At 38.8% G+C, this 70477-nt stretch overlaps 5 protein-coding genes and 1 long non-coding RNA gene across 8 annotated transcripts; 2 read left to right on the top strand and 4 right to left on the bottom strand.

Moving 5' to 3' along the window:
• Positions 1-10997: 10997 nt before the first annotated feature.
• Positions 10998-23598, top strand: LOC138129597 (polyamine-transporting ATPase 13A3-like). The gene is made up of 12 exons (XM_069045893.1): positions 10998-11256; positions 17700-17803; positions 17855-18022; positions 18073-18256; positions 18307-18668; positions 18719-18917; positions 18973-19274; positions 19318-19518; positions 19568-19756; positions 21344-21451; positions 21501-22248; positions 22301-23598. The coding sequence occupies exons 1-12, from the start codon at positions 11232-11234 to the stop codon at positions 23311-23313; spliced, it is 3603 nt and encodes a 1200-aa protein (XP_068901994.1). The 5' UTR covers positions 10998-11231; the 3' UTR covers positions 23314-23598.
• Positions 23599-23703: 105 nt separating this feature from the next.
• Positions 23704-32952, bottom strand: LOC138129598 (facilitated trehalose transporter Tret1-2 homolog). Its single transcript, XM_069045895.1, has 4 exons — positions 32403-32952; positions 25249-25384; positions 24857-25194; positions 23704-24811 (listed from the first exon to the last, which is right to left on the bottom strand). The coding sequence occupies exons 1-4, from the start codon at positions 32481-32483 to the stop codon at positions 23846-23848; spliced, it is 1521 nt and encodes a 506-aa protein (XP_068901996.1). The 5' UTR covers positions 32484-32952; the 3' UTR covers positions 23704-23845.
• A 904-nt stretch (positions 32953-33856) lies between these two features.
• Positions 33857-61424, bottom strand: Nipped-A (Transcription-associated protein Nipped-A). The gene is made up of 22 exons (XM_069045892.1): positions 61301-61424; positions 58107-58298; positions 57754-58053; positions 57508-57702; positions 56851-57458; positions 56154-56769; positions 55794-56104; positions 55289-55738; positions 55097-55241; positions 52777-55041; positions 51330-52722; positions 50927-51277; positions 50548-50869; positions 49492-50256; positions 47583-48150; positions 46827-47529; positions 46398-46771; positions 45648-46131; positions 45372-45594; positions 43779-44563; positions 38920-39254; positions 33857-33999 (listed from the first exon to the last, which is right to left on the bottom strand). The coding sequence occupies exons 2-22, from the start codon at positions 58254-58256 to the stop codon at positions 33922-33924; spliced, it is 11421 nt and encodes a 3806-aa protein (XP_068901993.1). The 5' UTR covers positions 58257-58298; positions 61301-61424; the 3' UTR covers positions 33857-33921.
• LOC138129599 (uncharacterized) lies at positions 48200-49155 on the top strand. The gene is made up of 2 exons (XR_011159274.1): positions 48200-48485; positions 48610-49155. It is a non-coding gene; the product is annotated as an uncharacterized lncRNA (long non-coding RNA).
• A 307-nt stretch (positions 61425-61731) lies between the features above and the next one.
• LOC138128353 (serine protease gd-like) lies at positions 61732-65413 on the bottom strand. The gene is made up of 4 exons (XM_069044556.1): positions 65065-65413; positions 64856-65009; positions 62806-63168; positions 61732-62729 (listed from the first exon to the last, which is right to left on the bottom strand). The coding sequence occupies exons 1-4, from the start codon at positions 65266-65268 to the stop codon at positions 62107-62109; spliced, it is 1344 nt and encodes a 447-aa protein (XP_068900657.1). The 5' UTR covers positions 65269-65413; the 3' UTR covers positions 61732-62106.
• Positions 65414-65588: 175 nt separating this feature from the next.
• Positions 65589-67800, bottom strand: LOC138128351 (cytochrome P450 4C1-like). Of its 3 annotated transcripts, none has more exons than XM_069044555.1 (9): positions 67644-67800; positions 67436-67573; positions 67193-67390; positions 66941-67126; positions 66646-66888; positions 66493-66596; positions 66377-66445; positions 65984-66329; positions 65589-65934 (listed from the first exon to the last, which is right to left on the bottom strand). In XM_069044555.1, exons 3-9 carry the CDS (start codon positions 67371-67373, stop codon positions 65774-65776), a joined length of 1290 nt encoding a protein of 429 aa, XP_068900656.1. In that variant the 5' UTR covers positions 67374-67390; positions 67436-67573; positions 67644-67800; the 3' UTR covers positions 65589-65773. The 3 variants fall into 3 exon arrangements, with proteins under 3 accessions (XP_068900656.1, XP_068900655.1, XP_068900654.1); XM_069044554.1 differs by having other exon boundaries at positions 67436-67582; positions 67644-67791; XM_069044553.1 differs by lacking the exon at positions 67644-67800 and having other exon boundaries at positions 67436-67625.
• Positions 67801-70477: the final 2677 nt, after the last annotated feature.

Below are 70477 nucleotides of genomic sequence, written 5' to 3'. Positions count from 1 at the left end.
GCAAAAAGAAAAAGAAAAAGAGAAGAGCTGTAGGGGGAATAATAATAGGGGTGAAATTGGGGATTGAAGAAAAGCGACAAGAAAGGGGGGAAGAAGAAGGATGCAGGAAAAGAAACGTTCATATAGGCAACGAGTGGTGGAAAATAATAACAGTTTCCAGCAAAGAGATGAAGACAACAGCAAGACGGGTCGAAGACACAATGAAGGAGGACAGGGAAGAATGCATGCTCGGGGGAGGGAACTTCAACGGATGAATAGGAGAAAGAGAGGCAAGAAATCGGGAACAGGAGAGAGGGGATGGGAAAAGAAAATCCAAAGACAAGGTGGAAAATGCAGAGGCGAAGAGAGAGAATGGAGGAGGAACAAGATCGACAGAAGCAGATTCCTGGAAGCGAAAAGAAAATACAGACTGAGATGTAGAGAGAGAAGAAGCAGAAGAGGGAAAGGGAGGAGAACCAGATAAAGGAAATAAGAACACAGAGGGAGGTATGGAAATACATATCGTCATTATTTATTTCTAGAATCTTCACCTAGAAAGCAAATCAACAGACAATTCTTTGGCAAATGACTAGGCGTACCAATTATTCGGGAGTGCCAACCCACTAAATTTGTCTAAAAGTCACCCGGTATAACCAGCCTGTTTAAAAGTGTAGTTTGAGTGATCCCCGCAGAGCGCTTTTTGGGGATATTATTCATTTTAAGTTTTCGTCACCAAGAATTTTTCTGGTTCAAATGACATTTTGAATTTGAAGTCAAAAAGCTCCTTGTTTTTTGCTGCTTTGAATTTTAACAAGAATTACAGGCACTTGATTTAAATAATTTCAACTCTTGCCACATTACACCACCCGTCTATCCGTTTTGAAGGACCAAAAAATTACCTATCGATTGCACGAAAGCTGAAGATTACTTTAAATAAAAGAACATTTTCCTTTGAAATTATGTTATTTTTCAAAGATTACAAAGTACTAATATTAACAACAGCGGTAAGTGCGGAAGTAAAGTGTTAAATTATGCGTTTCAACATTATTGTTATTATTAGCGTCTACTTAGTGATATGGTGACCTTGAAATTTGTTCTCTGCAAATTTCGTGCAAAATCTTGTGGAAATGTCCGTTTTGTTGCTTTATTTAGTTCCAGTGGCTGTTATCAATTTGCGTTAAAATTGTCATATACGTATACGAGGCTTGCAAAATCTGTGAAAAGAAATCGCAGTTTAAGAAATAATATGTTGAAGTGCTCACAGTTAGAAAAAACTCGAACGAATAAACATAAAAAATTCCGGCTTTGACACCAAGCGGTTTTTGTGACCTCATCATCATCACCCTTATGTAGAAATTCAATTCGGCATCGTATTCGTACCAGTTTAAGCAGTAGAGTACTTGAGATATCGAGGTACTCTATAAGCAGATCAATTAGAATAGGATTGTTTATTATGGATAGCAGTAGTACCTGATCTATCAGGTTTTGTCCACTACTGGATAACAAACTTAGAGTGACCAACCAGCCCAGAAGATGTATCACTGCTTTAATCTCCATTTGCTGAAGTATACAAAATAAAGTTCAGAAGACGGTACTAACTCTTTCTACACGATTTACTTGCAAGATTTGATGGTTCAATATACCTAGGATTATTGAGGACAGAACGTAATGTACTGCATTGAGGCTGCCAAAACAAACGTTGAATTTTTCAGTAAGACTGAAAAGAAATCTGTATTGGACATGTCACGGTGAGCGAAACAAGTACCTCAAAATGCGAACGTGGTACTTGACGCACCACTTCAACTGGTTCTTTTGTAAACCACGTGGTAGTACTTCAATGTTTTCCAGAAAATTTTGTAAATGTTCAATTCTGATTGTTATCAAATCGACGCAACTAACAGCAAAGTAAGTTCCCAAGATAGCTGGTAAAAGTACCAACAACATGCTCAATGCTTGAAATGAAAATACGACGTGTTTAACGATGGGATCGCTTAGATCGAAAGGTACCCACACGGGTATCAGAAAACCACACAAATCCATTGCATTTTGTTCGTCGTATTTTCTTTTGCAGTACGGCTCTTCGAGGTAGCTTACAGTCGAAAAAACTATTACACCGACGACGCAATAGCCGTACAAGAGTTTGACGCGTTTGTTGTGCTGTTCCTTAAATTCCTCCAAATTTTGCGGTTCTCCAAATTGTCGAAAATTTTCCAAATCTCGGGTAAACTCGACAACGTCGTTCACTTTCATGGAATATAATGTAAATGTGTACCATAGAAACATTTCTAAGAAGAACACCACGATGCTGTCAGTGAAATTGACATTTGCGTTGTCTAAAAGAGCATCTGGAAAGTTAGCCGAAATGAGGTGTCGACGTCCAACTTACTCAGATATTGTACAAGCACATGTGCTTCAGTTCCAAATGCTAACCAAATCGTCGGGTAATATAATAACCAAGTTTTCAAAATTTCAGACACTGTCACATATTCGTAATTTTGAGGCCACAGACGATGAAATCTCAACAATGTTATAACAGTTTGAGGGAAGTGATGCACTTTTTGAGCCTTCTGAACTCGTTCCATGCTCATATTCAAAATGACTTATTTGTTTACTCTACTTTCGTTATTTATAGTTTCTCTCAAGAAATTCAAACGGTGTAGTTTTAATTGCGTCTATTAGTTTAATAGTGTTCCTATAATTGTTTACTCTTTAACATCAGCAGCAGCAAAGGAGTAATTAAGATCCTTTAAGAGAATATCTAAGCAGTTAGTTAGTTTGGTTCAAATATCGTGTAATTAATTTTACGACTTTATATTCCACAACAAAGTGAAGTACAAATGGACGGAACGGGTGACTTAGAAATAATTCATATTTTGTGTTATTTTTTAAATGAGAACAATCAACCATGAAACATCTTCTGAAGGAACTGTTTAACACTGCTATAATAGATCCAAGAGTAAGAAGAGGAGTTAAGATTAATTTCTGGTGTTGTCTTCCTTATTAATTCGCACCCAAAGAAATGACCATGACCATGACCAACAGGAATTTCATCTTCAAACCCTCCTACCGAGAAACCAACCCATCGCAAAAATGTAGGTTAAATGATTGACACCTTTTTCTTATCAAGAACTATCTTACTAGACCAAACAAAATGGAAGACGATCATCAAAATGGAGCTCTTGCTCTTCATTTTTCGATCACCTTCATCATCAATTTTTCGAACCTTATTACTTCTAGGGCCAGTTTACAGAAAGAGAATTAAATATTTAAATCGAATTAAGTTTTAATGCGTGATTAACCCATGAGTCCGAAACTTCGATTGGTTCAATCTGATCACGTGTTCAGTTAATCTCGCATTTGAATACGATTATCTTAATTTCGCTTCTGTAAACTGGCCACTAATGTTTCAAACAAGATCTGATGCAAATAAAATGTGCGTTACTCAAGGCCCCTTTGACATTTCTCAATCATTTATCCGTTCGTGAACAAATGAAGGATTTCTTCCGATTTGTTGGTTGCATACCCATGATATTGTATAAACTTGAGCACATTATTCGTTGTTTGAAATATACAAATTTATTCTGTATTTTATCAAATAACAATAAAATGCTGTAACGTTTTTTTCTATGTTGATAAATGTTGGTCATTCTGGTGGCAATTTCATATTTGACAATAGACATAGGTATACGCTTAGAGGGGGCCGTGAAAAACGTAAATTCATTGAATTAATTTAAAAAAAAATGAAACAAGAAACGCGAAACCAAGCCTCATCAGAAAAAAATCTTACATGTATGTCATTATTACATCATTTGGTTGGCAGAATTGGATTCGTGTTGTTGAGTTAATTTTTCTACATCTATCCCGAATTAACACTTTTATTTGAATCAACTAGGCTTGACCGAACCAGCCGCCACTGGCAGAAAAATATATGTAGTTTAATTGTTTCCGGAAACAATAATAAGTGTTAAAAGACATATACAGGGTGTGTCTGAAATACGTGTATTAATTTTAACCAATGAAAGAACTCGCCAAGTTATGAAACTTTTCTCTATAACATTTTGCAAAATTCACAAAAAAAATCTAAGATTTATTGCCCCCCCCAATATTTACCAAACGAGTCGTTTTGTGTGATTAATTATTTTTTGTAATCATGAGAATTTTAATTTTAGTTATTTATTCTTTTCTATAACAATGTAATTTTTATGACAAGGCTCCATTTCTATCACAACAGAAAATTTCCGCCCTAGAGGAAAGTTTCATAAATTGGCGAGTTCTTCCACTGGTTAAAATTAACACACGTATTTCAGATACATCCTGTATAATTTTATTGCCAATTTAAATGTGAATGACTCAGTAACTATCCATTAACACTTAAGTATTTATAAAAATATTCACCTACCTTATCACGACGTAACACCCACTATCGTCAAAAAAATACATCTACATACTTATTTATTTTTTAAATTTGTAAAAATATTTGCACACAGTTGAAATTGTGTGTTTATGTACCAAAAAAATTACATAATGTTAATTCGTTAACCTTAACCCAGAACAATTTTTACATTACGTCGTGAAAACCACTAATAATGATTCAATTAATTTAATCTAGTTTGGAATTGCTGTATTTCAAATTTGTAAATGACAAGAAATTAATGTAATTTATGTATGTCCATGACATTGACACAAACGTCCTATTAGTTATTACTTATTAATTTCTTTGCCATTAAAAATATATTTATACCGGGTGTAGAATTGTTTTACGAGACATGTAAAAATAGAGGGTTTCAATGATTTGCTCCCCTAACAATTTTAAGGCAAAATAGTTAGGACGAAAATTAGAGAGAATTAAACTTGCTGTCTAATTTCAGTCTTAGTTTTATTCTAGCATCTTGTGGTACTGAAAGAAAGACCAGAAAGGAGTAAAGGAGTTAAGACAAAAAGACTATTTTTATTTGTCAGATGGTTTCACTATTATTTAATTTTCTTTTAAATGAACTCCTACAGGACTACAGGACTAAATGTTCAAACTTCTCTATGGCTGGAATTGATCGGTCTGGGAAACTTGAAGCAAATGTTGCTTAGAAGTTGCTTAAAAAGATGCTCCATAATACAATTTAATGAAAGATACCTCTTCATTCGTCCTGTTCCTTCGTACTACTTTTTAGTATTTTTGTATTAACTCCTTTCATGTCTTTCTTTCAGTACCACAAAATGTTAGAAAAAAAACCAAGACTCAAATTAGACAGTAATTTTAATTCTCTCTAACTTTCGTCTTAACTATTTTGCCATTAAATTGTTAGGGGAGCAAATAATTGAAACTCTTTAGTTTTACATGTAAAATGCTATGTACATAAATTATAAAATAATTCGCAGTTAAAAATGTCATTTACATACATAGTTTTAAAAATTGTCACTTAAAATCACTATTTGCAATTTACCTGTCAACAGCAGGTTATTATCTGTGATAACAAAACAGGTTAGGTTTTGATGTTTTGTGTTTTATTTTAGCTTTATTTTTTTGAAGATGGTTTATTGTATTGAATAGAACACAAGTTTGCATGGGGAGCGGGACCAGACAATCATTTATAGATACCCTGTATTATGATAAATTTGTCCATTTTCCCCTTCACATTTTGCTACACAAATTTTTCCAATAGATGAGTTATTGAATCCATATAACCTACTAAATTTTACATCCACCTGTGAACTTACAATATCGTTTTTTATTTATGCCTACTTCTGCAGCTCTGCACTGAGGTCACTTAAATTTAGCAACACAATAAAAATTTGGAAGTGACAAGTTGACAGAGTTGACAGTTGACTTTTTCTCGCTCGCTCCGCTAAACTCGATTCCCGAGATTGCTGCGAACGATTTTAGCGTGATGCGAACGATTTTTGCGTGTCGCATGAAACTAATTCCCTGCCCGGGAATAAAATGTATGCCTAAAGAACTTTTGACTTCAAAAAGAAATGAAACACGCTAAATCTGGACGAGACCCACTTCCGCACCAATAACCAAGTCCACTTGGAAGAGCCAACGTGTCTAGAACTGGACGTCCTTGCCCAAGTTCATCACTTCATCAGCTGAATAGGTGCACCGAACATTTTTTTTATTGTTGACATAACAGGAAGATCAGATTGTGTTTACAAACATCAGATTCCGTTCAGTGCATCTTTTTACGACATCAATGACAATAAACATTTTGTACGAAATAAAAAAAAAACAAGAAATTCATTGTCCAACAGAAAGACAGTGCAAAGTTGCTACAAACGACTTTCGCTAAACCAGAAATCCTAACCGGTGCGCATTAAAAAGTCCTAAACCAAACAAGCAGATGCTGTTAATGTGATGCACAAATATAACACGTTGTTAATTTTTTTACGCTAAATACGCTTTATTATCACGCACGTTTCAGCAGCGAAACCGTCAAGTCGCTCTGATTGTGACAGTTTTGCTGTCGAAACGCGCGTCAGCTTTACTTAGGAAAGCATATTTGCTGCGAAGAAACTAATAAAGTGTTGTAGTTGTGAACAGCAGTAGTCATTTGAAGCACAAATGTCAAATCAGGGTCAAACGTGGCTCCCAAATCCTCAACAAAACTCTTATTTTCAAGTACTTGTCCACACACGTGACAAAAATGGATATCATTAGATTTTTTTGTGATATGTCAATTACAATAAGACTCTTTATTGCCCAATTGAAAAGTTTATAGCAGGACAATAAATTCTACCAAAATTACTTAGTAACTTAATAACCCTTAAAAAATAATCAATAGGACTGGAAAGAACCAGTCAAATTAATCCTGTTATTATGTATTTATTAGTATTTCTCTTAAACTTCAATGACTGATTAATTCCTGTGAATTATGATGTACTTATTACAGATAATATGAAAGTGTGGAATGCATTTTTAATTTAATCATATTATCTCGACTGTTTGTGACAAATTCGGCACGTAAGGAAATACTGACATTCACACAAATACTGTCCCTTCGAAAAAATTCGGAATTAGAGTAGGCTGTGATTTTATTATGATGCAATTTTTAGACAGCACAGCAGTGACCTTGGGCAGCACAATACACGTGTTTATTCTGATCGTAACATAAAACTATTGATAACTGTCAGTGCCAGTCTACCAACCGTTAATAGACAAAATATATAAATCATAGCCCACTCCGAATTTATTCGAAGGCACGGTACTTGTCTGCAACAAGAAGAACACCACAAGATTATTCATAATGGCAAGAAAACAATAATTGTGTACAGTAAACAAATCCGAGCTGATGATTAATGTCATAATTTCATTCGTAAATAGTTTCACTGTACAACCTTGTCATATACATAAACAGCGGTTTTAGTACAACCAACCAGTAATTTAGCACAAAAAAATACGTATTGGATCATCTTGTAATTAAATTATGTAACAAAATTACTCGAAATATAAATGGAGACGTTTGAGATGGTAAAACTGCATTTTGTCCAGAGTTGATGCACGAAAGTTGGACAACCGGTTTGACTTGCAATGGTCAAGAGACTTTTTCTTCGTTGCAAATTTAAAAGATTAAAACAAAATCAAATCGCATGTTGTGTACACTTTGTGCATAAGAAAAAGTGGACCCCGCCGAAATAAAAAAATTGTTTTTGTTTATTTGTTTTCACACGTGTCACTATAGTATATTGTTATACGAGTTGCACAAGACAGTCATTGTCGAACGAGAGGGTTTAGGGCACGACGAGCGCAGCGAGGAACGAATTCTTATCCAGAGCCTTAATAGTTTATTTTGATCCCACGACATGGATTCAGGTTCAAATGACATCACATTTAACACTAATATTTACTATCAATACCAACCCCATATTCAATAATCACTAGAAACGATGCTATAAAATTGATCATTGTGAAACTGTTTTCAGTGTCACAAAATGGTCACTGTGACACCGGAATAGAAAAAACAGTTTTGGGAGTGATACAACGGACTTCACACTATCAAAACAAGTGTCAAAGTCTATTTTTTATACAACAGTTACAAACAAATTGTTTGAAGCAATATGATAGTTTATCGGTTTTTATTCATTTACTTATTTTGAAATTGCAACATGCTGGTCATATGCAAAAGAGCAACGTTATCTGTCATGGAAATATCCACCTATTAAAATAATTACAACTTTCTTAGTGTCACTCGTTACACACATTCTAAAGTCGAAAGTTCAAATTTTAAATACATTTTCCACGACATCTTTACACGAGAAAATTTCATAAACATTTTTCTTGCAAAATATTTCGATTCAACGTTCTCCAAATTTTCTATGCAATAAGTGCATTTTTTGAAAAATTACCCCGTTATTAGACAAGAACGATTAACCCCTTGTTTCATTAACGTTAATACTCTGTAAGAAGCAAGAATTGTTCTAGAAGCCTGACAGTCAATTTGTAATATAGTCCAATTTTTACCCTTTTGCGATGACGTCATTATCTAGTAACTTTACGTATGTTTGAGCTAGGATCAGAAACAAATTTGAATTGATCATAAATAACTATAAATGTGTCAAATTTGTTGACAATTGCTTCGAAAAGTTATGTTTGTAATCAATGTAATAAGTGAAAGAAATTAAAAATTGTCAAATTGACAGGAGCATAAAATAACCTCAAAGTGACAATCAATAAATAAACGTGCCTTTTCTTTGTTTTTTTCTGTTTCTGTGGTTTCAATAAAGAGAAAGCGAGGAAGGAAATCGTGACGTCACCTCAAAAGGGTAAAAATTGGACTATATAAAGTGCCATTTCTTAACCTTTGCGAAAAATCAAATAATTTTTGTGCAAAAATGTCAAAAAAGATCTAATCTTTTTTGCTTTGAAAAACCAACAGCCATGAAACAGTTGAGACGTAGTTCTGATGAAACAGGGCCTCACCTTTCAATTTTTCCTTAATGGTATTGCGTACTTACAAACAATATTATGTAACTGTTATGGAAATAACCGCGTCCTAAAATAATTGAAACTTTCATCGTGACAGATATTAAACGTGTTCTAGTCGAATCGTTCAAATTTTTAATTCGTCAAACACAAAAGAAATACATAATTGCACAAAGGAATCGCTGTTTTGGTGCCGTTTGTCCGCCAGATTTAATGCCCGTTGAAATAGAATTTGGTGAACTGCGAAAAGTTCTCAAAATAAAGAGAGAGTTCTGAAATTTGTAATTTTAAGTACCTCGTCATGACAACCGTGAAAAATCAAGTGGTACTTTGTGTTCAGTTGTATTTCATAATTCGTTAAAAATTTGTTAAGAAAAGATTTTCTATGGAAATTAATATTTAAAAGTTCCTTAGGGACTCCAGAACTTCATTTATTACTTACAACAAATTTTCAACAGAAACCGTCATCAATCTACCATCCCTGTTTCAGGCGTTTACAAAAAATTGCAATCAATGAATATACCTACTGTTCCCTATTGTAAAGATAAAGGGTTTGTGGAGGTCATATGTATAATCTTTTCTGACGAGAAATAGTATAATTCAACCAAATATACAGTCACTTTCACTCATCGTTTTTCGCTCACTGGTTTTCATTCACCCATAACTGAAATTCGATTTAAAAAAAATGTGTATTGAAAATTACAACTAATAACAACTATAACAATTTTCAGGAACATATAATTCTTCATCATCCATTTCCACAACGTGTACACGATCACTTTATTACAGAACTTTATTTATTTTGTATTTTATTTTTTCCATAGCAACAGATCCTTCGGAACATGTGATTTATTTGTTTTAATTTTATCTAATATTATGGATACAAAGTTATAGACTCCCTTTCTAAGGAGGTATCTAACAAAACCAAATACAGCACTCGAGAGTAAAGCCGCTTTCGTTCACTTGAATTGTTTCGTGCACAAACACACAATTCGCGTGAACGAAAGCTTTCCCCTCCTCACTCGTACTGTGAATAACTATTCTTTTAGATCTTGGGAAAAAGTCTTCTACCAACATGGATAACAGAATTGCTAGATCAAATGGGTTCCCCAAAAATGCATTAAGTGCTAATGAAGCTTGTACCAGAACAACGTAACAGAAAAAAGAGACAAGGCAATAAATAAATGTAGAATTCATAATTAAAAAATTGTTTCATTGCATCATCATCCGTGAATGGCAAAAAAGATCCTGTAAAGGTCAATTCTTAAATACAACAAATGTTTGCATTCAAGGCAAGGAATCACAGAGGTTTAAAAAAGAGGTCCTTTTAGAACGCTGTTTGCTTAAAAAAACAACCTCGGTGTGTCAAGGAAACAGATACAAAAAGGATGAAGATGCTTCCTTCCTTATTCGCACTTTTCAAAGAATCACATTTTTTCGTCGTGAAAATTCTTATCCTGTAACATTTTTTGTTGAATATCAAATATCTAGACTGTCTTGACAGGATGATAAGAATGCAAAACATGTGACAATAATTTTAAAAAACGATATAAACAACAACACTCCTTTGTAAATTATATCGTGCGTTCATTTAAATTTATCCTCAACGTTGGCGTTGAAGAGTCTATTGTGAACGCACTATACGGATTACGGATCAGCTGTTTGAATCTTACGTTTTTACACGAGTGGTGCGTTCACAATCGACTCTTCAACCCCCAACTTTCAGGTGAAATTTAAATGAACGCACGATACTAATCCTGACAAAATAAAAAATTGTAAACACCGAATCAAATTATAATCAATTAATCCGAATGAAATATTCATAATTTGTAAATTCTGACACTTCGCCGACAACCTTGCGAAAACTAGCAAAAACCAGTTGCTCATTAACAGGTCAATAAGCGTGCCAGATCGTCGCATTATTTTGGCAGGATGCACTTTCGCGTGAGAAATCCGCCAAATCAGGACCTGCACGCTCCAGATTAGACAACAAAGACGAACCCGACGCGACTCCTTGCACTATCAGCGACCGACTAATTCCTCAATTGGAAAAAAAAATCCCGGCGACGTCGTAAAGATAAGAAAAAATGTGATGCCAAAAGCTGGTCCTGGGGAGAAAAGATCGCGTGTGGTGCGGCCCCGTGTGCAAATCGCCGATTACGGTCCCTCTCCCCTTCTTTTTGACCGAAGGTGTTGTCAAATATGTGTTGCAAATTGCAAACCGTGTCAGTGTGGTTTTTCACCGGACGGGCTCCACATGCGTTGAAGTGAAAGTGTTGGGTGTTCGATAATACCTCGATTTTGCATAATTCGTATCTAGTGTTGGCGTTGGTTAGGTATGGTGAAAGAATTGAGCGAGCAAGGTGAGTGGTCCTTTTCCGGGCGAAAAACTTCCACCCGGAAAAATCCGGGTGGCTGGTGTCACGCACCATCCGGAATTCCGACGGTGCGTGTCGCACCATCTGCGAAAAAACTCAAACGGGATACACCATCTCGCGGAAGAGGAGAATTGATGTGATCTAATCGTTTATATTATTGAATCCAGCGACCTATGAAACCCAAGGTCACCTAATTGTGATGAATTGACTGGTTCTGTATAGGGTGTCATTTATGGGTCACTAGATTCTCTTCAGCGGATCTGTCACGAACGCTGATCGATCGATGCGATCAATCGATCGTTTCACTTTCGCCTCTGACGTTCAAAATTTGAAGAAAAAAAATCAAACGACCAAAAAGAATCATGTAGAAACAACGCAATGCTCATTTTAAAAGTATTGTCATTATTTTTATCACTACGCTATCTCTACTGCTGTAAATGTTTAAAACAAACAGAATATTTCTACTCGTCAAAAACAGAAAATAAATGTACCTATACATGTTTTATTATAACAAACTTTTATCTTGAAAACAAAACAGACAATTTATATGCTGACCTAGAATGGCGTAAAGTAAAATAGAAAAGAGTACAATATTTAAGGGTTTTTTATATGTTCCGAAAAAAACTGATAAAAATCTTGACTTCCTTAACCCCCTCGTACGCTATAAATCGAGATAAAATAGTTTTCCTCGTTCGATTGTGCAAATGATAAAATCGGGGCACCGGAGCTGACCCTTGCGGCGCACCGGAAAATCTCTGACACATATTTCTCGGCTTATGAGAAATCTTATCGATTATTTATGTTCGTTAATATAATCCAGTCGCGGAGAACTTGTTAGTGGTACGCATTCCGACCGATAAGAGTTGCCAATTAAAATTACTTCAAAATCAGTCGTGATGGTTTTGACCGAGGAGCGAGGGAGGCGTTACTTCGTTGACGTGTTGCGGGGTGAGTAATATCGGGTGTTTAAATCTCTCCCCAAACTTGCCGTTGAAGAGTCGATTGTGAACGCACCACAAATAACGCAAAAAGTGAGGTTAGATTTAAACAGCTGATCCGTGGTGGGTTCACAATCGACTCTTCGATCAGTACAGCTTTTCGAATCCCCTTAAAGGTCGGGAAATGGGCGATTACACGCGTACACTTCAACCGGTCAGTAACAGTGAAAAAAGGAGTCAGTAATGAGACGTGATCGGTCAGTAATGAAACCATTTCCGACCTGTGGGGCGTTACTATCTCGAGAAGTAGTTGACCTCGAGGCAAGCCTCTCGGTAAACTATTGTTCACTCGACAGGAATGGAATACTTCCCGCCTCGGTATGTGCTATTATTTGTCTAGAAAGTCATTACTTTCTAGACAAATAAAATAAGACAAATAAAATAGACAAATAAAATAATAAAATTTAACTAATGGTGTCAATAAATGAATAAAAAGATATTGTTTTAATCGAGTGATATAAAGTTAAGGTGGTAATCTAATCGAATGTTTATGGTGCTAATGAGACAAGTTCTAGACAACAGAAATTATCTAAATATTTTGGAGTCACGCGCTACTCTCGTTGCATCAAAATGCAACAAGCAAACGGTACGTCGATTGGTTCCCAACCAAATTCTTCTTCCCACAACAAACAATTACTCTTCTGATCTCAATCTTGCTTCCCACTTGTCGTCTGTTGGGGACAGATCTGGCGAACGAACGTGCCGGCCACAGTAATTCCCAGCAAGATTCCAAGAGCTCGGGCATCTCGGTACCGCTTTCGACTTCCTCGAATTGGCAAAAACGTGCCGCGCGCGTTGCTGGCACCAAGAACCATTTAAAATGAGGTTGATCTAAAAAGTCCACCGATTTCCATTGCACCTTCCAATCGCGGTTTGCAGTATATGGGAGAATGATAATGATGGTTCGTATGGCAAAATTGATAAAACGGGTTGAGAGATGTGCTATGGTCGTTCACTTCAGGTACGGGTGCACTTCTAGGAGTAGCTTGTTGTTCCTCCTATTGCGGTTTCTATACAGCACTTCCGTATATGCGTCCTTCATGTAAGCCAAACAGCTATCTCGCTTCTTTCAAAGCAGAATCCTTTAAACTTCTTAAGACCATGTTCTAACCATGAGTGACATAAGTCTGTGATGGTCCAATTAGATTTAAAATGGTGATCCTTTATTCTTTTTTTCTTCTAGAAGAGTAAAAATTTGTCTAAACTTTTGCTTTCACGTCAGGAGTCACCATTTGACATTTGATACTCTGATGGAAACAGAAAGAAAATCCACTCTACTCTTTCTACCCTAAATTTCCCCAAAACCAAACCAAAGCAATGGCTTCTTGGATGACAATACTGCTCCAGTGTCTGGCGCCTGGTACATATTCACAAGATTCCATGCCCATTTAAAATCTTTAGACCAGTTCTTAAGCACTTGATATGAAGGTGCAAGTTAGCCTAATCCGTAATTCATATTCATGTGGATGTTTTGCAGCGACAGGTCCATTTTCCAGAAGTATTTTATTACTGCTTGGATTCAGAATTCACGAACTTCACACATTTAAGAGAGAGTCAAGGTTTCTTGAACAATAAACGATAAAGCAAAAAAGAATTAACATATAATTTTCTTCCTGATGTTGCAATTTTTGGCGAATCAGCCTGTATATTTTGAAAATACCTAGACGAAGGATTTCACTGAAAATTTAAAAAAAAGTCACGAACACAAACTGGGTTCAACGACGTGATGCACTTTTTTCACGGTCAATTTATCTGGGAAAACATGGTCAAGAGAATGATAAAATAAGATAAAGAGAGCAAACAACAAACAATATAAAAAAAAATTAAATGCTCAAATTGTACCCGTCAACCTTCGTGTAAGTAGTAAGAGTAGTTTAAGGTTAAATAGTTTTATCAACGTTCTCCTGATAGAAATACTTTTGTTATCAGGCAACCCAATAAAGAAAATTTTCTGAATATTGCAGTTTGATTAACGAGGGCGTAGCCCGAGTTAATCAAGCGAATGAGTGAAAAAAGAGACTTTCATAACGTGTTGTAGTTAAGAAATTTGGCCTAAAAGGATTTGTGAGAAAAAAAAAGTAGGTATGCTTTGACAATAATCTCCAAGGAGATGGAATAAAATGATGCAAAAAAGTACTACTTTCATTACGGTTTTACGTTTAAAAAAGTGCCACTTTTATTACGATATGCAAAAAAATTATAAAATATCTTTTATAATTCTAAAATGTCTACCATCTTCTCAGGATTTTAAAAATTTTATTATCCAAATAATTGGAAAGTGAACATAGATGCTGAGATCGTAAAAAGCTTTACAAGCATGAAGGGAAAAATTAAATCATACACAAAATTTATTAATCTTAAACTTTTTATTATTTGTTGTGGATTTTTGAACGATAAGGACCAGTTTATAGAAAGAGAATAAATATTTAATTCCAATTACATTTTAATGCGCGATTAAACCATAAATCCGAAACTTCAATTGGTTAACCTGATCACGTGTGTTGAGTTAATCTCGCATTTGATTACGATGAACTTAATTCCGCTTCTGTAAACTGGTTCTATCAGTATTGGAGTAAATAAATAACAGATTAAAGGATATCTTTTAATAATCGTAATAATGTGATGATAATCAAGTGAAATTTTATGTATCTAATTTTATTAATCCAAAGGATTTGTTAAAGTGGCAATATAATAAATTGGAAAAAAATAAGTCAAGATTTAAATAAAAATAAAAATCATACAATTTTAAAATTCGTTACCTACTTTCATACTGTAATGTGCCATATTTCACAATTTTTCAGTGTCGTAATGACAGTTGTTACCACACTAGTGCGGTAATAAAGCACTAGTGCAGTAGGGAGAATTTTGCAAAAAAAGTTTACAACTATTTATTAACATAAATTAGACAGTTTGAAGCATTTTCAATATTGACTCCAAACGCTGTTCCCAAGCTGGCTTTTTCCCCCACTTGTTGAACCTCTATACCGGCACCACAAGGAGCATGGCTTCAGCGTTCCTGATTGTTCGGTAAAATAGTGAAGGACCACCTTTTCAGAGACTTCACAAATTTTCTTGACTTCCATCCATTCTTAAAAATATTTGTACACGCTCTTCAGATTTGGCAGGAATTAATGTACCTATCTATAGCAGTCTGAGCAGCCAATTGTGTATCAGAAGGCAAATTTTTTCTGAATCACTCATTTTTGCACTGACACCAACTTGCTTTCACTGGAACGCTTACGAAAAAAGTGAATAACTTCGTAACTGCGGTTATCAGATAAGCCGTATTATTGTGTTTGCATAACTGCAATTTAAAAAATGTAATAAAAAAAAATATTTGTATTAAATATGAAAATAGATAAAACGCTGTACGATATTTGTATCGTAATTTGGATAAAACAAAAAGCGACTACGCTAGATCAAATTTTCACTTTTAAACAACTAAAGTAAAAACGTTTGTTGAAAAACAGCATAAAAGACAAGAGCAAATTACAAAAAATAGACAAAAAACTGGTTGAAGCACTCATTCTAAAATAACTCGTGGCTACGTCACTCGTTTTTTAAACTTGAATTCGTGCTTCAAGACTGATCTTATGAAACTTGTTTTTTAATATACTGTTACAACACTTGTTGGATTATTCATACAATTTTCCCATCGCTTATCGTAAAATTCCACATTACGATACACATATCATAAACAACTGTATTATCCAAATAGTTGAGAAGTGAACATATAGATGTTGAGATCGTAAAAAGCTTTACAAACATGTCCAAAAAAATATATATATATATAATACTTAATACACAACATTTATTAATTAATCTTAAATATTTGATTATTTTTTGCGGATTTGAATGATAAGAGTATTAGTAAATTAGTAACAGATTAAAGGATGTCTTTTAATAATCTTTAATATGATGATAATCGAGCCAAATTTTATGTATGTACTTATCTAGTTTTATTTAATCAAAGGACTTGTCAAAGTGACAATGTAATTATTGGAAAAAGATAAGTCAAGATTTAAATAAAAATAAACACGAAAATATGATGTAGATTATAAAAAGAAAATACAACCAAAACAAAACAAAACACAAGGTTACGATAATGGTTAAAAGACTATTGAAGTTGTGGTTTTACAAGGTAACCGCATTAGCAACAAGATGTAAGGCTAATTCATAACCTTAAAAAAAGAGAAAATATAAAAACGAGAAATTTTAAATTCAATGTATTTATAGCGTATTTAAAAGAATAAAAAATAATTCAAAATTCTTAGCTTTTCCCCAAAAAAACAATTAAAGATGAAATGTAGTTTTTATACAGGTGTTCCAAAACTATGGCCAGAAAATGTTATACAGCAATTTCTCATATCAACATCAACGCAAAATCGTAATCGAACGATTTTTTATGTCTGTATAATTTTACAGAGGTTTAAATATTTGTCTTATAACTTGATTAAATTTTGACATTGCAAATTGTAAGGTAAATCGATGTTGACAAAAAACATTAAATAAAACGAGCGTTTCGAAAGCCTTGTAAATGGAAAACAGGTTTTTTTTTTAATGAAACATGTCAGGTAATGCCTTTTTAAAGTAATATGAGGCGAGACGCCCGTAATTATGTTGATAAGCACTGCACTATTATTTGATAGTAATATCCGTAATAGTGTATGTACTCCGGCAAAATTGCCGTGCCGCCGGGTGGCGGAGGGATAGTTTTTGAATACAGATACACACATAGAGTGTTTACATGATCTATCTTCTGGAGACATACAAAAACGGATTTTTTTAAATGATTTATTATTCAGTACAGCATATTTTATAATGTACTGTAAAGTTTTGACGGCAGTTTTGGAACACCTGTATCAAAAACTAGATGTAGAGAAAGCAAAGAAAAATAAAAATGGACCTTTTTGTGGTCATGCAGCATTGTTGTAACACCATTTGATAATATAGATCTGTAAATATTTGAAAAATTATAGGTACCACTTCAGAGTACCAAAATAAAATTTAAGTCATTTTGGGTAGTTTTGGGAATAAAAAAATCAAAAACAGTTGAAATTATACAAAAATTTAATTATAAAATAAATACACTTTCCGAAGAAACAGAGAAAGAAACTTCCATTGGGCAACGACATCTCGACATCATTTTCGTTGTAAATTTCACTTGCGTGCTCTTCATACGAGAATAAAGGAAAATGTGTTACGTTCGAAATTTGTCATTAATTGCTTCATGAGAAACTAAAGAGCAGTAATTATGTCGTAATGATTGACCTTGAAGATGTACATAACTGTATATTTATATACAAGACAACGTAAGAAGCGTCAACGTACTTCACTAACTGCGAAAATAAGAAACAAACTTGCGATTACGTTTTCGGAACGAAAACATTTTGTGGTCGGTACCAATTAACATATCTCAAACAATTCCAGGCAAAACACCGAGAAACGGAATAAAAACAACAAAACACAATGGCATCACATCAAACAACAAAGTCAAAACACACTACCTCAATTTCGGGGAAGAAGACCAAATGGTTCGTCTTGTGTAATTGACAGACAAAATCTGAAATTCTGTCGTGTTGTAGGAAATTTCTGGTTACACGGTCAACAACTTAAAGAAATACGGGACATGGGTCGCTTACGTCCTAACTTTCGGAATCTTGAGACTAATCTTCCATTGGTATCCGCAATGGAAACTCTATTCTAGCCACACCAAGTGCCCCTTGGGCGCAGCAGAGAAAGTCCTCATCGTCGTAAGTACCTCCGGTGGCACTTTGCGCACCTAAACCGCGCCACTTTCCAGGACAAATACAAAGAAAAATTCAAGTCGTACTTCGTCAAGGACGTAGAATTTCTGAGCGCCGACAGTACCGGCAAGCAACTGAAGAAAACGGAAAGCATCATCAGCGTGAACGGTTTGATCTTTTCCAAAAACGACAGGTCCGAGAACTTACTGACGGCGTACCTGAACGATGGCACCAGAAAAAGTACGCCTCGACCGGTACCACTCGACTGTTGCTCATTCGAATGTTTGCAGAATTTTCGACGTTGCGGATCATTCGTTGCAAGAAGCTGATCTACGTCTGGGACGATGAAAAGTACAAATTTATCAAGTTGTCGGGTCTGGATAAGGGAATCACGAACGGGGAATTCCACAACCAGGCAGGGTTCAGTCGGGAGGAGCAAAGTCTGAGAAGGGTGACTTACGGTACCAACGAGATAAACGTACCGGTGCAGAGCATTCTCACCCTTCTGGTCCTGGAAGCTTTGACTCCCTTCTACGTCTTCCAACTCTTCAGTCTGATCGTATGGTTCGCCGAGGCCTACTACTACTACACCATAGCGATCATCATAATGTCAGTATTTGGTATTTCCACGTCGATCATACAAACCAGAAAGGTAAACCGTGGAGCGCTCTTGTCAACAAAACTGCTACTTGTCTTTTTTAGAATCAAAAAAATCTAAAAGGTACTGTACACTCAGCTGATAAAGTACTGGTGAGTAGAGGTGACAACACTTTCGAAGAGATACCAACGAGTGAGTTAGTACCGGGTGACCTGATCGTGATACCTTCGCACGGTTGTGACATGCACTGCGACGCCGTCTTACTCAATGGTAACTGCATAGTCAACGAGAGCATGCTCACAGGTACCACACCCACCGTCCCAGACAGTCTTTATAATGATGTAGTACCGAATTTCAGGCGAATCAGTACCTGTCACCAAAACAGCCCTCCCCAGCAACGACAAACTGTACAACGTGAAAGAACACGGCAACCATACTCTCTTCTGCGGTACCAAGATCATACAGACTCGTTACTACGGCGACGAACACGTCCTGGCCGTCGTGATCCGAACCGGGTACCTCACCTCGAAAGGACAACTGGTCAGGAGCATAATCTACCCGCCTCCTGCTGATTTCAAATTTGACCAGGACAGTTACAAATTCATCATGATCCTGACGGGGATATCACTGTGTGGATTCATCTACACGATCTTCTCCAAGGTACTACTCAGTCATATTAGTTTGGCTACTACGTGTAATGTAGTATTCTAGACAAATCGCGCCTTTCGACATTCTCATCAAAGCGCTAGACTTGGTCACCATAGCCATACCTCCAGCTCTACCGGCGGCCATGACAGTTGGTAAACTCTACGCTTTGAACAGACTGAAGAAGAAGAATATTTATTGTATCAACTCGAGAGTAATCAATGTTTCGGGTTCGGTGGACTGCGTCTGTTTCGACAAGGTAAGTGGTGGCGAAGGTGGAGACAAGCGTGCTCACTTCTTTTGTTCAGACAGGAACTTTGACGGAAGACGGATTGGACATGTGGGGAGTGGTACCGATCGAGGATCACAGGATTGAAAAACCGATCAAGGATATTAATACGATGGCGAAGGACTCGCTGCTCTTCCAAGGGATGCTCACTTGCCACTCGCTCACTCTGATCGACAACGAGTTGTGTGGGGATCCCCTAGACATAAAAGTAAGTAAAATTATATTTTTTTATATTCTCACATAGTAGACGTGTCAAAAATTTAAGCCAAATAGCTTCGTTTGCCAGACACAAATGTAAATGACTTCCGTGATTCTAACACAACATGTGAAAAGTAGGCCGGACATGTAAAATGATTACGTCAATTTGTATTTCATCCATAATATGCGGCTTTGGGTGTTAATTACACATTTTTTTCTGGTCGTCAACAAAAATTTTATTTTTCTGTATAAAAATAATCCTGCAACCAACAATACACTAAACAATAAATCCTGCTGTATTATAACCGGCCTGTTCAAAAGTGTAGTTTGAGTGATGCCCGCAGAGCGCTAGTGTACGGGTGCTTTTTGGGGATATTATTCATCTTAGGTTTTTGTCACCGAGAATGTTTCTTGTTCAAATGACATTTTGAATTTGAAGTCAAAAAAAGTCGTTGTTGTTCGTTGTTTTTGCGTTTAGTGTTGTTATATTCTGCATTGATTATTATTTAAGCGTGAAGAGCCCGTTTTGTGGCGCCCTCATCGGCGGAAATTGGCGGGTTATAATACAGCAGGTGGTGATATTCATAATAAATGGCATAACTCGGACAAAAAACAACATTTTTCTATTTATTTTGACGTTTTATTTGTACCATCTATTGTGTAATTCATGGCATTCTGATATTATTTCCCACGGTCTCCTAGATACAAAAGTGAAGAGTCTCTTATGTATCTAGGAGGCCGTGTTATTTCCACGCGAATGGTGTGTTTATGAGACACCAGGTATACATAATGAGGTACTCTGTTACATTACTGTGACAGATTGTAACATAAGTGCTTGCAATTGTTTGTGTGCTTTTGTTTCGGACACCTGATATATCAAGGTCACTCCATTATTTACCAGTTACAAATTCTAGTTTAGCACGAAGAAATCTTCTTTTTCAACAATTTTACTCTAATTTGTGTACAATTTGCATTTTTTTATTAAAATAAGTCGGATAAAATCGCATTATAGGTGGAGTCCGGTAGGCTTTGGTTTAGAAATAAAATGACATTTGGAACTTTTATTCAACTTTAAACAATAAATAAGAGAAATTGTTGCGTTTTGTGTTATGTTTACTGAAGCTTAAGTTTCAATAAATGGTTAAATGAATAAACTGACCTGAAAAGAGGAATTTTCTCGTCACGGATTTTCACAACATTTGGATCGATATTTACCACTTTTCAAAGGAAAATTTGATAATTGTGTCGTCTAAGGAACAAACACTAATTAACAGTTATAATGCCTTACATAAAATGTCTCTAAAACACATAATTTATGCGAAAAATTCGAAATGTTTATTCAACACGAACGCGCAACCATCGCGCAACGATGAATACCGAATGTGCAACCGAACTATCACGAACATTTGATTTATCATTTTAATTGAAAAACTTATCGTAATAATGCTCAATTAAGTTGCGAATGAATAAAAAACTGCACAAACAACTCCAATTCAGCGATTAGAACCCAACGTCGATTTATTTACAAACAATCGGTGAACGTTAACAGTTGGCACCAATGCATTGGCGCGAAATTCAATCTTTCGAATATTTTCAGATGTTTGAATCGACTGGTTGGATTTTAGAAGAACCCACAGTCTCAGACACCTCCAAGTACGACCTGCTGGTACCGACGATAGTGAAAGAAAATGGTTTCGAATCTGAGGTAGGCAAAAAAACTTGTTTACACATTTGGCAAAGCGGTATCGTTTCAGAACCAAGCGGAAATCGGTTTGATCCAACAGTACCAATTCTCTTCGACTTTGCAACGTATGAGCGTGATTTGCAGACGATTGGGGTCCGACTATTTCGAGATTTTCACCAAAGGCTCCCCCGAAATGATCATCTCCTTGTCCAGACCCGAAACCGTTCCAAACGGGATTCTGGACAGATTGAAGGAGTACACGGTGCAGGGGTACCGAGTCATAGGGATGGGTACCAAAACTATTACCAACATGCCCTTCCACAAAATCCCAAAATTGCAACGCGAAGACGTCGAGTGCGACCTGGAGTTTGTCGGTCTGATAGTACTGGAGAATCGGTTGAAACCCCAGACTGGCGCTGTAATAGAAACGTTGCAAAACGCCGGCATGAAGATTGTTATGGTGACAGGTGACAACATCCAGACGGCTGTGAGTGTGGCACGTGAGTGCGGAATCATCCAATCGGGACACTCCGTCATTGACATCATCACAACCAAACCCACCAAGTCTGATGTGGCCAGAATCAGGTACCAGGAGTCTGACGGGGCACCAATTACCGGGACTAAAGTCAAAGATGTGGAAGCAATGTGCGAAAGAAAGTATCATTTCGTGGTGAGCGGTTCCGCCTGGACCGACATCAATCAGTACTTCCCTGAAATAATCCCCAAGATTGTGACCAAAGGCGTGGTGTTCGCGCGGATGTCAGGCCAGCAGAAGCAACAACTAGTCGAAGAACTGCAAAATTTGGGCTATTACGTTGGTAATTAAATCTAGAAGTGTGGAAGTAGTGGAGCTTGATGTGTACTTTTCAGCTATGTGTGGAGACGGTGCCAACGACTGTGGCGCCCTCAAGGCGGCAAACGTGGGAATCTCCCTGTCCGAAGCCGAGTCCAGCGTCGCTTCACCCTTCACATCCAAAGAACCCAACATCTCTTGCACCACTCAAGTGATCAAAGAGGGCCGTGCCGCTCTCGTCACTTCTTTCGGCGTCTTCAAGCTGATGCTGTGTTACAGCTTGACCGAGTTCTCCTCGGTGATCATTCTGTACGCGATCGACTCAAATCTGACGTCACTGCAGTTCCTCTTCATCGACATCTTCCTGATTCTGAACTTCGCCTCGTTCTTCGGGAAGACCCGCGCCTACGACCACCTCCACAAGGACCCCCCGATGACCTCCCTCCTCAGCTTCATCCCCCTGGCCTCCATCCTCCTCTTCATGGTCGTCACGGTCGCCGTCCAGACCTTCGCCTACTACCACATCCAGACCTACGACTGGTTCATCCCGTTCGTCTTCAACCCCTCCAACACCATTCTGTACAGCTGCTACGAGAACTACGCCGTCTACAGCGTCTCCATGTTCCAGTACATCATCATGGCGGTCGTCTTCTCCAAGGGCAGGCCCTACCGCAAACCCATCTACACCAACTACATCTTCCTGTTCGCCATCTTCGTCATGATCGCCATCTGCGCCTACGTCACTGTAGATCCGGCAACGTGGATTGTGGACAGCCTGGAGTTGGTGATGCCGCCGTTGTACGACGGAAGAGTAGCGATCCTGGTCATGGCAGTCGTCAACTTCGCCGTGAGCGTTATCATGGAGGAAGTGATCGTCGAAGGTGTCTTGCACAAGATCGTCAGGCCCAAGTTCCGAAATGTGGACAAGTCTAGACAGAAGTATTTGAGGATCGAGAGGGACTTGGCTCAGGATCAGTCTTGGCCCAACACTAGTTCTGGCAATGTCAGTTTCGGAGAAGTGAGCGAGAGGGGCCCCAGAGGGGTGGTGAATAACGGGTACAGCGAAGAAGTGGAGACCACCAAGTATTGAATCTAGATTAATTTGTCTTGGAAGTATTGTATTTAGTTTCTAATTATATCATTTGATTTATTTTTGTGGAGTTTTGATAAATGACACTTGACACTTCAGCGCTTAAAGAGAGCGTCCTACGATTAGTTACCTAATTACTGTTTTGAAACTGACGTTTTTATTTAAGTAACGATTTAGTTTAGAATAAAGACCAATTTCGATCAAACAATTTGTAAATAAATCAATTCTGAATTCTCAGACAATTAATAATGTAAATATGTATAATTAATATAATTTATCAGTAAGCGTGGTGTTTTTATGTAAAAAAGTTCAAAGGTTGGTACGACGCAAATGTCAACTGCTGACAGTTCACAGTGACAGTTCTTCTTATTCTGTAACCAGAAAACCTGGTAGTTTTATAAAAACTTTATTATTAAAATAGAACACAATAAAAAATACGTACAGATCACAGCTTCAGGAAACTAATTCTAACTTCATACTGATATGACACGGTCATAATAAATATAAAAACGAGAACAAGATGCCTGGTGTTTCATACGCGGATAGGTTCCTTCAGAAGCGAGTTCCTCTTGGAAGTTTTCTTCCCGAAGTACTCTTCGATCTCTTGCAGAGTCTTGCCTCTGGTTTCGGGCAAAAGCGCCACGACGAAGATGGTACCGGCCAAGCTCATGGCGCCGTAAAAGAAGAACACCCCGTGCCGCCCGATCCCCTCGATCATGTTGGGGTAGATTTTGACGGTGATGAAATTGAAGAAGTACCCCATCCCCGAGACGAGTCCGGAAGCGGTACCGCGGATTTTCGCCGGAAACACCTCCGCTGACATGGCGAACGGCATCGGGAGGAACCCTGCGGTGCTGGTGAAGAAGTAGAGTAAGAGGAGGGCCACCGGGAGGAATACGAGCGAATCCTGAGTGGACTGCGAGACTTGTCCTTGGTCGATGGCGAGGATGTAGCCCCCGAGGGCGAACATGCAGATCGTCATGCCGCACCCGGAGAACATCGACAAGGGTCTCCTGCCGAAGATCTTGCTGATGTAGCTGACGGACATGGCGGTGAACAGGCGGACCAGTCCGATGATGACAATCGTGAGGTAGGCGTCCATCTCAACCCCAGCCTCCTTGACAATGTCTATCGCGTAAAACACAATAACGAAAGTCCCGGCGAACTGTTGGAAGAAGAAGAAACTCGCGATGAGACTGAACGGCTTTAGACAGTTGGGCTTGATCAGATGCTTGACCTTCTTGGCCACCTGCTCTGCGACGCTTTTCTGCGTGGTACCGGTCTTGGTGCCTCTATTTTTGACCAAGATCTCGATCTCTTGCGCCACCTCCGGAATGTAGTCTTTGGTGCCGAAGATTTTGCACATGTTGACTTTAGCTTCGCCGAAGCGGTCCTTCCGGATGAGCCAGGCGGGCGACTCCGGCACCAGGAACGACACCAAGACCATGCCGACGCAAGGGAAGGCGGCGGTGATGATGGAGATCACGCCCCAGTTGCCCTGAAAACACATCTGTACCACCGCTCGGCACCGCTCTTTGCTCACCTTCAGCACGAAGCCCAGGAAGTAGATTATGAGGACGCCGACCGCGAAGGCGATGCTGTTCCAGGTGCAAAAGACCCCTCGGAGCTTGGAACTGGAGATTTCTGCCATGTAGATGGTGGCAGGGATGCTGGACAGACCGGTAGAGAGCCCGGTCAGAAGACGGCCCAATAGCAGCAAGGAGTACAAGTGATCCGGGTAGTAGTAAGCCGAGGCTATGATCAACCAGCCGATGAAGCAGAGGACGTTGATGGTGAACATCGCGGTCCTTCGGCCGAACCTGTCGGCGATGGGGCCCGAGAAGATGCACCCAAAGGGAGTGGCAAGCGACGCGATGCTAGCTGCAGAACACCAGAAGTTGGCACACCTGAACTGGACCACCTTTTGTCACTTACCAAACCAGGACGCTTCATCTTTGTTCAAAGCATACGGGTTTGTAGAATCTGTCAGGAATGGGAGCGACACGGCCGAAAAGCCCAGACTCATGCTGGGAGCGATGCTGGAGAAGTTTGTGAACAGGCCCAAGAGCACCTGAAGAGAAAATATTTCAAACACGCAATCACGCGCATAGTTGCTGATTGTTGAGGCAGATTCGGGTCCGATTTGATCATCTGCACCATTGTTTTCTTCCGATTGTTATAACCAGATTCGATAAGTTAAGTGGATGATTGCAGATTTTTATAGATAATTACAGTGCAAAAACTGCGAGAAAAATCTCTTATCGCTTCAAGTGGACAGAGATAGGACCGACAGTGATTGTGAAAGAATGACAGTTCAATGTGCTGCGTGTTTTTTATTAGAAACTCGAGACTGGATTTTTATTTGGACACCCCATACGCATATTTTAGTGATCTTTGAATTTATTATTGGCTACACTGAAGTGGTTATCTTTTGCTCCGTTTGATTTTCACGAGGATAAATCTTTTGCGTCAAAAGTAAAGAAAACAATGCGTCATAAGAAAATAGCAGTTTATTTAACGAGTTCGTGTGTAAATTGGGCCTTTTTTGGCACTCTTGGCCCTTTAATGGTCCACTCATGCCAAAAAAGGCCCAATTTACACAAGAACGAGTTGAATACAACGTTTTTTTGTTCAACGAGCCCCTTAAAGGCTCCAAATCGCTTAAAATCTTTAAAATTACTTTGACGTTTCGTTTTGACAAGTTGTGACATTTATCAAAACCCGCTCACACAGGAGAAATTTCTAAAATTCTGACAGTGTCGAACAAAAAAAATCTTTACGAGAAATTAGATTTACAGTGAATTTTGCAAATACAATTGATCGTCTCCTACTCATGTTACTATGTTTTGGCCCAGCACTCACGGCATTCAGGCCGGATTAAATTATCGTTAGGGATATTATTATCAAGTAATGACAAAATTCATTTGAAACTGAGCGTAAATAAAACTATTTTAAGACACATCGATCTCCTTTTAACATCCATACATTATTTATGATAATTATTATTATTAGCCTAAATTGAGTAAGATATGTATTTCCAAACAGTTTTTATCGGTTAAGAGCAATTTTGAAATCCAAATCTAGCCGAGAACTTCGATGTTACGCTCGAAATAATTTAGCACATTCAGAACAAAAAAAATGGAGTCACGTTTTTCCTTGATTTTTTTTGAAGGTTTAGATTGCACTATTCACAAGTTTAAAAAGAATAAAGTAATTTCTCCACGACTATTAAAGAATGAATGCATTCTTGTTGGATATTCAATGAAAGAATGATATCAATTCCACGCCCTGTGTTAGAATTTACTGAAATCCACGCCTCCACGGCTGACGGCCAATCACATCCCTCGTATTTTCATTCTACAACGGCAGGTCGCCAATCGAATGCGTTTGTAAATAATAATTCGCGCATCGCGTAGCAACGGCTGAACGAGGCACAATTTTAATTGTCAAATATTAAAAATCAAATTAAATTCAATTTTCAAAGATTGTTTTTTTTTTCTTGGTATAGTCGTGGAGAAAGTATAGTCTTCAACTAGCGTATAATGGCTATTATTATACGGTCATTGAAGAATCTACTATTTTCTGAATAAATTGCTTATTTACAAACTGTACAGTTTATGCGTAAGAGTTGCTTTGTTTAAATTAAAAAAAAAATTGTAAATATGAGATGTAAAGAGTTGTGTAAGGTAACCTAATATGCTACTTTTTAATCTTTTAAATCTCTTTAATCTTTAAACATAATGTGACAAAATTAAAGTGAAATTGTGTGTTTTTTTAGATTAGCTACAACTTCTGAAAATATTTTTAGTCGACGTGTTAACCTAATATTTCTGGCAATCGCATAAGTTATCAAAAAATAACAACAAAATGAGAAATAAAAAGAAATCGATCATAGTGTGATAGATGTATCGATTATTATTTATTTAACCATTGATAGAGATGGAGAGGCGTGATTAAGACAATTTTGATAAAGATTAAATAGAATTCTGTTTAAAGATGACGGCTTAAAAATTCATTTGTGTAGTTATAAAGTTTTCAAAGGAAGTGTCGAGATAAAACTATCAACTTCAATTCAAATGAGATCACCATATACGCGTAATACAAGAGTCGGGATAAGTGTTTAAAGAAATGATTGCAAGTTAACTTTAGTGAATTGGATTTGGGGAGCAAAATATAAAAATCTTAAAAATACTGAACAGAAGGGACAAACTAAAATAAAATAAAAAAATAGTGGTGCAGCATTTTAAGAAAACAATAAACACACAGATAATAACAAGCAGATTTAGATATAAAAGGGAAAAAAAGATTTGTAAGTAAGAGAAGGGAAATGATGATGAAAGATGTATTGAACACAAAACAACTAAAAGAGAAAAAAGAATAGAATGTAGCAAAAAAGTTTACTTTAGAACACAAAATAAAAATAACCTCTTGGGAAAAGAAAAATGTATGAATTGTGACGAGTTCTTGTGATTAATAAGGTAAAGTTAAGGTAAAACAGTAAAATAAAGGCGAACTGAAGAGATTAAAAGAAATAGTAGATTATATCATTAAGAGTAGAAGTGAGTCTTTTTGTGCTTCGCCCAGTTGCCGACCTCGACATCGTCTCGGTCTTCAATCTCTGGGCTTCTACTCTTAATGATATAAAAAAAAGAAAAAAAAAGAGAATACAAAAATAGAACTTGAGGATATTATAAATTACCAGGTCTAGGTAGGATATAAAAAACTAAATAAATGATGTATTTTGCGACACTAAGGAAAATTTTGAAAATGGTGTGGCGCTCTCGGTTCACCAGAAGCTTCCACGCCGTTGCTCATTGACGCATTTTTTGTCAAGACAAGACCACCACCAACAGAACCCGGAGGAGAAAAAGCAAACTCTTTTCTCCATGTATCTTTGTAAACCATGTCGTACCATGTGATAAACAAAATTTGTAAAACGTACTTTTACCGTTTGTTGTAAATGAAAAAATCGAAAACCGCGAGTGCCTTTTGTCTGATGTGTGGATGAAGGAAAAGACAGCTTGAAATTGGCAACTCAATCGACCATAGCGATAAGATTTAGCGATAGCTGATGGAAATTCATTAATAAAAGAATGAATTTTGATAAAAATGTCGATTACATAGACCTCAATTGAGACAAGATGACGTTAAAAATTTGTCTGTTGTATAAACAGTTGAAGGAAAGTGTCAAGATAAATCGATCAACTTATTTAAATTATACAGATTGGAAAAATTATTGTTTTCAAGGATTGATTGCTAATCCTAACAGATTAAAACATACAAAAACAATTATTTAATTTAAAAAAATAAGAATGAATGGTTAATTGAAGAAAAGTGAGAAGCAATCAATCTAGAAAAAAAAAAATTAAAACAGTGTAATCGTAAAAACAAAAAAGGAAATTTGTAGGTAACAAAAAACAAAGAATTCTAAATCTGTTGTGAACATAAAAAATATGCAAATGAGAGAACAGAATGCTTGATGTGTTGCTTTCAACGAAATAAAAAGTTTGCCCAAAAATAATTCATTTAAAAAAACTAAAAAAGTGAGGGAAATAGCTATTTGTGCAATAAGTTAGGAAAAGTGATTTTTTTCCGTACGAGATGCGGAATTTTGAATCGAGACGAAGTCGAGATTAAAAACGCGTCGAGTACGGAAAAAACACTTTTCCTACGAATTGCACACATGATTTTTTCTACTGGAGTTTGGAAAATACATAAAATTTGAATATTTTTAATATACTATTAATTATTTCTAAATTAAAAAGCGAAATCAAAATTGTTCTGCTGTCGTTACCATAGAGAAACAATTTATTAATGAAAAATTGTGAAGGCGTTTAAGCTTTTGTCTCAATTAAATACCAGTTTTTACGTTACGTATCACAGGAAACGACCAAAATTAAATTTTTTAGTGTTGAAATATTATTTCCGCCCTTAGTAGGAAATTTTTCAATTTTCCTAACTCAAATTAGTATTACAATGTTGAAGTTTTCCAAACTCTAGTAGAAAAAGATATTTGTAAAAAGTACAAATATGAATCGGGAAATAAAGCCAAAACTTTTGAAAAAGGCTTTCAAAAAGAAAATTTCTTAAATTAAATATTTTTAAGTAAAAAAGGATAATAAAAGACCAAATTTTGAACAATACAGTACTTAATAGAACCGCTAAGATAAAATATATTTAATGAAAAAATATATGTACAGATGGATTTTTTTTAATTATTCGGTATAAAAGATAAAACGGAATGTGAACGAAATGAGATTTGAGGGGCAAAATATACAAAATTTAAAAAAATACTGTCAATAGAAGGGTCAAACTAAAATAAAGATAAAACAGAATAAAACGTAGTGGTGTACAATTGAGAAAAAAGGGGATTTAGATTTTAAAAAAGGACCAAAAAAGATTATAAAACATCAGAATGGGGTAGTGATTTCGAAATATAACAAAGAAAAAATAATATAATGTAGACAAAGACATAATTTTAACAAACATTTTACCAAAGGAAACAAAATGAAAATAACCTCTTGAGAAAAGGAAATAAGTGTGATGAGATCAGGTCATTAGTGGAGTTAAAGTAAGAAAATATAATAAAAGGCGAAGTAAAAAGATTTGAATGCTAAGATAACCAAAAACGTGAAATATACCGGGTGTTCACATGAAAAGTTCGGATGCATTTATTTCTAATGTCTTTAACGTTACAAATTTGAAATTTTAAGACGTGAATAAATACCATGGAGGGACATAATTTAGAATAAGTAGGTACATATCACGTCAATATTTGGCCCTCAGCTGCCACCTCCATTTTAAAATTTTAAATAACACCTTATATTTTTTTTAAATATTTATGACATCTTCTTTGGTACGACTGTGTAAAAATAAAGTTGACCTAATGACAGGAATTAAGAAAATGTTTCATTATGTTATTAATATCTAGTAACAAACAACAAAAAAATAATTAAATAAATAAATGAAATTAAATATTCAAAATGGTCAAGTTTCTCGGCGAACTTGATTTTTCAAATCAGATCATCAATTTTTAAAAGTTAAAAGTGTAATATTTCATAAACTTTCCTTTGTACCCTAACACATTTTTACTGAAAGACACTAAAAATGACGTCCTTCATAATCCGTCATGTACATTTTGAAGTGGACGTGCTTGGGGACGGCTGGGGGCAGAAAAGTGACATTCCCTGATTCACGTAGCTCGTTCATTGGAAACTTTCTGATTTCCCAAAATCGTATTTATATGAAAATTGGTAGCCGACTATAATCAACTGCTCCAAGTTCAAATAAAACATTTTCAAAATACCGATACATCCGGAAATACCGGAAATCGACGCCATCTTTGTGTTTTTAAATAGAAAGGCCCCATTTTGATTTCAAATTTGGATTCTATGTTAAATTCTGTGTTTAGATCGTCATTTTGTCAACACTTACCTGTCATCGTTTTTGGCCTATGCCATCTTTTTCACAAAAAAACGGGGTTGCAGGGCTTCATAAAAAATGTATAACTCCTGAATCATTGGAAAGAAATAATCGATTCTTTTTTATTGAATTCCTCAAGGTTTGACCGATCTTCTGCGCCATAATAAAAGTGGCCTTAAAATTAAATTTTACATTTATACCTAGTGTCAGAAATGGTAGTTGCCCTTTAATCTTCAGGAATTGAATAAAATAATAGTTATTTATGCAACAAGTGAGTAAAGTAATACTTTTTTTTACGAGAAGGAAAGTTTGCCGCGCGGGCGAAGCGAGTGCGCAAATCCGCCGAGTAAAAAAGATACTTTACTAACGAGTTGTATACAAAAATTTTTTTGGCGCCCGTAAATTTAGATAACAATTTTTTCGACACTCAAAATTTGAAAATTTTCTCCTGTGTGAACCCGTAGACCTTTAAAACGCTCGTTTTACTCGCGTTTTAAATTGCCCACTCATGCCAAAAAAAAAAAAAAACAATTTACATACGAACTCGTTAAAAAAACTACTAATTATGAATGAAACATTTCATAATTGCGTTAAAAAATGACACGCTACGGCACTTTTTTTAACGCTTCTTGACCGATTCAAAAATCACATATTTTATGAACGCAAACGAATGAAAAAACTTGCACTTTTTTTGACGGACGTTAAAAAATATATTATTTATTTCCCATAGTTGAGGATTTATGATTTTTTTATTGAAGAATGGGGCCTTTCCATTAAAAAAAAAAAAACAAAGAAGGAGTCGATTTCCGGTCTTTCCGAAAGTGTCGCTATTTTGAAAATATTTTATTTTAACTGTTCACATTAATACGATTTTGGCAAATCAGAAAGTTTTTAACGAACCACCACAGATAAATCCACCCCAACTTTTCGCGCGGACACCCGGTATATAAAATGAAACGCAAATGATAAAAAAATATTTGGTAAAAAAGACAACATCCAAAAAGCAATTATGACTAAAAATAAATCAAAAATAATAACAGATGTAACACTGACGTTTGATTGAATTTATGATTATTTACAAAATTATCAGTAACAATAAATTATTTGTGTTTGAATAAAGTCCCTATCATGAAAACATATTCAACGACAAGGTAATAATATGATATGTATTTTGTTTCATACAAAAATAATCTCCAGAACTTTCATACATTACTGATTTTTTTTTGGTTAATTTAAAATTAAAAGACAACAAAGGTTGTCAAAAATGAATGATTGTGTATTGCAAAAATTTATCCATATTAGAAATTTCTTTTCAGATAAAAAAAATAGTATGTTGAATGCAGTTAGATTAAATTTTTTACGGTTACGTAATTATATTTTCAAAAAAAAAGGTTGTTTGTTTCTAATTCTTTGAAAATTAAAAAACGTGAGAAAATGTTTTTGAAATTACTCTTAAACTCTTATAGAAACAAGTTGCTTAAAACTTAAAAAAAAACAGAAAGCTGAAAATAAAGTTTGTAAAATGGATAAAGAAAAAAAGAAGCGATGAAACAAAGAAAGTGTTATTAAGCACTTCGAGATACAAATATAATTGAAAAATTATCAGTAGATCAAGCCATGAGTGCAACCTTGACTCTCTTAAGGTCAAAATAAAATCAAAAACTCACTTGTTTGGCCACCGACCTCTTGAACCCCCGCTCTTCATTCTTCCCGTCGAACTCCTCTGGGATCTTCTTCATATCGTCCATTTTCGCGAAAAACCTTAGTGCAACACCGCCACTAGGAATGAAAATGTGCGAGTTTTGAAGAGTAGTCGCTATATATATGTAGATTTGTAATCTTTCCACTTATCTGTGAAGTAACGAAGTATCTGTCCGAGTCATTTCGGAAACTGCGCAAACAAATGGCTAAAAATTGTTGCTCGCGATGACATCTTGATCCGTGACGTGACAGCAAAACCCTACACATGTCCACGAAACACTAATAACATCTCCAAACACAACACGAACCATCGGTTTTGATACTGGCATTGATTCATTCAATCGAGGGATTAGTTTTGCAATCGGTGTACTCGAGCTAAATCCGAATTCGGATTATTTTCGCAACTTCTAAGGTAACTCCAGAAAACGTAAACAATCACCGGAATCGATGAAAGATTGCGGTTCTGCTCGTGGTGGCTTTCCGGCGCTCCTCCATGATTTATTCTCCGGTTGGATTTATCACCCATAAATAAAAACCGGGAGTAATTAAACACTTGTCACACTCAGCCCCGCTGTTTGACTAGACGACAACGGCTGAAAAGGTAAATACAATAAATGAAAACGTTCGTGGAATTTGCTGCGCTGCGAAAACAAGTGGAGGATTTTTCGACACAATCTATTTTCGTGTCGAAAAAGAGGTTATCTGGCCCGGCGATAACCTCCACGGAAGCGACCTCCACTGGGATTAAATTCGTCGGCTGGACCCCCAGCAACCAGGACGCAACCGGAGTCCCAAAACAGAGTCTTGAGGGACGCCACGTTCAGTCCGCGGTCCGCATCAATTCCAGCCAATTGCGCCAATTAACGCGCTGCGTTCGGGTCAATCAAATTTGCTTGTCCTCCAATTGGTACCATAAAACTTGTTTTTAAACGCAAGTAATTAAAAGAACATTTCGGGTGATTTGCTGATCCACACTAAAACTAGACAAGGACTGGTGTTAACAACTGATAAAAATATTGACATATTAGATGACTATCGATTAATCTACTCGTCAGGTGCACATTACAAATAAAGATTTGTCAAGGTGGGTGAGGTTATGGTAAAACCTGACTTAATTAGCAGTCGCGGCTGGAATCCCCGGTTCAAGGCCGTGAAAATAACCAAGAGTGCTGTGACTGGTCACAGCGCCAACGGTGAAACGATGAATTAATCGGTGGCAGCCCCAGATATTTTGCCGTCCCTGATTATAACACGATCTGGTAAAAAGTGGAGTAAGGAAGTATCTTAAGCCGACAACAAATTGAGTAACCGTGATAAAGTATTAAATTGAAAAACATTTGAATGTTTGTGAAAGATGACGCGTCATTTGACTGATTCATTTGTGTACGTGGTAACGGGTTAAAATGAGAAAAGGCAACAATTCACTTAGTTGTATTTATTTATATATAAAAAATATCACTTTAAGTCAAATATTAATACTACATTTTACAACCAAGGATGCCAAGCTGGGTCCATTCGACATAAATTATCGTGGCTAATTGCTGCGTTTACTAGAGTTGCGACCTGAAATGATTGGCTCTGATTAGATTTTTCGTTATTTAATGGAAAAGGGAATCTAGGGATTTTGGTTGGTTGTGTTGGTGACAGATTAGTTACTGCTCGCTTCACACGGTTGTTCAGTCTATAAAATGTCATTTAAGCAAATAATTACAGTCTGGGGGATTACTAAATCAATGAATCAACTATGAATACTCTCTTTATGTACATAATTAAAAAAAAATACTTGGATTATTTGTTTTTACATGTTATTACTGTAGCTGCACTGATTTCATGAGTAAATAAACAATGCTCATCTATATATTTACAAGGAATCGGCCTCTTATCAGTTAATCTCGAGGGTGCTAAACAGATAAAATACATTTTCTACGATACAAGACATTACTGAAATAAAACATGACGGATTATTACACAGAAAAAAAAATCTTTTCTTAAATTATCATAGAAATGGGTGTTTGCGTAAGCATTATAAGCGGAAACTGATGTTTTTTTAATACTCTGCCTTTCGTCGATGGGAATTTGCATTTTTGTCAGTAACTCATTTGTTTCAGTGTTCAAGTAAAGTCTACTACTACTACTACTACTACTAGAGACACTTTTCTGAATCACTCTAATAAGTTACTAGATTCTGAAAAATTAAAGTGAGGTTAAAGTTTTTCAAACTGTCATTTAGAAAACGCTCGTAAGTAAAAGTGCATGAACTGTTTTATTTTACTACTTATTTACTTAACATCAATGCTAACACGTGCTATAAAACTTGCTATCAAATTGTTTATAAAAATCTTTAACAATAAATAAATAAGTTTCGGCCAAAAATCGGCGGAACTTTCGGCTCCAGCCGGAACTGTTTTTCGTCGCGTTTCGCTCGTTGTTAATTTGATTATTATTAAGTAATATTTATAAATGTTTAATTAATGGCCGTTTGCACCGACGTTCCTTATTTTTAAACCAAGCTTAAAAACAAGTGTTGCTACGATTTAATAATTGTAACCAAGGTTTTAAGCTCTTCTTAATTTTAAACTACGTAAGTGAAAACGGCTATAAAATTGACAGAAGTGACAGAAGTTGTTTTTTTAGTTTGATTTATAAAAAAAATAGTAAGCATAACGATGTTTTTGTTTATTTTTGGATTGAAGACAAACAGTTGTAAGTAAATTTTGGCCGTCATTGTCTGTCAATTCAAAAAAAAAATTGTAATCCGTGCTTTATTGTCATCATGATTACCGTCTTGATTATGAACGTTATTTTTTGGGTGGTAAATTGCAAAACTCAAAATTATTTTGACATTTCTACTACATAGAACGTTTACCTCAGGTTATCTATGTACGATTGCTCTAATTTTGTTTATTCATGTCGGATTTTTGGAATATCTGAGCTTCAAACAGTTTAAATTGATTGTCAAAATGACAAGAATCGAAAGTAGGGTTACGATTCCTAAAGGTTTATTTACACTTTTCTTGAATGTCAAGAAAGTGACGGCCAAAATTTTGTGGCCGCCATAGTACTATGGCGGACAATAAATTTAGGCCGGCACATTTCTGACATTTCAAAAAAGTCAATGCAAGCGACCATTTATTGTCATTATGACTGATGTGTCAGTTTGTCAAACTGAAGGTTTTCAAGCTGTTTGGCGTTTCCTTCGCCCTTTTCGTAACTTACAGATCATGACGCACTAGCATAACTGATTTGTAGTAACATTCATCTCTGGTGGACGCTTCTTTTCCCAATTTTAATTTTAATTATCGCTGTCACGATGACAAGAATGACAAAAATCGAAAATGGGGTTAGTTGAACATAATGCCAGCTTCACATTTTGATGTCAAGCTAATGACAGGCCGGCCTAAATTTATTGTCCGCCATAGTACTATGCCGGCCAAAAAATTTTGGCCGTCATTGTCTGTCAATTCAAAAAAAAAAAATTGTAATCCGTGCTTTATTGTCATCATGATTACCGTCTTGATTATGAACGTTATTTTTTGGGTGGTAAATTGCAAAACTCAAAATTATTTTGACATTTCTACTACAGAGAACGTTTACCTCGGGTTATCTATGTACGATTGCTCTAATTTTGTTTATTCATGTCGGATTTTTGGAATATCTGAGCCTCAAACAGTTTAAATTGATTGTCAAAATGACAAGAATCGAAAGTAGGGTTACGATTCCTAAAGGTTTATTTACACTTTTCTTGAATGTCAAGAAAGTGACGGCCAAAATTTTGTGGCCGCCATAGTATCTAATTACAAAGGTCTACGTCCAAAAAGTAACTGAATTCAAAAGTTTTGGGTTTCGGCTGAAAAACATGGTTTCGGTCGGACACTACAATTTAATTGTTTTTCATTTGTCTTTTATAAACAATAATAGTTATGTTATAACAAAAAAATAGTCTACCATCGTTGAGGGAACAAGAAAATTGACAATACAAAAAGAGAATCGCGATTTAGTAAAAAATGGAAATCAACATTTTGTTTTTCAGTGTTAAAAACCGAAAATTATTGAAAATTACGTCAAACTGGCGTCAATATTTTCTTTTTCTATTTCACTGTTACAAAGAGCATTTTGTGAAAGTGAAAACATTTTGTATCATCGTTCTAGTGATTATTGCATATGGGGTTGGTATTAGTAGAATTACTGTAAATGACAATGTTAAACGTGATGTCGAAAAATGAATCTGAATCCATGTTGTGGGATCAAAATTTGGGAGACAATTTGAAATTTAATTTTCAATGAAATGTCATTGCTTCATCAAGACCAACCCAATGCCATTAAAATAAAAGTCACTAGATAATGATTTTCTGCAGATGTACAGACTGATCACATAATTTTCCGACCCTAACGAATTTAAATGCACCCAGTAATACGTCTTTCATTCATAACCTGGTCCAAAAACATGAATAACTTTAAACTTTTGTATGGTTTGGAAATCCGTCACAAAAGTCTCAATTAAGCATAAAAATTTAAACATGGCAGTAATCGTCATTGGAACACATTTTAATTAACAAAAAAAAAATATTTCACAATTATACAAAATTGTCAAGTCAAATAAAGATATCAAGTTTTAACCCAATAACGTATTACTGGTTGCATTTAAAATTCGTTAGGGTCGGAAAGTTACGTCAATCAATCTGTATAATTGGATCTAATAAACCGATTTGTGCATTTCATAATTTTTTTACTCTTAAAATTAACGAAAATGATTACATGAACGCAGACGTAGATTAACTGGATTGTGAGTCATAAAAAAAAAAACGAATAAAAAAAAACTGTATCGGAATTCATCGACATTTTTGGCATATTAGATGTGTAGTTTATTTTGAAAAAATCAAAATTATTGTCTTCGATTACACGTTTTAATTTTGAAGATAATCAAATCCCATTTACAACAGACTTATGGGACCTAAGAACTCTGGTTCTGGTGGCACTTTAGGTTTTAATTATCCAAAGAAAAATTGACAAGGGTAACCTTGACTGGAAACGTGAAAGTACAATACAATTTTTGATCAGCCATCTTGTTATGTCTCCAAAGGGTTATCGTCTTTGCTCCACCAACTTAACATTTTAATATGTTGTGCAAACCCACACGCAACAACATTCTCCTATCGCACAATTTCTTGGTTTGAAATTAAAGAATTTTTTAATCTAATCATTTTTGTTGGTTGGTTCGTAATTTGTCCAACGTCGGTACTTTTTCAATGCGAATTGGAGTACCGTCATTGTTTTCATTTATCTTTCTTGCCAGATCGCCAAATTTCTCAACAAGGTGGACTGTCTTATGATAAAGTTTCACATGGTTTGGGATCTGGCGTGATTCCTCCTTTTCTTTGTCGTTCTTCACCACATAGTTATTTATTCCACAATATTATGTCAAAATTATAAATTTCAAGGTTTTGCTTCAAGTTTAATTTTTTTCTTTTGACAAATGTTTTTACTCTTGTTCTTTTTTCTTTTAACACTAGGTAGTTAGCACGCCAGACTTTGGGGAGACTATGGACAGTTAAAAAGAAAGGTAAAAAGATATTAAATGTAGTAAAATCCAGAATTTTCATTACAATACACGATTTTACATTAAATTAAATACAAAATAAAATAATTATGTAATCATTTAACGCAAATAAAAAGTGAAAACAACATTTTGCGCCTTTTAAAATAGTTTCTGCAACATGGGTATGAAACGCATCCCTTTTTTTACAAGTGGGAACACTACACACACGAGCACAAAATATGAATCAGGTAGCATTAATTTTTTATTTCTTTTTCTTTTAAAGGTAAAAAACTGTGACCATGTCGAAATGTGCACATGTACAGTTCTTTTTCCAATTTTTTTTTATTTTTTTACAAAAATTACATAATTCACTGGAGATGTATTTTAGAGTTCTTTTATAATTATTTTAACACGTGATGAACTGATGACAAAGCACTGCCAAGAATTCCACCCGAAATTCGTCCTGTACATTCTTTTTTCTGTGGCAAATTAAGCAAAATTTACTCAAGTTTTGTTTTGTTTTTTTATTATTTCTTTTCCCAAAATTATTTTTCCTTGATAGAACTTTTTAAGATTATTTACGTTACAACTAGACTAAAAATAAATTGGTAAATATGTAACGTAACGACGTCACCTAAGGCTTAAACAATAAATATAAATAATTAAAATTTATGCGAACAATTCGCAAATCTTTGTGCACACAAAAAATAAAAGTAACCACTCGCCACTGATGACAATCTTAAAAGATTAGTGTCTTATTTAAAATTTTCCAGCTGCAGTTATTTGCACTGAAATAAATTCCAACCCGACTTGCTAAAACCAAAATTTGAACGACATTTCTGTTTTTGTTTTTCTCGCAACCAATAACAAAGAACCTGTCCACCAACATGATTTTTTTTCAAAACCGTCAACGACACCAACTTCGACTTCTCAACTCCGACACTCACCTTGCTGTCGGTACCGTCAAAGTGCGCCAAACTGTTCAACCTGTTCGATATCGAGGTGACGGCTTTGTTGACCATGTTGATGATCTGCTCGCTGTCCGTCAGCTTCTCCATGTTGTTGCCGACCGCCTCCTCGGGCTTCTTCATCCTCGACAGCACCATCTCGTCCCGGAGGATCGGCTTCAGGATGGCCTGGACCTTGAAATTCGGATAGACGAAGCACCGGGCGGTGGCTATCATGGAGGCGGTGAGGGGACCGCTGATTCCTATGGACGACAAGTACTCCACTATGTTGGGGGTGAGGCGGAAGGGTACGGGACGGGTGGCGCCGAATTCCCCTAAAACATTTTCATTTGTTTTGAAACATGTCATATTCATTTTAATTATACAGGATGTTATTGAAAGTTGTACAGATATTTTAACCACGAGCTACTGGCTTCATGTAATACATATCTACAAAATTCTATTCTAGTCTTCTAAGTTGTCAAACAACGTCGTAGGTAAAATTTCGGCACATTTTAAAAATGCACCCTGTATATCATATTTTATAAAACGTACACCAATGCGGTTTCCTTGTTTTAAAGCATATTTCCTATAGGTTACTTCACATTGGCGTATATTTTATAAAACATGATATACAGGGTGTATTTTTAAAATGTGCCGAAATTTTACCTACGAGGTGCTAGGACAACGTAGAAAACTAATAGCAATTTAAAAAAATTATAGCTCAAAAAATGAATGTCATTTTATTTTTTGACATTGAATATTTTTAATATTTTTTCCGAGTTCTACATGAAGCCAGTAGCTCGTGGTTAAAATATCTGTACAACTTTCAAAAACACCCCGTATGTATTTAATCTATCAGTAGCAAAACTGTTCGACCGAAATGTATTGCTACGTTTTCTTCCAAAATGGTAATTCTTTGAGTAAAATGCTTAGGTAAATGTTAATAAATAAATCCAACTAATCAACAAACACAACGATCATAAAATAACTTTTAACAACAGTTATCCGGTAGTTGCGCAAAACAATTATTTTTCTTTAAATAAATATTTTTTATCTCACCCTTCTATGTAAAGATTACTAGAATTCTGCTTTGCAAATGCCGACTCTCGCAATTAATAAATAATGTTTTTCATATTTACAAATATTAATCTCAACGTGATAAATTTTAACGCTACTTGATTTTTTAAACGTTTACTTTTTGTAAAAACACCATAAAAAAACGTCAAGATTAAAGTGAACAAGAGCAATAATTTAAATATGTCTTTTTGCTCGTGTGCATCGTTATTGCCGAAAAAAAATCGAGTGCTGCGACTACGACGAAGCACTTGCAAATGATGAATCGTTCCAAAAGTCAAAACGTCCATCAACTTGGATGTCAAAAGTACGATACATCAAATGTCCCACTTGAAAAACTAAGTAGACGTTATTTCCGATAAAATGGCACATGTGCAACAAATTACGAAATGTCTCAATTTGATTGGAGAAAGCATAAAGTTGAAAAAGTTACAAACTTATCTTGTCACATTTTTTTAATTGTCCCAGTGAATTTAATCCAATTGAAGGAAATGTTATTTTAGATTAATCTCAAGTGTTGCAATTTCAAAAAAGAACACTAATTTAGATGAATAACATAGTTTGCTAAATATGTATTGGATAAATAAGCCGACAAGGAATAAATCGAATAAATGAAGAAAGAACGCAATTTTTTATTAACAATGATGTCATTTGGAGCAACTACGATTAATGCTTTGTCCAGTAATGGCCTGTTTAAGACAAATCTTTAGAAAACCATCCAATATCGAACATGATTTCAAATTCACGATGTTTTGAGTAAGAGATGTTATTTATTGAACAAGTGAAGTGATAAATGCTTTGAAAACCTGAAAATAAAAAAATTAAATGCTATTTTATATAATTCAATATTAATTATATTTATTATTAGTAAAAGTTGGAAAAAAAATATGGCGAAATACTAATTGAGGACGTTCTTCTTTAATTACTTAACTCAATGCGGTCTAATCTTTTGTAAAAGTATCAATAAAACGATTTAAAGTGTAGACAATCTAGTCATTTGCGTTATAGGGTTATTATAAATGTTTCATACATCGCAGTCGGCTGTAAAATTTGTCACCTACAATCATTGATGTAACTGTAGTGCACTATATTAAATTAATTACTGTAATTAACAGTAAACTGATGAGATTATTTGATTGCTTAAAAATGTGCGGCTTAAAATGTAATTTAAAAAAAAAACTTGTCACAAATAACTGAAATCACATCACCTCCATAAAAAATTTCGTCGGTTCAGTTGTTTGAAATTTTATCGAAACGTGCAAAAAAAAATATAGCACGATAACACGACGGGCAACAATAAATATAGTCCATTATTTAAACAATTGTCAATGTCAAAATTCCCTCAAAGAGCAGACTCTACCATCCTAAAACCTTTCGATTCGGAACGTCTGTATCGTAAAATCTCCCTCGAGCAGATTTGAGGTTATGTCAGTAATTTTCAAATGTCAGAAAAGTTTCAGGTGTGAGTGAATTTTATACCAAAAGACAAGAAATAAAGACGATAATGACACTGAAAATGCAACTTAACATAGCTAAACAGGAAAACGGGAATGTATTTAATGAGTAAAATAAGCAGCTTATTCATTTTCAGAATCAGATTCAAAATTTTCAGACACCCAATCGTCTTCTGATTTCTGAATCTGATCTGCGGAAAGTTGAATTATTATCGGAAGAATGTTTTGTAAAAGATCCTGAAAAAATACATCGAATACAAAATGTGTAGCTTTACTGCAATTTTTTTCATTACCATGGCCGGTTTTTCTGTCGGCATTTCTTCACATAATCTAATCATAGCTAATTTTTCTCTTTTTATTACGTAGGAGCCGTACCGACCCTTGCTTATGGAAACTCATTTTACTTTTTATTAATTTATTACACGAGTTTTATAAGACACCATTTTGTCACACGCGTTTTTTAGAGCACGAGGAGCGAGCGACGAGTGCTATAAAGCAAACAAGTGCGACAACATGGCTTATAAAACGAGTATAATACAATGTTTTCTATTTTGCCCCTTAAATTTAAAAAAAAATTCAAAACATAATCCTAGGAAAATTATATAATTCTTCCAACATTGCGGCCTCTCGTAGAATCTTAATTCTTAAGTAAATAAAAATAAGTAACACAACACAAGGACAGTAGTAGGATAAATTGGAGTTTCTTTTCTCATAAATTTTTGTTTCGCATTTTTTACCAAAAAAATTAAAACATCCAAGGTGAAAAGAAGAAAAACATCCAAAAATCATCTAAACCGGAAACGTTAGAACACAACAAAGTGGCTAATGTTCTGCACGAGATAATGTTGAAAAATTTTCTTGAGATGAGACAACGTCGGCAACTTTTTTGTTTTTAATGTGTTTGTTTGCAAATGTCAGAAAAAAGTGGGGTTATGAAAGAAAACTGTTGACAGTCATTTTGGTCGTAGTTCATCGTGTTTTTTTATTCTCGTTTTATTATTTCACTCAAAAGGTATGATATGGTAAAGTCCATTCAAAAATCAAAAAACCACCAACGTCGCATTTTCCTCGATAATTACTATCGACAACGCTGTCTAGTGTAAAATTTAGTGAAACTTGTAATTTTGAGGTTAAATGTTTATTAAGTGTCTTGTTTTTCTGGGCATGTTTAAGTAAAAATAATAAGAATCAATAAATAAATGAAACGTGCTGCTAATAAAACAATATGAACGAAATTCAAAGCAATTGAATTTTATTTTGAATCAAATAAAGGTCATAATTTATAGTTACCAACATAGTATGAAAAAATATCCACCTAGGGTTTTTTAAATTTTACCAACCTAAAGCAACAGGTGGTGGTTTTTTGATTTTTGAACGGACTTTTTTTTTTAGTTATAATTATAATTTTGGTTGGGCCAACCCAAAAAAACGAAACTTATTCTAGGGATTTCTTTAGTTGTGTCCGTTATGTTGTCGATGCGGAATTAAAAAAAATCACAATACGATGCCTAAAAACTCCAAAAAAGTTTGTAATTATCAAAATCGATGCGATCAATTTCCAAAATATCTATTTTTAATTATAATGAACTTTGACTAAACCCAACTATCGTAGTACAGTTGGCTTCAAAAAAAAAACGAGAAATGAAATTTGACCTAATGTGAATTGGAAATTTAATTTGTCAATTTACGTCAATTTGTGTCTGTTTGACAGTAGTATTTCTGACACATATAGTGAAATTTTTTTAATAAACAATTGTCAGTATCAAAATGAAGTAAAAAACCATACTGTACCACCCTAAAATTTGGACATATGGACCAGCTGTATAACAATTTGACATCAAATCATGGTTAAGGTTATGTTCACTTCACTTCCCGTACCTTTCTTCCGTGAATTCATTTTCAAAACAAATTTAATGAGAAATCAGGAGAAACCTTTTCGAATTTGAAATAAACTCTCGCTCGTTAGGGCGCAGGCTCAGTTACATAAAAAAATGTTGACACTCAATGTGACCAATCGTGAAAATCACAGTTTGGCTCATACCAACAAGACAACGTTTTGACAATTGTTTATTAAAAAAATTCAACTATAAGTGCAGTTTTTTTAACCTAAATTCTAAAAGGCCGTTTCAAACTATAAAAATTTAATAAAATCTGACAGAAATTTTTCTGACAGTTCCCGTTTTTTTTGAAGCCAACCGTAGAGCACAAAAATCATGCGTCCATCATTACGAAAAAATGAAAGCAATAGAGATTTATCTGTAATACGGTTCGAGTACCGCCTGATCCCATCTAGTTTTATCCGGCTCCGTAATCACCAAGGTCACTTACCGGTTCCATCGTCCACATCAAATTTGAAATAGGCCACGTTCATCAATCCCGAATCCTGATGCAGATACATCATGTCAGGATTCAACCTGGTCAGGTGAAGGACGTGTTCGGCGAAACAAGCCAACGCCAATTGCAACGTGAACATCTTCCTGAACTGCCAATAATCGGTAGCGGACGGGAAAGTCTGCACCGCCCACTGTTTCAACATGGTCCGCGGCACCATATTCGTCTGCACCCCCTTCAGTATGTCCCTCGACAATTGATGGCTTGCTTTGATCCCCCGACTCTGCACCCCGCCCAACCTCTCGTAGTAGTAGTGGATGGGGTCGTCGTGCTCGATCTCCAACTTGGTGCACCCCTTCTTGAAGATGTCCAAGAGGGAGATCGACGCCGGATTGTCCTCCACCAGACGTATCTGTTGCGAAACCGCCACCACTCTCGGTACGGTGAAGTGCAAAAATCTCCTCGCCGTCTCCTTCTGCTTGCCCAGGCAATGGTTCAACATCCTGAGGAGTTGGAGGACTCGCTCTTCGCGTCGCGCATCAACCAATCCCGAATCGTTCACCACCAGGTAGGGGTAGATCTTGCCGTTGTTGCCGCGGATGTAGAGCCGTCTGGCGGCGGCGTTGTGCTTCTGGACGACGTCCACGCGCGGCATGAATCGCGTGATGCGCACGTAGTAGTGGTTGTGTTTGGGGAGGAGGAACTCTCCCGGGATCTCCACTTCGGCTGTCCTCAGGGTGAAGTTGGACAAAAATCGACATTTCTCCTCGATCAGGAAGGATCTACGGGAAGAATTGTGTCATTCAATGTGGACCAGAGGGCGCTCCTTGACTGGATTAGAGTGATTAGAGCTGATTTATGATTTTGTTTTGCGATTAATTCACACAAGCCCAGACAAAATTAATTGCGTGCGGTAAATTGTGAGGACTTAAGTCTTATTATTTTTCGGCTTAATCAATGTGGTATGCGACGAGAAATTAATTGCGCTGTACCACACTTTATCACATGATTTTGGGCAGGAAGTTTCGCGGTAATCGCTAAATAGATATAAATAATAAACTATACTACTAAAATCTTAAAAGGAAAACGATAAAATAAATACCACCACAATCTCGAGAATTAAGTTGCATAGACAGAAAAGAAGTGTACGGGGTCAAAAATGTATTTAACTTCTTTGACAGATCTAATACCGCATCAATTAAAGATTCGAAAACAAGAAGTGCATGTCACGTGACATGAAACATACGTCAATCGTAGCTCCGCCCACGTGCATGAAAAGTCAATCTCACGAATAACACAAACCAAACACTTTAAATAAAAAAATATAACAAAATTCGTGGAAGTTGTAAACGAAATGTACTTTTTCCTATGAACAATAGAAGCGAAAACATTTACACGAATTGTTAAATAATCCCCGTTTCAAGTTTTCAATGAATCGTTATTGCCAATTCCACAACAAACACGACAATGACACGTTTTTAAAAGCAAATCCATGTTACACAATTTGCATTGAGTGGATCTTCCATTATCTGTGATAAAACAAACCCTCGAAGTTTCCGCGCGATGTCAATAAACTCCGTCGCGACTTACTGGAGGAGCATCTTCGACCTGTTGTCCAAGATCTTGATCCACTTCTTCAGTTTGAATATGAGCGTGTGCAACTTCATGGAGTTGTTCTGCGTAAAATCGAAGTCTTTGGTGAAGTCGTGTTTCATCTCTTTGAAAACGGGATCCTGGTAGGTAGCTTCGGCCCTCCTAGCCAGACTCTCGGACGCCGTCGAGTTGAACGTCATGTTGACCGACGCTATGTTCTCTGCGAACCACTCGATTACGACCGGACGTACTTTTCGCAGTTAACTGTCTTACCGACACCGATTCCGAACGTCGACATCAACTTCTTGACGAAGTTGAGGATGTGCGGTGTGATCTTGGCCTCGTTGACGCTCTCCCGGTTCTCGAAGGCTATGGCGTAGCACTTGGTCAGGCCCTGACGCAGCTGTCTCAACACTTCTTCGTACCAGTTCTCGCGGAACCACTCCATCTGGTTGGCGATGCCCTCCAGGCTGGAGAGGGCCGTGGTGTGTATGTCCCTTTGCATCTTCATGATCTTCGAACACCGGATCATGGCCGGGGTGGCCTTAATCGACGAGGTCTCGCTGGTTGTGATTGTGGCGGTGGTGGTGTTCTCTTGGCTCTGCTGGGTGGTGGCGCCCCCGCTCTGCGTGTTCTCGTTTTGGGAGTCTTGAGACTGCTGCTGGACGGTGGTGGTCTTGCGCGCCGTCGCCGTACGCAAGGTCAGGTACAGCGTCCTGATTGGGAAGTACACAGCCTGCGGGAACATTCTGCCAACCTGAAACAAAAAATAACCAAATTCATAACACAAATTTTAATTTGACACCAAAACAAGTTTTTACAGAAAAAAAAAATCATATATATAAATTTTTCTTCCTTGTAATTCGTTTAGTTTCAAGTTCTCGGAATAATATCCAACCTCAAAGTAAGAATTTACATCTATGAGACAATTTAAGAAGTTTCCATTTCCCATTACAGGATTCTACATTGCCATAGGTAACTCCGATTCCTGCAATACCGATATCTGTCACATATCGCACTTACCTGACACATCAGGTTCAAAATCACATTTCCTTCGTACTGAACGAGACAATTCAGTAACTGTGGAGTCCACGGTAGCCACAGTATTGGGGGAACTCCGACGGAGTATTTATCAAGAGCTTCCATCAAACTGGAGTTGTCGTCGTCGTAGCTGAGCAGCCACAACACTTTGGCAAGATACTTCCTCGCTTTGGACTCGTTCTGGTGGCGACAGGCGTGCAAAAAACACGCCATCGCGTTGACACCCAAGTTAATCTGGCGCGCGTCCCTCGTGAAGACTTGCTCCAAGTAGTCGCCGTAAAGAGCCCACGCTTTGATCGAAGTGTCGTGCATCTGCACCGCCGCGGAGAACGCCTTGTTGGCCTCGTCGGACTTGTCTGGAACGAGAGTACAAAGAAAAACCTCTGGAGTCACCTCTTCGTTCCTACTCACTGCTCAGGTGGTAGATCAAGCCCTTGAGAGCGTAGATCTCTGCGGTCAAGTCCTTCGCGAAGTACTTGACGTTGGTGTTGTTGATGACTTCGAGGCCCTCTTGCAACTCGTTCTTGTTGTTCATCGACGCCAACTGCAAGTAACACTTGACCTGCTGCCGGATCTTCTGGTAACAATCGACAATCGGTACGCTCTTGATCGTGTATATCCTGTTCAACGACTCGATGCAAACGTTGACCAGTTTGTGCTTCCTGGCGATCTTCCCGAAGTGTATTATCGACTGGGCGGACGCGTGGATGCCCAACATCGAGTTGGTGTGGGCGGTGTCTCTGATGCTCTCGTAATGGTTGACTATGACCTGGTAGTGGTGCTGTCGCCAGGTGAAGATGTCGTTCCAGTGGGTCAAATCGTCGGCTATCACTGGCAAACGGTTGCGCCACGTTTTCACGATGGCCTTCATGTCGTGAAGAGAATTCTGGTGACCTTGGAGCAGTCCCTTGTGGATCTGGTAGGCCTCTTGCAGTTCCATGATCTGCTGGGCCGCCTGCAGGTAGGGCAAGTGGATGTGGCTGACGATGTGGGGCAAACGTCGCCACTCGTTCAGGCAGAGGGCGCTGGCGCTCTCGACGTACCGCTCGACGAACTTGAGAGGTTTGCTCTCGTCCGGCTGGCAGATGAGCAAAAACCCGCCGTACATGGTGATCTACGCAAAACAACAGACTGTCGACGGGGGAATCACCGCATCGTGGTACTCACCTTCCATGCCAGTTCCTTGGGACAGTTGTACTCGACGTTGGACAACGCGTCCTTCATCAAGTCCCAGTTGGGTATCCGCCAAGCGCTTTCCAACAACAGGTACGGGTCGTAGAAGCCGTTCTTGGCGTACTCCACGAGGAGGGTCCAGTCGTTCAGTTCTTTTGCGCACCTGATCCAGTGCTCCGACCACAGCAACACCTCCCTCTGGGTGTGCGTCGGCACCGGTCCCATCGAAAAATCCTGTTTGTGTTTCGCCATCGCCGAATCGTAGGCGGTCTGGGCCTGCTCGTAGAAACCGTGTTGTTCGTAGGCTATGGCGATGCTGGTCTCTTTGTAGTGGGCGTGCTTTTGCCACAGTCCCGCCCACAGATCTTCCTCGCAGAGGAGCGAGTACAGCTCGCCCAGAGAGTCGAGCAATTCGTTCTTCGACTGGTCGGCTTCGAACTCGTAACAGGTGGCGGCGTTGGAAGCTTTGGAGGCTGACGACGGGTCGAACGCCAACTGTTCCATGCCCAAGGCCATCCGGTGCCACAGGTTGTGCGACTTACCCAAGTACTTCATCAGCGGCCTGCAAAAAAAATTGTACTCCAGGAAATAACCTAAATTGTGCACAAGGCCATCTGAATCAAAAAGCTACGCTTATAAGGCCGTTTCAATTTTCGAGTTTTCCATATAAACTTTGTTTCTGTGACATTTCGGGCGGCAGAACCTTTTTGCGCTCCATCTACCGATTTCGAACGCAATCGATTGAGACTTTTTACTTTGAGGTTAAGTGCTTAAAACGTCAATTAAAACATGAATGCAATAAAATATCCAAGATCCGAGCTTATTTTGGATACATTCTGGACTAGCAAAATACTAATAAATTAGAATTGCAAAAAAAACATGAAATCATAACACAAGGTAGGTTAAAACAATTTATAACTTTAATATTTTTCTGCAAAGGAGTTTGTTCTGGATTGCACATTTCTCCTTTAATAAATCTGTTTTTTCTTGACAAATTTGTATTATCTAAAACTGGTTTCAGCGTTGCGGTTATTATCAGCTCGCAGATCTGATTTTTATGTACCAGACAAAATGAAAGTATTGGAATTTCTAGCAAATGAGGGCCCATTATCTCAACCATTTGGTGGCATATACTCCGCAGAAATACTATTTACTTGAATTCATTTGGACGTCATTGGAACAGTTGGAATGATGAAAGACTTTACAGGATTTTGGGGTACAGAAATTTCAACCGGAGTTTCAGTGGGCAGTCTAAAAAACAAAAACATTAATAAGATGACAGTAATTAATAACTGGAGGTCGAAAAATGACAAGAGGAAGTTTTCTCATATTTCGTGGTTGACTTCGCTTCTATGTATATTTCATGTAGCAATAAACACCACAACCCTTTTTTAATTATAGATACTTACAAAAATAGAAGGACAAGGAACAGCATCTTTACATAAGCGTCGTCTTTTGGGGTTTGTAATTATAAAGTCTTGTTGAAAATGCTGCTCACAAATTTCTGAGTAATCCGTAATTTTTGTAGTCTTTTATATTACAAATACAAATTAAAAGGTTGTGCTTATCATTGTCTCCATAAATTTGCTTCCCGCAAAACGTTTCAAAAGCTTCGAACCATTTTCGTCTTTGTTTCATATTGCTGCGAATTTCAAATAAGCGAACATCTTTTGCCCCACAAATGAAACACGCTTTTACCATTTCATGTAAAATAGAAGGGTAATATTTTAAATTGCCGCCAATATTGTAGCTTTGATTCGTTAATCGGCCACCGAGGGCGCGCAATAAGGTTCTGCCTTCTTTTGTTTTATGGCCACTCTGCAGAAACAATTATTATGTACATTGAAACGGCCTTATAAGCGTAGCTTTTTGATTCAGATGGCCTTGATTGTGCAACACTTACGGCGCCATCTGTATCGGCGGACTGCACCGACAGAGCGCCTCAACAAAAGTGTTGATGGCGCTCGGGTGGCAATCCTTCTGGATAATGTGCGCCCCCGAAGTGACAAACGGAAGAATCTCCTGCACCAGCGCGTTCCTCTGGTCCTCTTCCAGGATCTCCCAGATCCTGGGAAAGAACTGCAACCACACCTGCTCGGCGAGATTCGTGTCCATGTGACACAACTGAGCCGCCGCGACCAAGAACTGATCGGTCGTCACGTTCCGCGAAACCTCGATGAATTCGTAGTGCTTCTTGATCATCTTCGATATGGTCTCGGCTCGATCGATCGGCTTCTCCTCGAGAGTGGGATTCGACTCGACGTTCGACAAGTCCAAATCGAGCACCTCCTCTTTGATCTCCATCGACGAATAAAATTCCGGGTTGTCCACTTGCATCGAGTTAAACTCTTCGCGTTTCTCGGCCGAGTTGATCACCGACGTGATGCTGGGCAGGATGCTGCTCTCGTGCGCCATCTGGATGCTGGTGTCGGGGACGGCGGTCACCAGCAGCAGCTCGATGCACTGCTTGATCCAGTAGTGCTGACCGATGGCCTCCCAGTTTTGCGAACACACGATGTAGAGGAGGCGGTCGTGGAGGCGGCGACGCATCGACTCGTCGAACACCTTGAAGAATTTGGATCGGATGTGCGGCTGGTTGCATCGCAGCCCCGCCAAAAACGCCGGTTCCAGTTTTGAAGTCAATTCCGTCGTTTTTAGGTTAACATCCCTGAAATGTCAACGGTGAGTTTGACATTTGACGTCACAACCGACTGACCAATTTAAACCCGGAAATTTGATTAAAAACAGAGTCAACTGATAATTCCGATTCTAAAACTCTTCCAATACCTTACAAAACTGTTAACACTATATACCAGAGGCGTCTTGAATAATTTTAATGCTGTGAAATTTTAAAATTACTGGCGACCTCGGCGGCCAAACAACGAACTAATCTCATTTCGGATTTAATTTGATCGCAGTCGGCTTTGCAAATTTGACAGTGTTGACGTTTGGTTATTACGTGTAGACATAACTGACGAGTTCCAAGAACTGGGCGTTGAGATCTGCATCCTCCGGGAAGCGTTTTTCGACGTACTGCATCATCTTGCCGAGCAGGATCGACTTCTCGCGCAGACTCGGCGCCTGGTTGAGAGTGACGACGTTCTTGCATTTCATCCATTCTTCCAGCATCTTGGTGATGGCTTTCATCACCTTGATATCCTGAGTCTTCTCGATGAGACCGACGAGGATGGTGCCGATGAACGTTTTGCGCATCTCGACTCCCATCACCACGACTCTGGTCTTCACCAGGTCCAAGCTGAGGATAAGTAGTTCGCTGTTGACTGCAAACGATTAGTTGTGAGTAGAAACGAAAGAACGGGGTCCAGATGGTCGCTCACTTGCGGCGTACTCCGTCGAAGTGGGTTGCAGATGCTCCTTCGCCAACCTGTGCAACACCCTCATGAACGGTGTGATCAACAGATCTATGTACGAGTGATTGTTGGCGCACGCTGCCTTCAAGATCATCATCGTTCCGAACAAGCTGGACGAATTCGCTTGGGCGTTCTTCTCGTAGTTGTTTAGACCTTCGAAGATGACTTTGCCCACGGTCGTGTAGAGAATCTCCAGTTCTTCGTATTTGCACGAGACGGTAGTGTTGGAACGTTCGGTAGGGAACAAAGACATCAGTTTGGTGAGCAATCCGTGCACCAGCTTGATGATCTTGTTGTTGGAGGATGTTATACACGCTCCTGGAAAACAAAACAACAGTGACAACCGCACGATTGCAGACTAGACGCTCACCTAGTCCCCGTTGGAGCGGCTTGAAACTCGCCAAGATCTGGTCCTTCTTCAGCACCGACAGCAGATAAGTGAGCAACTCGAGCGCCGTACACACGTTACCGATGTTGGGATTTGGCGCCTCCACCGTCAACAGGATCTTGTCGAAGAAGGCGAGTTTCAAATCCACCGGTTGTGCCCAAAGATCAGGTTTCAGTGCAGTCTTCAGAAGGATAACGCAACGTCTCGAGAGCAACTCCCCCGGACTGCTCGCCGTGGGATTGCCGGGGTTCTGAGGCGTGGAGTCGTTGACTTGGCACGCCAAGCGCAACAAGAAATTCAGCACCGTGTCCGTGTGGGCCCTGTCGATCGGCTTGTTGACTCCCGGTTCCTGCTTGACCACGGGAACCGGTCCGAAAGAGGTGGACGGCTGCATCATCGCCACTTTCTTCCTCTGACCCTCCATCTGATCGTCGAACGTCATCCGTTTGGTCGACTCGACGATCTCGGTGGTCTCGCCGTCCTCCTTGATGCCGTACAGCTCCCACTTGATGATGACTTCGGCGAGCTCGACGGCCAGCTTGCGATGTTCCAAGGTGGCGGTCGGGCTGAAGCCCAGGCGCTGTATGGAGTTGACCATGTGCTGCACCAGGTGGTGCCTGACCGGGTAGTACACCTTGTAGTGCTTCACCACGAGCTGCAAGATGTGGAAGAGTTGCTGCATCGAGTGTCCTTCGTCGACGATGATTTTTTTCGTCCAGTGAGTCAGCATCGTGTTTCCCTCGTCCATTCTCAAGGGCATCGAGGGGGTCAAGATCTCCAGGGCTTGCCTCACCACGTTTCGTGCCTCCAAAGCGTGCGCCTTCAGCAGACTGTGGAACACCTGAAGGACTATCTTCCTGTGTATGGCGAACTTGTCTATGATGTGAGACAGCAGAAGGTGACCGTGGTAGCGAGTAGCGGGGTCCACGCAATTCTCCACCAGCAAACAAGGCCAAGCGAAGGTCATCAGACGGCGCAACTTGAACCCTTGGGTCTTGTTGTTGGCGTCGTGGTCGTGGATGTGGGGACTCGCCTGCTCCACCAACAGACAAGAGAATTGCAAAAGAGCGATCCTGACGCAGTCCGCCGACGGGAAAGGATTCTCGGGCTCGATCAATTTGTTGATGAAGACCGAGACGACGTTGTCGGGGTTGTCCTGATACGGCATCGGAAGACCGCCCACCAGCTTGTTGGTTTCGCCTTTCTCGAAGCTGACGGCGAAACAAGGAATCAGAATCAGCTGGAGGACCTTCGATTTGAGCTCCTGCGAAATGCTAGGGGACGGGAACAGTTTGACGAAGCGGAAGAAAGCGGTACGTTTCCACTCGACGGTGTAGTTTTGTGCGACGGTATTCGCAAGGAAGTCTTTCAAAAACTGCAAAAAAGATTATCGCATTGTTGCGCAACTCCAACAATTCACTTGTCTCACCTGGAACTCCGGAATAAACCTGTGACACATGGACCTCAACAGCTGGAACAGCAAGTCCACGTTGTTGGGGTGGTAGCAGAAGTAGTGAAGGAGCACCTTGACCAGCAGCTTCGGCTCCTTCCAGTGCGTGTACTCGAGGCTGTCGACGTTCTTGTGTCGCTCCTGGTAGCCGTCGTCGCACCAGATCTGCTGCAGCGCCTCCACCAACTCCTGCTGCTCCGACAACCACTGGTCGTCGAACTTGATCAGAAACGAGATCACCCTGATGCTCTGGTACTGCAGCTCGTTGCGTTCTTGCGTCGTCAGAGAGAAGTTAACGTGCACGTTGGACAGCGCCATCGCGATCAATCTCTTCACCATGTTGTTCTGGATGTGGTCCCGGAACGGTTTGCCGTCTTTGTGCTTGATCAAGTACTCCAAGTAGCGACTGAACTGCTTGTCTTTGATGTAGTTGTCGTCGAGGAACATCTCCAGGGTGTCTCCGGGATAGCGGAGGAGGAATTTCATCAGGACCTCTCTGAACGGAGAGCTCGCCTCGATCAGCATCGCCTGTTCCGTCTGGAGAATCAACTGGCACAGCTGGTTAATAAATTTGGACGAAGCGGCGGGAGTCTGATGGAAGATTCCTATTATCGTGACGATCTTCTGTTCTTCGTCGCCTTTCTTCGAAACACCAGTCGACCCTTTGTGCGCATTCGTCAGATTCTCCAAGAGCTGTTTGAGCAACTCCAACAGTTGTTCGCACAGATTCTCGTTGAAGGTCAGGGGAAACAGTTGGGTCAAGTAGGACAACATCTTGACTCCGTTCAAGGTCAAGTTCTTGGCGTCGCCCAAGGTCAGCAGTAGGGGTTTGACAGTTTGGTAGACCAGGTCCTTGTTGACTGGGTATCCCGCGATGAAGTCGCGCATGCACTCGAAAGCCGTCTGTTGTAGTTCGGCGTTGGGCTTCTCCAGAGCTTTGTACAGGACCTGGAAGATCTGTTCGCGGACCGTTTCCAGGTAGTGGCAAGCGGCCAAGACCCGGAGGGCGCTCTTCCGCAACGGGATGAAGTTGGTGATGGACTTGTAACAGGACGAAGTGTTGAGCTTGACGTCTTCGCTGTTGCAGAGAGAGAGCAAATCGTGGATGAACATGTTGTGCTCCTTGATGGACAAATCGATGGTGAAGAGTCTGGGCGTGAGAGTCGTGCAGAAGTGGTTACCATCCATCAGTCCCATCTGGGCAATCGCGGGCTGGTGCTTGAGCAGGTGCTTGGTGGGGGGCACCATGTCAGCCAGGACGTCCTTGAACGGTTCCATGACCGACGTCACCGACTTGTTCTGCTTCTCCGCCAGCAACCTCAGCGAATGCATCGACTGTTCCCTGACCATCGTGTGCGGACTGGTGACTTGGCGCACCAGCTCGTGGGTCACCTCGTGGAGGGCCTTCTTCTGCAGGTCCTTGGTCGCCTGGTCGGACCCCTCCGGCGGCTCCGTCACGCAAACGATCAACATCTTCTCCAGGTTGTTCTTCGCCATATCGAGCGCGCCGCTCGACACCTCGCTCGTCAGGTCCATCATGACGAAGAGCAGCGCCTTCAGGAACGTGAACATGTGCTCGTACACCCACTTCAGCGCGCACCTCTCGAACATGAAGTTGATGGCGATGCACCCTCCCAATTTGGCGTACCACGCCCTCTCGTAGCACAAAGCGCACATCTTCTCCGAGAGGTACTCGATCAGGGGCAGTCTGCACGCCATCTCTTTGCTCCCGAGCAGAGTCGACGCGGTGTCCAGGATCAAGACCAGACCCACATGGCCGGGCTTGCACAGCTCCTTCTCCTCGTGTCCCATGATCACGGCCAAAGCGTCCACCAAGACGAGCGGATCTAGCGCCACTTGCTCGTTGTGTTTGGGGGCGGAGGCGAAAGCGCCGGATTGTTGCGCGACAGCTACCATGGTGTAGTGACGCACCACGGCCACCATCAGCGCCACAACGGGTTGGCGCAGCTCTTTGATGGCGGCGGCGACGAACATGCCGGTCAGGGCGGTCTGGTGGGTCTCCCGCGCTTGCTTGTAGATGCTCTTGTAGACCGACCCTTTGACTTGGGGTATCGTTTTCGGGTCCTGGAAGCTCGAGTGGAGGAACAGGTTAATGAGCGTGTTCTTGTCGTCGTTGAGGTTCCGCGAGGCGGTCAGGTAACAATTGATCACTTCCCAGGCCTGCTTGCGGTAGAACGAGTCGGTGTTGCTTTGTTTCAACGCGTTGAAAGCCGTCTCAATAATCTGGAATTTGTCGCAATGAATTAATACGATCGAGAACAAGCCACTGTCGTCTCACTTTTTGTACTGGAAACTCGATGGTCTTGTTCTGCTCGTGGAACTTGGCTATGATGGCTGGTGGGTCGAAATCCGACGAGACGTAGTCGAGCTTCTGCGGTTCGATCATCATCTTGCGGTTGCCTCCACCAAACTTGCCTAAAACTCTACAAACAAACAGAGGTGACGCGATATCGGTGAGAAAAGTACGCACTTGAAGGCCACTTGTGCCACTTGGTCGTTGTTGCGCAGCGTCCTCCACAGCGCCTGCATCAGGTCGGCTCTGACCGGCTGGATGTGCTCGTAGAGGAAGTCGTGCTGCAGATTGTCCACGCACAATTCCAAAGTCCTCAAACCTTGACTGATGAGGACGTGGGAACCGTTCAGCGCTGACACGAGTGGATCCATAAGCATGGGCAAGTACGGCAAGAGTGAGCTCAACCTGACCGGGACCGTCAGGCAAAGTTCTACGAACAAATCTTTCATGTGTTGCTTGTGCAAGCCGCTCTGGAGACGATTCAGTCCCTCCAGAAGGTTGGGGAGTAGGGGGAGAAACTCCTGGTAGAGTAGATCGTGACTACCGCCACCTATCGACCGGAAGAGGGCCCTCAACAGGAGGAAATAGTTGTAGGGCTCTTTCGCACTCATGGCCAGCTCCATCGACCTACGAGACACATCGTAATACCTGTACAGTTGATTTGTGATGACGCGACACCCACCTGTTGACGATCTGGTGCAGATGCGGCCGCAGCATATTCTCGTTCTCTTGGGGGAAGAGCGAGACGCTCCCGAAGACGAGTTTGAAGAGTTTCAAGTACAAATTGCTCCGTTCCAGGTTGGAACCCATCTCCTCCATCCTCTCGAGAAGGTACTCGACTAGGACCGTCGCAAATATGGGACTGGTGGCGGGATTTGCCAACAGCGTGTTGGGCACTGTTTGCAAGGTGGGATTCTTGTAGACCCTCTCGACCAGGTACTCGATCGTCGTGGAGAAAATCTCGTGGAAGGTTTGCGGATTCATCATGGAAAACTGCGACACAGTGACTTTTCGAAGCTCCGAGACTCGACAACCCACTTACCACTCCGCTGAAGTGCTCCAGAACCTCCTTCTCCTCCTTGTTCCGGACGTTCTGCTGGTTGATTCTCTGCGGCCCCGTCGGTTGCGGTCCCAACGACAAAGTATAGATGTCGAGGGCTTTCAGCGCCCACTTCACCAGCCTGACGAAGACCAGAGTCTCGTGGGGTTGGAAGTGCTTGGTGGTGACCAGGCCGTGACCGGTGCTCGACTTGCACGCCGAACAGCCCCAAGTGATGGTCTTCACTCCGCAAACCAACGTCTTGACCAGACTCCTGTAGTCGGCGACGTTGTAGTTGTTGTTCTGCGGGAATCCGAATTTCGATTTTTCTTCTTTAGGTTGGGCACCCTGCGTCGACGCCAGCGCGTTCTCGAGGACCTCGGCCGGGTTCGGCTTCACGTCCTCCACTTTGACGTCCGAATTTCCGTTGGCGATTGGCTGCTTGCACTTGTTCGTCAAGATGGGCAGCTGGATCTTGGCGATTGTTTTAAACTTGACCACGAAGACTTCCAACATGCGCATCAGCAACTCTCGACCCTCGGTGCTGTTCTCGGCGTCGGATCTGATGCGAATGCAGTCGACAAGGTTCAACAGGAGCTTGCAGGACATGGTTTGTATCCTACAAACGAAATTTTAAAAAAATCGGATCCACATCCACATGACCTAGGAGACCACTACTCCTACCAAAAATGTCTCTTACGTCGTTGCCAGAGTGTCATCGTGGACGTTCTTGCTGAAGAGGTGAACTGCGCGTGTCAAGTCCGACAGCGGCAACTGTTGCCTCACGTGGTGGACCAAATCGGCCAAAGTGGAGTAAGCCAGCGGTCGGAGAGACTCGTGAGTGGTCCAGCCTCGCCCCAACAGAATATCCTCGTCGAACAGCTTCTCCATGTGGGGGACGAATCGATTGCGCAAGTCGGTGGCCAAGATGTGCCTCGCTGCGATCAGTAACTCCCGCCTCAGGTGCGCCACCTCCATGGGGCACAGCATGAGAAGGCCCAACATGCCTTGCACCATCATGGCGGAGTGACTCTGGACGTGTTCCAGGTAGAACTTGATGATGTAGGCCAAGAAAGAGAGAGTCTTGACCTGGGCCCCCATAAAATCGACGAATATTTCTTTGTTGAAGGTGTCGGCTTGTCTCTGCTCGAGACTGGGTTGCAAAGTAATGGTCTTCATGATGAGAGGTATGAAGTCGCTGACGTCTTGGTGGACACTTTGTTTGTACAGTTGGTACATCAGGACGACGATTATTGGGAGCTCTTGCAGTACTTTCAGCGAGAGAACAGCTTTGGGGATCAGATAGTACTAAAAAAACAAATTGAAGCTTGCAGTGTTGCCACTGTCAACAACAAACCGCTATCAAAGTTCCGTCTTTGTTACGCTTCTCAGTCTGGATGCTAGTCATGGTGAAAGTCTCCTTAAGTAATTCTTCTATGTTAAGCTCGCTCAAATCTTTGACTTTGATCGGAGCCCTAGGCTCAAAAATCTTGTCCATATGGTTGGGCAAATCTGAATAGATCGATTTGACAAACTGGAGAAAGTGTTGAATCTGCAAACGACAAGTCAGAACGAGTCCTCAAAGAGAAAGAATGATTGTTACTTCAGGATTGAAAGCCGGTCGGTACTGTTTGTGCAACTCTATTATGATTTTCAGGCAAACCAAAACGTTCTCTTCGTTGTCGATCTCGAGGAGTCTCAACATCAGCGAGAGAATGGACTTCACGTACGGTCTCAGCAGGTCGTTGGTTGGCAGACGGTACAACATCTCGAGTATCAACTTGCGCACTTGTTGTATGTTGTACTCGGCTATGAAGTGAGGTTCACCCTCTTGCAATATCTTCAGGAAAATCTTCACCGAATGGTCTAGGAAGCTTTGGTAAAGGGACGACGACAAGATTATCTGAAATTGGCGAGGGGTTGTGTCGAGATTTTGGTAGTGCGGGGTGGTTTTACCTCGAAGTTTTTACTGATTTCTTGGGTGGCTTTCAGTTTTAAGACGTCTTTGCAGCTGGGGTCGCCCAACATGGTCACGTAGCTTCGGAATTGGTTCATTTGGGTCGTGTGGGGGTCCACGCCCGCCATGCTGGTTTGGGCTGACTGCATTTTCCCTTGTTTTTTGTTGTAGTTTTAAATGTTTACTACATCCTGCAGAACAAGATATAAAAAAGATGTCGGTAAAATTTATTGTAAAAATGTGGGGTGAAAAACTCCAATAAATAGAGAGTAAATTGGTTGTTTCGGTCCAAGTATGTATGAATTAATAAAATACAAAAACTAAAAATCGGAGACGATAAAAAGGAAAAAATCCAATGGTAAAATTATAGGCAGTTAGCCGCGAGGTAATGAAATTGTTTTTTTGTATTTTCCAAGTACAGAATGAAAAAGAATCTATTTTAAAAGAAATTCATATTCTAGTTTCTATCCAAATTACATAAATGTGAACATATCGTCGTAGGTAGTTTTAAATGCCCTTAATTAATGAAAGATACGTTGGTATCTGTTGTATAAACCTGCGCGGAACACTACTCTACAAGAGAATTTCGGAGAAGGATTTGTTTTATTAGAGGAAAAAAAATCAAAACCACTACATAAACATAACCTTACTTTCTCAACGAAAGCAGTTCTTACCATGTACCATTTCCACCTAAAAAATTAAAATACATTCACAATTTATGAACTTCCTGTAAAATGATATAACAATTTTTCAATAATTTACGATAATTTTTTTGAGCGGCAATAAAAAATTCGAAATCTTCATCAATGTCGCCAACCGTTAAAAATAAATACTACTACTTTCTTATTCGAGACTTTTGCTTTTCAGTTTTTTCAGGTCGAGTCCAAGTCTGTGCATATTTTTTTGCATTATTTTTCTAATAACATAATGGCAAAGCTTTGAAAGTTTTTTTCGATAATTTATGAATGAATAATGAATGGAAGTAATAATCACGCTAGAGTCTTAATTTTTGTGCGGTTGGCAGTAGATTTTTCCCAAAATGTCATTTAAAATGAGTTTAATAAAAATTGCAATTTTGTGACCGTTCTTTTCCGTTTTAACGAATGATTTGTTTGAACTTTTCATGAATTACGCATTTAAGTGGTAAGTGTGTTACAGTTATACAAATATAATTATTACTGGTATTGACTTATTCCATCAATAAGGCTAAGCTTGCATCTTTCTTTTCTCCGAGACAATTCATATTATCTAATTGATTTGCGGCATAGACTAAAACGTTTTTGCAAATTTTTTAGAAACTCGACGTTTGGATGCCAGACGACACAATACAGATGCAAAATAATAAAATTAAAAGAAAACAAAACACCTGGACAAATAATATTATTTCTGAAATAAATACCACGGATTTTGGTCAAGATGGAAAGTGGATAATTAAGACAACCGTTTACTTGTTTAATACCGAGTGACTATAAATGATTGAAGGAAAATAGTGGATTGGCAACACTGATGCAGTTGGTAGTGTAAGTCTTTTCCTGGATCATCTGTCAATCATTTCTATTTAGGTTAGGTTAAGTCACGAAGTACATTGTCGATTTAGAGTTTTTTGACGTTTGTTTCAATTTTAAAAATTGCGTGTGTCATGCCAACGATGTTGCCAACTAAAGATTTCAAATGTGTCACCAACATAACAAAATAATTTTCAATCATTTATAGTCACTCGGTACTTTATTTCGTTCTTTTTTTCTAACAAAATGACGCCAAATTGGGGTAAAAATTCTTTACATGACGTCATTTTATTCGCCAGTGCAGTGACTTGGGGGCTCAAAAAAATCATTTTTCATTCGTAACAATGAAATTCTCAATTCAACACGCAACTAAAGTTATTAAAATGAAAACAAATGCAAAATGTTTTACCATTTATTTACACTGTTTTCGGAAAATTTTGGTGGAAATAAACATCTCATCTTTGTAATATAATACATAAAACAATTGTCTTGCATTTAAGAACATTTTGGTAGCTCTAGGTGTAATAAAAAACACAAAAGTTACAAATTTAAGTGAAACTCGACGAGCTTCCACAGGAAACTGTAAATCATTTTTTATACAGGGTATTTCACAAGTGATATAATAAGCTCGGCGGAATAGAAAATGCAACCCACAATACATTGAAACATAAACCTGGACATAGGGGCGATAAATATCCGGCTTTTCCTGCTTATGTATTGTTGGTTGCATTTTCTATTCCGCCGGGCTCATTATCACTCGTGAAATACCCTGTATAACATTATCTTCAAAATACATATAAACAATATATAAAAATATAAATTCGTCTTAAGATATAATGCTTATTATATTATTATTATTTTCTTATTTTATTATTTTCTATGACGCGCTTCCAAGAAGCAATTTTGAATGGGAATGCTTACATTTAGGATTAAATTATGAAATAGTCAACATCAGTCTGAGTTGCGAATTGTAACAAAAAAATTATTTGTGATAAAAACCAATGTCTATTTAAATGGTTTTCAATGAATGATTATGTAGATTTTACTGGTAAGTTGTTTGAGATAAAGAATTCCTTACTCTGGCAAAAAATTTACAAAGAAATGCTTAAAAGCAGAAAATAATTCAAGACGATGCAAATTTTTCCACCACATTTTTTACATTCCTACAAACTCGGAACGTAAATTGAGTGAACAGTTTATTCTACCGCTTCTTTCAGAAACTTTTTCGTCAATTTTAGTTTCGTGAAAAACTGTTTTTATTACAAAAATACTCCGCTCATTAAAAAGAGCAAAATCCACTAATCCTTGCAGATTTTGCTATCGATTACAATTATTCAATTTCTTGCAAAAACTTGAGCGAAAGTTGTTTGCTGCTACTTTTTTTAAGTAAATTACGATTACAACGTGGACTAATTGCCACCAAAACCAAAGTAATTACAATAAATCAATTTTTGTATCTGAACCAATAAAACGAACAAGCAAATAAAAGACGCTAATGTACTCACCCCAAATAGAGTGTACACACAAAATAACAACATTTTAAACGAATATATTCGGAAAAAATTTTAAACTAAACCTGTGAAGTAACAACATAACCTCCAAACAAAAACATCGAAGTAACTCGCTTGATTTTGAACGCATCGCTGTGAATTCGATTATCGTGGAAGATATCTATCGCTTTTACTTACTTTTTACAAATTCGTCACTTTTTAACGCACAAAACACATTTTTTTTACACTTTAAACACACATCAACAAGTGACTGAATGATGTAGAAATCTTGGGTTAGGGAAGGGAAGGGTGAGCGGACGAGTGAAGTAATGGCTAAGGTGACGGCGTTTTGTAAATTTCTAACAATAATTTAAAATTATCTGGTGGATTAAGAAAATATTGACAAAGAAGTCTGGTAGATGTATTTACTCGGCCCTCAAATATACATTTTAACCCCGGAAAAACACTTCTGGAAAAATTATTACTTGTGTCTCCGGATACGCTCAAACGTCATTGCGGCAGATATGTTCATCGGATACTTTACCATATCTGGTTGTCTGGTGATGTTGGTTCCAAACTTTTTAAATATGTTTTGAAAAATGTGTGGAATAGGAAGAAATAAAAAGCGATTTGTTGCTTTTTCTTCTTATATTACTGTTGCGACACCGACTGTTTATTATAAACATAAAATGACATATGACCTTGACCATCTAAATATCTGTGATTCCATAATTGTTTACTTTTGAGCTAGAGACAGACGATTATTCATTCTTCGGTCTGTTTGTATAAAAATAATTTAACGTATTTTGTATTATTTTCTATCGTGAAGATTAAATTATTGGTTAATTGCGAAGGTTAATTGTTACTCGGATATTATCACTTTGCCTCTGTATGGTAAAGTGTCAAACAGAAGTATTTTGTATAAACTCTTTATAAAATCATCTGGCACATAAATGGGGCACTGTACATATTTAATTAGGTACAAGAAGGAATTTGTAAAATTTTCATTGCATCGCCGACTTGATCCAGTCCTTCATCTTGGCAACATCCGAGAACACGATAAACTCGTTCAGATTGCACGACAAATCTTCGTTCTTGATCGCCGTCGAGACCAGCCCCCTCAGATACCACTTCCGATTTCTCTTCACCATAAACCCGGCCCCGCTGTCCCCACTACAAGGTCCACTCCCGTCTTTGTTCCCCGCACAGAACGTCATCTCCGACGTCAGGTTCCTGAAGCCGTGGTGCGACCTCAAGCAGGTGTCCTGGGCCACCACCGGCATGGAGATTTTCCGCGGTTTGGCCACCACCAAGCGACCCTCCTCGCTCTTGCCCCAGCCGGCCACGACCCCCTGAGTCGATACGATGTGTTTGAGGTCGGTGTCCTCGCCCCACAAGCAAATAGGTCTGATCGTGGGCTTGAACACTACTTCTTCGTTCAGTTTGATGATGGCGACGTCGCAGTGGCCCGAGTCTTGCTTATAGTTGGGGTGAGGGATGACTTTGACGGCGGTGCGGATAATGGCGCCGGTGGAGGCCCAACGGGAGATGTCCGAGCGGCCCAGGACGAATAGGATGTCTTCCTTGTCGATCAAGGGGGCCCTGAAGTACCACACGCAGTGGGCGGCTGTTTAACAACAATAATTTGTTGTATGACCTTGCAACAAGTACATAACAAAAAAGCAAACACAAATTGGTATTACCTGTGACGACATGTCTGTCTGATATTAAGTTGGCTGTGCACTGGAACTCGTAAGACACTCCTTGTCTGCGGAACATGGCGACCAGCCAGGGGTACTCGTTTTCTATTGTTTTCTCCCCCTTGAGTACCAACGTCTGGATGTCGTTGGCGACCCCGCAAGACTCTTGAACGGGCGCTGTTCTTGGGGGAGTTGTTGTGGGTGCGTCAGTTGGGGGTATGACAGGTTGGGATGTTACTATGGGTTCGTTCGCGGGGATGAAGGGGTTGCGAGGGGGCTCCTGGTAGCCATCTTGGAAGTTGTAAGTGTACTCGTTGATGCGGTAGACTATGTTGGACCATAAGTTTGTGACGCCGTTAAGGCTCACTGAAAACATGGAATCATCATTTTGTGACCAAAAAAGAGCAAAAATAAAATTATTATATGCAGGAAAAGTGTAAAAAATATAAAAAATGTTTGGGACGTTAGATAAAAATGGGTTAACACCAATCGGGAACTTTCGGGAAGAAAAAAGAAAATTCTAGTAATATGTGGTCGAAAAAGAAAAATAATCGAGTAAGCCATGACTATTGCGTTGTCAAAAAAGCATATCCTCTAACCTCCAATAGGAAAACGTGACGTTTGTCAAATTGAGTAATTGAACCATTAAAGACTTAAATTACCCGTTTTTTTCCGATCGCTCTATACATTATGGTACAATTTGATCAACAACAAAAGAGATAAGGGAAGGTTATGGAGAAGAAAAGAAAAAAACGTGCGGCGTCAACTGTCACTTAAATTTTATTTAAAAAATCAAAATTGTCAAATGCAATGCTTAGATTCAATAAGAATTAATGAAAAACTAAAGAATTAAAGCATAACAGTGTTATTACCGGTTTAACACATTTATTAATTGACTCGTTGAAAGAATAAAATCGGGGAAATGGAAAACACGCGTAGGAAGTCATGCTGACGTAGAAGTGTTGATCCATGACTTATTTATACAGTAACCTCATTTCTTTCTGTGTTTCCCTGTTTTTTTTATGTCAAAAATATTGTCTATTGTTAGACGGTTTTTTTTTCGTTTGTTTTCGAAAGCCGCCTACTATCTCGTTTTTGTATTCAGATTTTTTCCGTGATTTTTACATAATTTATTTTTACATATTATGTTAGGTAACCATTGTTTAAATAACTTTGTGGTCGAGCAGGCCGTGATTTCCTCTCTCATTTCAAAACGTAGAAGTATTTGACAGCTGGTAAAGCTACACCATTATTGAGCAGACGTTACTTTACACACTTTCATTAATTTAATTATATCGAGTCCCATTTTTATTTGTGCTACACCTTGGTGCCTATATACAGGTATCTATAAATGATTGTCTGGTCCAGCTTGCTATGAAAACTTGTAAAATTTTGAATGTGCCGCTTTATATGTATTTAATATCAACACCACCAACAGGGGAAAACTCATACCGCCACACAGAGTACCTGTAGGTATTCAGGAATTGGTATGAAACGCGAAGAAAAGGTCAATGTCAGAAATGACCGTTAATAATGAATTAAAATTGGGCAGCTGTTTCAAAAAGGCGGCACAATAAAAAAAATTCCAAAGCTGGCTTGATCCGACAATCATTTATAGACACTTTGTATATTCATATTTTGTCGTAATTTAAAAATCTCTCGTTTGACGATTATTTCCTCAACATCTGCTCTATTTACTTTCGGCAGGCGCAAAACTCCTTTTACCTATTTGATGACCCCAGCAAGCTTAAATTAACTAGAAAGCTTGACAGGTAATGACGTTCTGACATTTGCACATAAGACGCAAACAGCAGAATGACTTGCTTTATTGGCTGTCCCGGAAGTCCTTCACTTATAATGAACAACTTACAAATAAATAAATTAAAAACTATTCAGAGAAGTGTTTACCCATTGACGTCACTTCTTAGAGAGATATCGAAATTGTCTAGATTTGTTTGTTTTTTTTTTTTAATTTAACTAATATTTTCTAAGACGACAAGTCATTTGCGAACACTCATAGAAGATAAATAAATGAAGAAAAACAAAAACTCACCTGGTTCTCCAGGACCATAACAAAAAATCTTCCCATTGAAAGTGATTTGGGTAATCTTGGGAAGCACATTCTGGAAGGGGAAATTAACCCTGTACCTCAGAACCGGAGTGGACAAGATTTGCTCAGGCGGGGTCAAAAGCTCCAACTTCAACTTCTGCAAGCACAAACTTCCAACTCCTCCTTGGTAGCTTTCAACAACCGCAACTCACCATATTTTGGTACAACCCTGCAATCGAGATGTTCACCCCTAGGTTCAAATTTTTGCTGCCGTCGTAGGCCACGGCTATATCCCCGTAGTAAATCCCTCCCTGTCTCCTGTAGGCGAACACATCGGGACAAGGGTTTTCGGGGATGGACTGCCCCCAAACCACCCCCGCGAACGCTGAACACAGCACGAAACTAACACCCAACATGGTTCACTCGACTCTCAACTGTTGACACAGTAAACAAACCGATTTACCCAAACAATTATCATTTTCTTATCGTTTATCTGTCATTGTGGTGGACTACTAACAGGTTTTCCCAGCGAAGACGCACTCCAACCGTGTCCAATCGAGTACTGAAGACGCGAATGTTGACCGATCTCGACAATGATGTGGTGGGAACTGATTTGGTTTTGTAATCGAGACGACGCAACTAGGTCGGGGCTCAACCCTTTCTTATCAACCAGCCCAGACCAAGAACCTTCCGGTTTGACCTCACGTTTTCATGTCAAACAGGTCAAAGTTGGACGCGAGAAGAAAAGACCCACGATCTAGTTTTCGCGAAGGACCTTGAGAATTTTGTATAATGGACGAGACTAGAGCAGGATTTGAACGCGTCACATCCGTAAACATATTAGGAACAGGATCTGAGGCGAAGTTTGAGGTCACTCCAGGATACAGATCTTTATTTTTAGAGTGTTACAGTTCAGGTGTATTATCTGAGCTCGAAGGCCAAGCGGAATCCCCGCTTGGGCTTGAGCACTATATTCGCCGTGAGTTCGATGTCCTCGATGGACTTGGTCGCGCTGCTCACTTTGAACTTGCGGATGACCATGGCCACGAGAATTTTCATTACCATCATCCCGAACTTGATCCCTGCAAGAACCCCTGAGTCCCGCTTCTCTCGGACACGACTCCAACTCACCGATGCAGTTGCGGGGACCCCCCGAAAACGGCAGCCACGCGTACGCATGCCGATTTGTAGAGTTCTCTGGAAGAAATCGGTCCGGGTCGAACTTCAAGGGGTCGCTCCAGTACTTCTCGCTCCGGTGGAGGTGCAAGTACCCCAGTACCGCGTTCGAGCCCTTCGGGATGACGATTTCGCCCAAGGAGATGTCCTCGGTGATGATTCTACCGACGAAGGGGGCACCAGGAAACAGGCGCAGGGATTCCTTGATGACGCGCTCAGTGTACTTCAGTTTGGACAAGTCTTCCAGTTCGATGAAGCGGTCAGGGCCTAGGACTTCGGCGACCTCCTCGAACACCTTTTCCTACAGAAAGAGTTCGGTGAGAAGTCCTAAATGTTTGGAGGACTGACCTGGACGTCGTGGTGCATTCCCAGAAGAGTCAAAATGAAAGAAGTGGCAGTGGCGTTGGTGTCAGTACCCTAGGAAAAAAAAGGAAAGTTTGGGACTTTGCACCGGTACTACTTACAGCCAGTAGAAAAGTGTTGACTTCATCTTCCAACTCCTCTTGGGACAATTCGTTGTTCAAAGACTTCTCCACGACAAAATCTAGAAACGGTTTCTTCTTTCCATCTGGAAGTCAAAGTCCAGGTTACGCCAACTACATCAATAATTTTTTTACCTTCGATCTCTGTTTGGAATCCGAGTTGTTCTTTTTTCTTTCTGATCAAGTCACGCGACACGTTCTTGATCTTGTCGATGATTTGTCGTTGATCTTTGCAGTCTTGAGTCCAACGGAAGATGAAGTCGAATTTGTAGATCACACGGAACACTCTTAGGAACATTATCTCCATCAGTCTGTCAAAAGTGTGACTGTAGTTCCCATTGGAAGCTTGGGCGTTGATCGACACCCCAAATATTGTTTCTGCAACGAGATGGTACTCCCGATTTTGACTTAACCTTTGGGGTGTACTTACCACCAACAATATCTAAGGCACAGTTGGTTAAGTACCTACAGTGATCAATTTCTCCCTTTCCACTTTGTGCCGACAAGATATCGATCAAGATGTTGCACTGTTCTCCGATAATCCTTGGGTACTCGTTCAAGATCTTCTGGTTGAAAGTCGGGGCGATCATTTTGCGGTGCCTCTTCCAGACTTTTACTGCAAATTAGACTGTAGTACTGTGTGGTACTGTCACAGCACGAAATATTTTCTTATGGTACTGACCAGGTCCTGATAACAGCCCATCCCCAAGCATCGGCTTGGTGTGTTTGTAAAAGTAGCTCTTCTCGAATGTCCCTGGACTGTTTAGCACCACCTCCAGGTACTCCGGTTTGGTGATCAGGTACAACAAATCCGGTCCCATCCATATCTTGCTCAACTCCGGGTACTCCTCGTAGATCCGCATGAAGCGCTTGGCTATGACTGAAAGACAGGAAGTGACCACAACTCGATTAATTGTCGCATTACCTGCGGCGTCTCCGCGGAAGAACAGGTAGAAGCTGCCGATGAAGGGCAAAGGCAAGGGCCCCGGAACCTTCCGGGACAACTGGTAAAGCCGAAACCGCTTCCAGTGGAAGTGAATGGACCAGATGAGCCCCAGAACCGCTACAAGAACTAAAAGATACATGGTTGGTCGAATGGTTGAACCAAACTGCCCTCGCGGTCTTAACTTTACCTTGTCAATTTTTCTTGGAACCTTTCTCGTCTTGTGCAATTCAGCACAAGTGAATTGTGCATAAGTAATTGAAAATAATCGTGCAGCCTTCAATTGTATCAAGTGCAGTCAAGACACGCCTCCGCGATCTAAGAAGACGAAGGGAAGTCCACTGGGTTTGTTTTTGCATCGGCGATGCTGATGGAGTGGCCTTGGCTGTTTCTTGTGCGAGAATTTTTTGCACTTTTTGCAGTGGGACACTGGGAATAATTATTATGGAAAATGGGTTCGCTTCGAGTTAATTAGAAGGTGGAGATCTGTCACGCGACCGCACTTAAGTCATAAAAACGGTGCCTAAGCGTCAGAGGTGGGCTCGTCTAATTGGCTGATTCCCGGTTGGATAATTTTATGGCAATAAATGTGGGTTTATCAGTTTATGTAATTAGAGTGTAATTGAGGAATTTTATACATATAATAATATGTAGCGAAAAAATACAGAAAATACCAAATAAAAGAGTGCCTAGAGTAATAAACAAGATATGTTTGGTGAAAAATATCTAAGAAGAGAATAAAATTATATACAGGGTGTATCTGAAATACGTGTGTTAATTTTAACCAGTGGAAGAACTCGCCAATTTATGAAACTTTTCTCTATAACATTTTGAAAAATTCGCAAAACTTTCTATTTTTTTGTAACCATGAGCATTCAAGTTTTAATTATTTAATTTTTTCTATAGCAATGTAACTTTTTGACAAGGCTCCGTTTCTATGACAACAGAAAATTTTCGCCCTTACCCATAGGCGGGTTTCCATTTTTATGGTTAATTTGTTCCAAATTTTAAATCAGTTAGTAACGCTTTTTCGTAAAAAAATTCAAATAGAAAAAACGTTTCATTTGACAAGCTCTTTTACATGTTAAAATTCACACACTCATTTTAGATACACCCTGTATATCAAATGAATATTTTCTTCCAACATCCTTCGTATAAGAACATAACATTTAAGAGTTTAGAAAAAGGTATAAAAGATAAAGAAAACAAAAAAAGGAAGGAGAAGTGAATATAATAAAAGGAATAAAAAAATATTTGAGTGGAAAATAACAATAATGGAATAATGGTGTACTTAAGTGAAAATCTAAAATTAATGGCCAGATAATGTGCAATAATAAAAGAAAAATGATGGACAATATATAGAAAGATAGGAGTAAAGAATATGTAAGAGATAATAAAATAACTGGAAAACCTTTTAAAGCATAAACATCAAAAGGGATTAAAATGAGAAAATTAACGAAAGAAGAAGAAACAATAAAATAAAAGAATTTGAAATAAAAATTAATCAGTAGGAGAACAAGTAATCAAGTGAAGAAACAGAGAAAGATGAAATTAATTAGAGCGTATTGCCAAGTAAAAAATGGTGAACAGAAATTACTGAGTGTGAAGAAAAGAGATGAATTTAGACAAAAATCAAAAGATATTCAGAATTAAACACGGAAAGAAAGCATTTGTAAAACCGACAACGAGAAGCAAATGAATAGAAAACCTTCCACATTTGCTGAAATTGTTTGTGGTGTTCTTGTATATACCGGGTGTTCATTTAAATTTCCCGTCAAAGTAGCGTTGAAGAGTCGATTGTGGACGCAACACTCGTCAATCTGCAGAGAATACAAACAACGCTAAAAGTGAGGTTAGATTTAAACAGCTGATCCGTAATCTGTAATCCGTGGTGCGTTCACAATCGACTCTTCCACGCCTACTTTGCAAATATGTGATATAAAAAAATATTTGTGAGTGAATTCAATTATTATTATTGTAATCGAATCAACCGGTAAAACAATAAAGGTACGGCGCTTTAAAAAAATTATGGATATTTTGAAAGAGAAAAAATAAAAACAGAATGTTTTTTGTAATTTTTTTCACAAGAATTTTTCCAAAAAATTTGATTCACGCTCTACCTCATAACCCACTTCCAAAACCGGACTTTTTAAAAAATTTCTTCTACAAAAATGTTTAGAATAAATATTTTCGATTGTCACTTTCATTAAATTAAATGCAAAGCAGTGAACAATTATTTGTTATTACTAGTATGCCGACAATTCCATTTCTACAGCAAAAAACGCAATTTGCTAACCTCGTTGATGTCATTGAGGCCAAGTAATCGACTTTTTGCTCCTTATTTCATATTAATACCTCTCGATATTAAATAAACAATGAAAACTTCGTCTCGGATGTCTGTCAACCAGTTTAAGCGTTCATTAACCAGCCAAATGTCAAGAGTAACAAAAACAAAATTATTACTTATTTATTTATTTATTTATTTATTCGAAAATTACAAAAGGTGTCATTAAAAACGTCTTAGTAAAAGATCTTGTTCAGCATTTGTGATATCATTCTACAGGGTCGCTTGTGGGAAATTCCAGACCAATTAACAATCTCATTTGGTAATGAAGCAGAATTCAAACAATTTATTTTTTAGCATAATCAACAACAAGACGAATAAATTTGTTGTGGCAACGCTGGAAGGTGTTGATGCTTTAAAAAAAAATCATCATTCATCATTTTTGGAAATACGCTAGATTGCAGCAAGTACCAGACTGGTTGTCAAAGTGTAATGGTCGATGCTGTACTTTCAGGAGCGAAAATGTTGCTTGCGGTGTTCCTCAAGGCTCCATGCTTGGTCTTCTTCTATTAAAAAAAAAAAAACGAAATAACAAAATTATTACTCAATATTTAACCGGTGCCTCTGTAGTGTAACACGAGTTGCCCAGGTGCACGGATGACAGATGTCAAAATCGAAAGCAAGATGGCCGTTCAACGTTAAAAAGTAATATTGCAACAAGAGAACTAGGAATTACTGAT

The sequence above is a fragment of the Tenebrio molitor genome, chromosome 4, assembly GCF_963966145.1.
Source record: "Tenebrio molitor chromosome 4, icTenMoli1.1, whole genome shotgun sequence".
NCBI classification, from domain to species: Eukaryota; Metazoa; Arthropoda; class Insecta; order Coleoptera; family Tenebrionidae; genus Tenebrio; species Tenebrio molitor.
The sequence above is the reverse complement of the archived record's forward strand: the minus strand, read 5'-3'. Positions and strand labels throughout refer to the sequence as shown.

Excerpts from the sequence above, each read along its gene's own strand:
- LOC138129597 (XM_069045893.1), top strand. The coding sequence starts at position 11,232 with ATGGTGAAAGAATTGAGCGAGCAAG. Across the intron at positions 11,257-17,699 it reads GAAAGAATTGAGCGAGCAAG|GCAAAACACCGAGAAACGGA; the intron begins GTGAGTGGTCCT and ends AAACAATTCCAG. Across the intron at positions 18,918-18,972 it reads CAACGAGAGCATGCTCACAG|GCGAATCAGTACCTGTCACC; the intron begins GTACCACACCCA and ends ACCGAATTTCAG.
- LOC138129598 (XM_069045895.1), bottom strand. The coding sequence starts at position 32,483 with ATGGACGATATGAAGAAGATCCCAGAGGAGTTCGACGGGAAGAATGAA. Across the intron at positions 25,385-32,402 it reads AGAGGTCGGTGGCCAAACAA|GTGCTCTTGGGCCTGTTCAC; the intron begins GTGAGTTTTTGA and ends TTTTCTCTTCAG. Across the intron at positions 25,195-25,248 it reads AGATGAAGCGTCCTGGTTTG|CTAGCATCGCGTCGCTTGCC; the intron begins GTAAGTGACAAA and ends GGTGTTCTGCAG.
- Nipped-A (XM_069045892.1), bottom strand. The coding sequence starts at position 58,256 with ATGCAGTCAGCCCAAACCAGCATGGCGGGCGTGGACCCCCACACGACC. Across the intron at positions 55,739-55,793 it reads CTGCACCAGATCGTCAACAG|GTCGATGGAGCTGGCCATGA; the intron begins GTGGGTGTCGCG and ends TGTGTCTCGTAG. Across the intron at positions 48,151-49,491 it reads CCGCCGATACAGATGGCGCC|GCCGCTGATGAAGTACTTGG; the intron begins GTAAGTGTTGCA and ends TTTTTTTTGCAG.
- LOC138128353 (XM_069044556.1), bottom strand. The coding sequence starts at position 65,268 with ATGTTGGGTGTTAGTTTCGTGCTGTGTTCAGCGTTCGCGGGGGTGGTT. Across the intron at positions 63,169-64,855 it reads TTATGGTCCTGGAGAACCAG|TGAGCCTTAACGGCGTCACA; the intron begins GTGAGTTTTTGT and ends CCATGTTTTCAG. Across the intron at positions 62,730-62,805 it reads AGACAGACATGTCGTCACAG|CCGCCCACTGCGTGTGGTAC; the intron begins GTAATACCAATT and ends GTTGTTAAACAG.
- LOC138128351 (XM_069044553.1), bottom strand. The coding sequence starts at position 67,595 with ATGTATCTTTTAGTTCTTGTAGCGGTTCTGGGGCTCATCTGGTCCATT. Across the intron at positions 67,391-67,435 it reads CTTCCGCGGAGACGCCGCAG|TCATAGCCAAGCGCTTCATG; the intron begins GTAATGCGACAA and ends CCTGTCTTTCAG. Across the intron at positions 67,127-67,192 it reads TGGGCTGTTATCAGGACCTG|TAAAAGTCTGGAAGAGGCAC; the intron begins GTCAGTACCATA and ends TCTAATTTGCAG.